The sequence below is a fragment of the Taurulus bubalis genome, assembly GCF_910589615.1.
Source record: "Taurulus bubalis genome assembly, chromosome: 3".
NCBI lineage: Eukaryota > Metazoa > Chordata > Actinopteri > Perciformes > Cottidae > Taurulus > Taurulus bubalis.
Window position 1 is genome coordinate 37,593,455 of NC_136591.1, and position 71,692 is coordinate 37,665,146.

General features: G+C 43.0%; 3 protein-coding genes across 5 annotated transcripts; 2 read left to right on the plus strand and 1 right to left on the minus strand.

Moving 5' to 3' along the window:
* Positions 1-6,201: 6,201 nt before the first annotated feature.
* ovol1a (ovo-like zinc finger 1a) lies at positions 6,202-14,965 on the plus strand. The gene is made up of 5 exons (XM_079214943.1): positions 6,202-6,339; positions 12,025-12,302; positions 12,939-13,142; positions 14,005-14,149; positions 14,243-14,965. The coding sequence occupies exons 1-5, from the start codon at positions 6,240-6,242 to the stop codon at positions 14,566-14,568; spliced, it is 1,053 nt and encodes a 350-aa protein (XP_079071069.1). The 5' UTR covers positions 6,202-6,239; the 3' UTR covers positions 14,569-14,965.
* A 3,926-nt stretch (positions 14,966-18,891) lies between these two features.
* Positions 18,892-26,483, plus strand: mus81 (MUS81 structure-specific endonuclease subunit; the record flags this gene model as incomplete). Its single annotated transcript, XM_079215982.1, has 16 exons — positions 18,892-19,032; positions 19,679-19,808; positions 19,987-20,072; positions 20,763-20,894; positions 20,982-21,062; positions 21,153-21,241; positions 21,892-22,104; positions 22,188-22,340; positions 22,422-22,549; positions 23,382-23,494; positions 23,599-23,718; positions 24,129-24,224; positions 24,484-24,636; positions 24,948-25,051; positions 25,624-25,707; positions 26,064-26,483. The coding sequence occupies 16 exons, from the start codon at positions 18,892-18,894 to the stop codon at positions 26,128-26,130; spliced, it is 1,890 nt and encodes a 629-aa protein (XP_079072108.1). The 3' UTR covers positions 26,131-26,483.
* Positions 26,484-27,818: 1,335 nt separating this feature from the next.
* Positions 27,819-34,980, minus strand: tmem185 (transmembrane protein 185; the record flags this gene model as incomplete). Of its 3 annotated transcripts, none has more annotated exons than XM_079216248.1 (7): positions 27,819-28,816; positions 30,260-30,383; positions 31,244-31,420; positions 32,290-32,373; positions 32,668-32,875; positions 33,749-33,925; positions 34,943-34,980. In XM_079216248.1, the coding sequence occupies 7 exons, from the start codon at positions 34,978-34,980 to the stop codon at positions 28,566-28,568; spliced, it is 1,059 nt and encodes a 352-aa protein (XP_079072374.1). In that variant the 3' UTR covers positions 27,819-28,565. The 3 variants fall into 3 exon arrangements, with proteins under 3 accessions (XP_079072374.1, XP_079072373.1, XP_079072375.1); XM_079216247.1 differs by having other exon boundaries at positions 31,244-31,480; XM_079216249.1 differs by lacking the exon at positions 33,749-33,925.
* Between the last annotated feature and the right edge of the window lie 36,712 nt (positions 34,981-71,692).

The following is a 71,692-nucleotide window of genomic DNA, read 5'->3' on the forward strand; positions in this document are numbered from 1 at the left end:
ATTTAAAAAGATAACAGAGACGTGAAAGTAGAGCAGATGGAGGTGTCTGATTAATTTGTCAGAGTGACGGCCAGTGGAAAGAAGCTGTTCCTTGCTTTGGAGCTTGTTTTGGGGATTTTAAACAATAATGAAAACATTATATAAACTCATATCCTTTTCGGGGGAAACAAAAGAAGACTTGTTTTTACGTTGTAATGAAAAAGTAAACAATCGGGCATTCAGGAGGACAGCTACGTGTTCTCTTCCTCTTCAGCCGCTTCAGCTAACAGGGTCACTTGATAACCCGAAACACCGGACTTACTTCTTCTGGTCTTTTAATTGTGGTAGATACTTTTGGAGCTCACCACCACTGCCCCGGACTGCCTCAGAGAGAGGTTATTTTATTATTGTATTCTTTATAATGGTTCCCCCAGCATTTAAGTATGCACTCTTCAAATAAAGTTCAGTCGAATAACATTTTTCTAATGAGCAAAAACATAGTCAATATATACAATTGCTATTGTGGATTTTTTAATTTCCTCAATAGACTTTTGTTCTTGTTAGTTCTTGTGTTGTTGTTCATAAAAGGTGGAATAAGAAACCTGTTTTAAGTGAAGGGCAGAAAGGTGCGTCAGACGCGTTGATACAAAGACACAGTGATGGCATGTTTATAATTAGCCTGCAGGTGAAGCTGGTGAGTCACACAACAAACAAACGGAACGTTGTTACATTGTTTCAGTACGAGAACGTTCGGTGAATACTCGATTCTGATTGGCCGATCACTTAACGCTTTTAACGGAGGACTATTTTCTATAGCGGAAGCAGCAGGATCATCTTTTTTTTAACCTGTTAACCTCATGTTTACATCCTGGACAGCCATCAAACTCGTTTGGATGAATGGCCTCTCTTGTTCCACCTGTGTGTGGATGGAGATAATTAAAAGGGAGGATTCAAACCACGGATTTAGAAAAGCCGCTCGACCTGTTGATCGAAACTATGTATTTGGTGTTATGATTAAAACTGGAGCAGCAGGTAACGTTGTGTTGTTGTTGTGATAAACAGCGCCACCTGTCGACATCAGGTGAAAATGCTCATTATTATGACAATTCTAATTTATCCCAAGAATAAATTACAGTTGAATAATACGTGTATTTCTTTTTTTAAGCACAAATGTGGTCAAATAAGTGTCATAAAAGACATAATTCAGATTTAATTGGATGTGGGTTAATTGATCACAGATCAATATATATATAGATATACTATATAGATATATAAACATATATTATACAAATCCTAGCTCAGTGTTATTCTTTTGTATAATGAATTTAAACGTGAAAACAATATTGTGGGTTGTTTAAAATGAATAATAAACATAATTGTGTGCTATGTAAAATTAGAGGTAAACAAAACAAAATATACTATCTATTCTTTATTTATTATTTGTTTAGATTTCTTTTCATTCTTATTCAGGATAAATATATATATACGTATATATATATACATATATATATACATATATATATATGTATATATATATATATGTATTTTATATATATATTATATATATTGTCATTAATACATTCTAATTCTAATAGCAGATAAAGAAACCAAAGTGGAGAGGAAAGTCAGAGCTAAAATTAAAGTGAATATTGGACTTACATAACTCAAAATTAATGCAATTTGTAATGAATACCATATTTGCTGGATGTGAAATTCATAATGTGATATAATACCTCTGTGTTACATCCTGCTTCCATGTAGCCAAACATCAGTTAAAGCGGCTCTTTGACTGACACGCTGAAGCTTTCAGAAGCACGCCGAGGTCACCCAAATGCTCCACAACAATTCTCTCACACACGCACACACACACACACGCACACACACACACACACACACGCAGGTATGCTACCTGACCAGTGCTCCCACCTTCTGCTGAGAGAACAAAGCCTATAATAAAGTCTGTGGCCTCATAGCGTGACTTTGACAGAGGCGTAATGAGTGAGAGAGAAATGAAACTGAAGGTTTTCAAGTTCAAAACAATTACACACATAATTGTTTTTCTCTTGTTTTCTTTTTCTTTTTTAAAGCACTGATCTACTGCGTCAACTTTCTGTTAAATAACACTTTGTTTATGATTAAATTAAGTGCAAAACTATCATGGCGTTCCTGTATTTTCTCGACAACTTGAACTTGAATTGATCGAGAACCGCCACCTTGAAGGATGAACAAACTCCTTGAATTGAAGGATTTGAAGAACTCTTCATCGTTGAGTTTCAATAACCATATAGAAACGGATTTGCCTAAAAAACGACGTTTTGTCTTTTTCCACAACAAGGTACATTTTTCGGAGCTTTCGCACCGCAAATAGGGGAAACAATTAAATTGCCTTGTGCGCAAATATTAAAAAATAATGACAGGGCATTCCAGATCCACTCTTTCCGTTCTTCCCTTTCACAATAAAAGCCCTCGACATCAACACGGCGGAGCTAAAGTCCACTCAATAAAATATAAAAGTCTTTTATAGAAAGCAGTGCAGCCGTTGCAGATCTGCATCGCCGCCGTTATGAACGGTTTTCATGTGTGAAGACTTTAGTCATCGTTGTTTTTCCTTTTTGATTCCAACACTAAACACCTCAAGTCAGTTCTGTGCTACTTTACTCCTGACATAAACATGATAATACACACTTGTGTCCTGATACACAAACATACGCTTCACATTGTCGGTTCTTTGGCATATTTATATTAACACTATTGTATACATCTGACCTTTACTCTTCATCCCTGGTGTTTACACAGTATTCATGTCATATACGTCCTGCTGTTTATTCAAGAATCATCTCACTATAATGCCATTATTGTACTTATACCTGAACTATACTCAGTCACTTATTGTATGAATGCATCGCATGCAGGGAGGTGAGGCCACAACATGCACCTGCAGTGAACAAATCTGTGTTCCTTTCATGCGGACGCTAGATAAATAACAGTAATGTGGAGGAGATGGAGTCGTCGATCAGGTCGAACCGGTGCTCCTCCTCTGTGTGTGTGTGTGTGTGTGTGTGTGTGTGTCTTTTAACTGACTCAAATCTCTGCGTTTATTCAAGGAATACAACTTGAGTCACACTTTGGTATTTGAGGCTCATGAATCTTCCACACATCCGAAGAAAGAACGTTGAAGGTGACGCAGGGAAAAGGGATGATATGACAGTTATGAAAGGGGTTGTAAAAGGAAAGAGGAGGAAGAGGAGGAGGAGGAGGAGGGTAGCTCATCTGCCCGAACTACTCCGACAGCCCGGGCGGCATACCGTTCATTCATTCCCCGCGCACCACTCCTTCTTGACCTCCGCTCAACTCAAAGGCTGCTGCAGAAGGGTTTTGGGTTTTGGAAGTGCGTCTCTGTTAGAGGCTGCTGTGCGTTTGATCTGCAGCTGACGAGTGAGTCCAGTAAACAAAAACCCAACGGCTTTGAATACGAAACAAAGAGACACATTTACATCTACAAAACCAACAACCTCGGCCTCGGATCGGAGGCTTATTCCTAGCAACAGAGACACAACGTCTGCAGTGGTGGAAGTTGAAGTCAAAAGACGAGAGAAAAGAAGGATAAATAGGAAATACATATTTTTGGGGCCAGAAAAAAAAGATGAATCAAAAACTGAATTTCATCTAACCTTAATGTTCTGTTTGGGGTCACAAAACAATAATAATAAAACATAATTTTATGAGAACTGATGGTTCTTATCGTTCAGAAGTGCATTCACTGTCGTATAACTTATCGCTCTTTGTCTCTGAGGGACTTTTGGGCAACTCAATTATTTTAGTTTGGTTCACATAACTTAAAAACATCTCCCTTCTCCTTCTCCTTCTTCTTCTTCTTCTTCTTCTTCCCCATAGTGAATCAAATTATTAAAAATACTTATCTTCACTCAATCAAAGCCAAACTTCCCACTTATACTCTTAACATATAGAGCTAGTTATTATATTAAATTCAAATATAGTTACGATAAGAAAATACAACCTTTAATTATTATTTGTTTGCTAAATATATACATTTTATTTCCTTTTCTGTGCACCAATATAACAATATACCAGTAACACGTACATACATTATTATCTATGTTCCCAAGGGTTTTCTGTATATTATTCCTTTTTAAATGATTCAAAAAGACCTTGTGGTTGAGGAGATCATCTGAATGTAGTACGGGTAAATTAACCATTCGGGCTTTTGGAAAACAGGGCTTGATGCCATAAGGAAAATATGAAAATATGAATTTATGATCTGCTTCAGATGGTGGGAAGTAACCTGGAACGACAAAGTCCCCTGCACCACCATGCGGGCCCAGGTTCTACAAGTGTTTTCTACATATTGGTTTGTGTGTGTGTGTGTGTGTGTGTGTGTGTGTGTGTGTGTGTGTGTGTGTGTGTGTGTGTGTGTGTTGGGTTAATTACAGAGACAAGAGAACAGTGCAGCAGCAGGAGGGGGTTGTGAACACAGGGAGGCAAACACTGATCTCTCAATGCCTCATTTACATACTTACAGGCCCATATTTGTCTTTTTGTTTGTAAGTACTAAACAAAGTACTGTGATACTGCTTATCAACCCCAGCATGGTAGAAATACATATAGTATTCATACACTGTGGCACAACTATCAGTCATCAGCAGATAAACCAGCTGACATGAGCTGTAGTTCATAAAGGATGTAGTAAAACTTCATTTTATATATAAACTACTATATATATATATATATATATATATATATATATATATATATATATATATATATGAATTCTGCATGAATATTTTGGATTTTCCAACCTGTGGGCTCGTTTACACAAACATCCCTCACGGTTCTGATATTTCCTGTGGGACCTAAAGGCATCATTGAGACAAGGAAAGGTTTAATACTCCAAATAAAGAAGATACTGCTTTAAAAGATGTGTCACTCAAAGAACACGCTACATGTGTTCGATCCTTGATTTGACTCCAAACTATAAGAGACTAGTGTTTAAAGTAAAGCCAATGTTTTAAGTCCTATAATATCATAAACACATAACAGTACGTGGATGACCCTTGCAGACGCCCCTCAGAAACCCCTTTTATAATGTGCATGAACATATTAAGTTGCAGACAAGCTTCACTGCAAAAGCCAAAGCGTCTAAAATAAAAATAAACACAACAATAAGAGGCAACTAAAGAATGTAAAGATGTGAAACTCCTATGAGCCTTTGCTGACAGATCAAACCGCCTCTGATCCCATGTGATGGAGCCTGATGGACACAACCAACACACAGAGGCCGTTAAACTGATGGCGAGTTAAAGAAAATGCACTTCACCTCCCGAGTGATTCATCCTGGTATGCTTGTGTTGACAAGAATCCTCAAACGGGGCCAACAGAAGACACGCCGGTTTACCTGTTACCTGCGTCTGAAAGCAACCACATAGCTACAATCATGTTGTTATTTACTGGATGGGGAACACAGCACAGGCCTCTATGTGTGTCTCTCTGTACAGCTCTTCCTCCTCCTCCTCCTCTTCCTCTTCCCAAACACAATCTTTCTTCCCCAATAATTTGCACCGTTCCCCACACCTTGAAGCGGAATGGAGAAGAGGTGGGGAAAGAGAGAGGAGAGGCAGAGAGAGAGAGAGAGAGAGAGAGAGAGAGAGCGGGAGGGGTAAACCGGTTCAGCAGGTATACACACAGAGGCCTGACCCGGTCTCTCCCCAGCCCTGTTGTCACCGTTATTTATCACGCGCATGCGCGCTGGCGCCTGTTTCCTGCTTCTTTTTTTTTTTTTTCAAATGAGTACCTGTGCTGCTTCTTTTTTTTTCTTCTTTTTCTTGGACCCACCTCTGACGCCTGTGTGTGTGTGTGTGTGTGTGTGTGTGATCAGGATATAATCCTCCGTTGGTTTCTCCGCTCTCTCACCCACTCCCGTTATTCCAGAGCGCCGGAGGTGGAATCCGTCTTTACCTGTCCGGGCTGCACACCTGAGCGGACTCACCTGTCCGCCGACTGCACTTCTCTTTTCTCCACTGAAGGGAAAGGTGATTTGGAACAAATAAAGACGGATTAAAGCGGCCCCCAGTTTGCGAAACGAGGAGAAAAGGTGTAAGGAGGAAGGAAGAGGGGACCGACACCTTCCATTTTTTTTTTTTTTTTTTACAACTTTGGAGTTTCCTGTTTTTGTAACTTTGAGTTGACTTCGCGTCGCGACTTCGCCACCAAAAAAAAAACCCGGCACCAAGCATTAATTAATTATGCCGAGGACGTTTCTGGTGAAAAAGGCGAATATCTCGCCGGGAAAGCGGAACTGGAGCGAGCTGCCCGACCATGAGCGAGGCGACGTCTACGTCCCAGGTGAGTCCCCCGCTGCGGTAATGAGCCATATTTGTTTAAAAAAAAAAAAAAAACAGCAAAGCGCAGGCAGGGAGTACAGCGGGGCCATGACGCGTCTCCGGGTGCCTTTACGCACGGATTGTTGTGGATTTCACGCGGTTTTTTGGGTGGGGGGGCGGAAGAGGGGGGCTGTGATTGTAACGGGGCGGCAGCGGGCCGGGGCCACCGAATAACGGGAACCACAGCGGGCCGAGAGGAGAGAGAGAGAGAGAGGAGGGGGATGCTGCGTATGTGGTTTATTTAGCCTCCACGTGAACGTTTAAACGTACAAATCCGACTTAATTAGAAAGAAAAAAGCATTTAAAAAAGTGTATTTACTTAAAAAAAAACACATGACGTCAGAGCAGGAGCTCTTTATGATTCATATCTGCGGCCTATGAGCAGCTCTCTCGGGCCCGTTGCTTTCCATCGACCTTCAGCCCCTGATCGCAGCGTTCTTCCTCATGCTTCACCTCATTCACTCACCGAGTCCAAATACAGGCCTGTTGTGCATTGTATGGCGTTCAATGTGTCTTTTTCTATTATTAGTAGTAGTATTGAGGTTAGATCTGTTGGAGGCCTAGTCGGTTGTGATTGTGTTTGAGCCTTGATGGGATTGATTGTCCTCTCATTCTTTAAAAACACAACTTATTGGATCAGCTCTCATGATGACATTTCACTGCGAGCTGTCCCGCAGGAAATACTTTTTTTTTTTTTTTTTTTTTCTAAATGTGGGTGCCCCAACTGAACAAACCCCAACAAGAGCCGACATGTTGTTAACTGTCAGATGTGAGCTTGACGTCTGCGGCTTCCCGCTGTGTTGCGGCACCGACTTTGCATCTAAATGACCCGCAAAGGGAGGCCACCCCTTTCCCAACGAGTCCTCCGGAGAACAGGCTCCATTGTTGCCGTCGGCGGAGTTTTTATTGTAAGACCACGTCGGTATCAGATAACAAGTAACGGACTACACCCTAAACCTCTCTCTCTCTTTCTCTCTCCCCCTCCCCCTCTCCCTGTCTCTTTTCCTCCACATCTCATCACCGTTAACTCTTAATCATTGACTTTTACATCCTCTCTGGATTTTGAAACAGGAACTTTTGGACGAGTTGAGCTGCAGGTCGTTTTCAACAACTAATAATCCCGTTAAATAACCGATCATCATTTTAACAGGAGCAAGCAGCTGATTCTGGAATCATCAATTAATGTGATTCGCTTTTTGGAATATAACTTTACGCATAGAAAACAGACATTACTTATGTTAGAGCCATGTCTACTTGCTTAACTCTGTTAACTCTGACTTTTACCCGTTGTTGATTTCCCCCCAAATGAGAATCAGTCAAAGAAAACTTTATTTTCTTACTCAAAAATATCCAAGTAGCCCCGAGAATGTATCAGTTACATAAAACATAAACTGCGCGTCACTGCGTAATTACGCATCGTTAATGCTGCTCACCAAACTGTCTCAGCTCAAGGTTTTGGTATGTGCCGTTACTTGACGTACCTGCCTGACGTGTGTCTTTTATGTGCGGCGCACACACACACACACACACACACACACACACACACACACACACACACACACACACACACACACACACAGGTATGATAATTGCAGTCAGAAACAGGCTCGTTGAATACTTTTATGAGATGCCAGATGCCATCAGTTTAGATACTTTGTGTGTGTGTGTGTGTGTGTGTGTGTGTGTGGGTGTGGGTGTGGAGTAGAGGAAGGAGTTTATTTTTGTCTCCTAATCCACAAACATGTGCCAGGGCCTGTTTCTGACGGCTCATCATTCTTGAATTATTCTCTGACTTAGACGCACAAAAAAAGCGCATTTGAACTATTTTCACTCCCACCGTCTGGATTATGAGATCAGGCACAACATTGTACATGAATACAATAAAAGTATCAAAATAACTGAAAGTGAATCACTGTTGTTGAATAAAATGTCTACAGACGCCGTGGTGTGATATTTTCAAACTAGTTTTTAAAGATAAAATAAAAAATGTGATGTGGTTCCAGATTAAAAAGGAAATAGTTATAAGAACATGATTAAAATTGTTTTACAAATGGAAATGTACTTTTGAAATTAGCTTTTTTTAATCTTACAGTTTCAGTTACCAAAAGGTTTTAGATATGAATAATGATGATGAAGGCGATAATAATGACATCATTTATAGGATGAAGACGGTTCTACTCGACCGTTTCTTTAATTTAAAAGTTAAACACAACTTTCTTACAACTCCAGGATACAAGGATTAGACAATCTTATCATTTTATATACTCATATTTTAATATTATTTCAAAGGCTGACCAATAGTGGGCTGTTGAGGCCAGTAACCTTATATTCAACAACTTGATTTTACATCAACATTTCAGAATGGACACCTTAAATGTGGTTATTAAATTACATTTAGCAACCGCTCACACAAACCAGAGCGGTATCGATCTTCTCGTTTAACTTTGGGAAACTATTCTGGGACGTAAGTCGATGACATCATCCGACCAGTCGGGCTCTAATTCTGTTCTGTGAGGTCTTCGTATCACACGGAGGCTGCGAGGTTAATGTTTATTGGAGAGAAGGAAATGTAACGGACCCTGAAGAGACAGCCTACTGCGGCAGACAGTACGCCTTCAGCAAACACACACACACACACACACACACACACACACACACACACACACACACACACACGCCCCTTGTGTTTGTTAAAGTTATCTACCGATTGTTGACTCTTTCTCTTTCTCCCTGCTGAGTGACGCTATAGAAATAATTTCAAGAAGTGCGTTTAGAAACAACACAACTCGTTCTCTCCACGTGAAAACTCACCCTTCCACACACACACACACACACACACACACACACGCACACACACACACACACACACACACACACACTTCATTCATGTCATTGGTGAGGGGGAAGGAGTGAACAAACAATACAGGATGAGATTAAATGTCCAGCGGCTGCAGTCAACATGCAGGAATAATTCAGACTTAAACGACGGCTTTTGTTCTGAACTTCACTTAAAAAAGGTTTGTAACGTAAAGAAACCACAAATAAGACTTTTTCAATGCTGTTTCCCTGACAACGCATCATTTCTATGAGCAGAATTGTATATCTGCAGCAGAATTATGAGTCTATACTGCTGAATAGTTTATGAATTATAAGTAAAGGACAAAACAACACACTTTCTACACTCTAAACATCAAATGTGAGGCTTTTACAGTATTCTTTATCTAACCGGAGGAAAATCATTAAAGTTTTGGATTGTAGGCGAGACAAAAAGAAGTATTTGAAGAAGTCGCTGTTGCTATTTTTCACTATTTTTATATATTTTGTACATTAAATGGTTCATCACGTTACGATTATTCGACAGCAACGGCAACTATTATCGGTTTGAGTGTTTATTTATTTCTTTAAGTAAAGAAAATCTCCGATTCCAGCTTCTTAGATGTGAATATTTTATAACCAACTAATCGATTAATCGAGAAAATAATCAACGGATTATTAATTAATCGACGATGACAACGACTGCTAGCTGCCGCATCACGTAATCCTGATTGCTTCATTCAGAAGGAACTGGTTGTGTTATGAATAAACGCACATGGAAATGTGTTGTTAGCAGCAGAGTCCTTCCTTTATGCAGGAACGAATAATATGAATATGAATAATTTGCAGCCGCCTGTGACGAGGCCGTGCTTTTAGACCACAATGTTGGCGTCGCCTTGTTTATGCTTCTGTCAGAAGATCCTTTTAATCCTGACTATACGTCGGCTGTATTTCATTAAAACTATACCGGATGCTGGAGTCACTGTACACTCATTATGGATATCTGCTGTCGCTTTACCAAATATGAAAGGAGTCATTTCTTTGTGCATCACAGCGCACCGTTACCTCTGTTGTGTCTCTTCCTCTTCGCTGTGGGGCTTCATTTGCATCCCCATTTGAGTTTTATCTGATTGAGGCCCTGCACAGTCAACTGATTCGTTGTCTTCGCCGAGCTGAACCACGCCTGCCTCCGGGCTACCCGAACACATCGCACAAAGACAGACACACACACAGACACACACACACACATAGAGAGGCATCCACCCCTGCGGAGGTGGATTGTTTGAGGAAGGCACAGAGCCGGTGCTGCAAGACCGTCTGGTTGGACGAGTCTAACTGTAATGGTGATGTGGTGTGTGTGTGTGTGTGTGTGTGTGTGTGTGTGTGTGTGTGTGTGTGTGAGGGGGCATGTGAGTGCATGTAGTGTAAGTAGCACCCAACAAAAGGCCAAACATGTGCACACCCACACCCACGCACACACATACATATTTATCTCTGCATGTTTGCTAATTGAGAGATTGTGCAAATATCAACCGATGCCGCACATTGTGAAATTCAGTCGCACGAGAATAAATATCCACCTGGGTTTGTTTCTTCTTGCTCTCTTTCACTCTCTCCGCCTCTTTCCTCATTTTCTGTGCATTTAAAAAGATGTGTATTGTCTTTTTAATGTTGTTATATTCAGAGAGACATTGTTGTTCAGTGGCACCTGCATCATCAGGACGAAGTGAACGAAAGTGTGTTTGATTGATATCAGCGAGTAGGATGGGGTCTGTTTCCACAGAAGCTCTTTTTAGGGCGATCAAGTAACTGAAACCGTCTCTTCTTAAAGGAACAGTCACGCAATTTAGTTTTCCGTAAAGCCGGTTGACTCGCAAGAAAAGGAAAATGCTCAAGATTGAAGACTTTACTTTACTTTCAGTCGCGAGTAATTGGTCGGAAAAACGTTGCATCGTACATTTTTCCCATAATGCAACTCAATATTGCGCTTAGTTATGCTGCATTCCCAAGTTTCCAGCCGCCAAAAGTTGGGTTTCTGACCCGGGGAGTCGAAAGAACCCCACCAAGTAACACAGTCTGTCGTATATTCTGTTTGTTGGTACTTGTATCCTGTGTGTGTCTCATTAAATGAGTCACACACACACACACACACACACACACAGCGCTGTTCTTCTTCCATCTGTGGACACGTTGCCGCGATGCGTGTGGAGCACAAAATACCGATGTAATAATGCTCTGTTACGAACTGGAATCGCTAACAATGCATAACCGGGGTTGGAGCAAACCCCATTAAGTTTTCCGAGTCGTTGTCCTGGAATGCAGTCGACTCGGGTGTGACTTCTGACTTCTGACTTCTGAGGTGAAGCTTCCCGTCCTTTAACTCCGCACCCTGTCGTGAAGCTCGCTACTGTCTCTGACATCACAAAAGGACTCTAAAAGCCACAGAAGACATTAAACTCCCCGTGAATCCCCCAAATCATGATAATAAACGTTATTCTCATCATCTCCATTAGTATCAGTTTTGAAACGGTGTTAAAAGATGAAAATAAATCTGGAAAAACTGTAAAATCAGGACGTTCTGTGTTTGTGTTTGTAGATTTTTTCACTCTTTAAAAGGCAATAAACTATATTTGTTGTAATAAATGACAATGTGAAAGGGGTTTTGCTCATATTCCAGAGCTACAAGAGAGGGAATATTTCATTTACATCCACCAGGTGTCCAAAAACACGACTCCATCGTGTTTCCGCTGCTCCCAAATGGTCCCAAAAACCATGAGGAGACTCAAAAGGTGCCCACTGACTCCTCCCCCTTCCTCTCTCTCTCTCCCTCCAGTCTGCATCTACCCGTCGCCGGTCCTGATGATGGAAGCCGAGGCCAGCCCCGCCGAGTCGACCCCGCTCTGCCTCACCAAGCCGTCGCTCTGCGACACGCAGACGTACGCCGAGCTGCCGTCCAGCACGATGCTCGGCCGCCCGCAGAGCCGGGCGCCGTCGCCGGATGAGAGGACGGATGAGAGGACGGATGAGAGGACGGATGTGAGGACGGATGTGAGGATGGATGTGAGGAGGAGGGCGCACGGCGGCTCCACATATGTCCGGTCCAAAATCAAGGTGAGGAAACCAGCATTTTAGGACCTTAATGACAATATTTTGACTCATTTCTGTTGGTTTCTTCTTCCCAAAATGAACATTAATAGACATTAATACACTGTGTACTTCCAAGGTGTGAAACTCAGAATTATTTAGCACGTTGCACATACAGGGAATTTGACTCGGGCGAAAAGGTGCGTCACAATAAACAGACATAATGAAACAATAAATTAATAAAAATATATGGAAAACAACAAACAGGTAACAGTACTTTAGAAGAAGTATGTATTACAAAATAAAAGTGGCACGTGTATTTTAAAAAGAAAATAGAAGAGGAAGACACGGACATTCAAATCAACTTGTTTACTAGTCAAATGGTGTAACTGAAACGCTGACGTTTGATTGGCTGAACAATTGCAACGAGAATGGAGGGAGTGGAGATCCTCCACTGACACAAATACAGAGCGGCAGACGCCTACAACTCCTAAACTGCTGTTTTTTCTTTCTAATCGAACGGCTAAAATGTCTCTTTGTGTAAAATAATATTTTTTTTTACACTAAATGATTATTTCTTGTGTTATTTTGCCGCTAGGTGTGTCACATAAAGCTGCGGTTTCATAATTGTAACTGTCATGTCAACATTTGCTCTCCTCCCAGGTGACCACAGGTGGTTTACGCCCCGGTTCCTCTCCGGTTCCTCTCTCTCTGCCTCCCATCCCCGCCACGCTGTCCTCCCGGACGCCGTACGCCACCGAGATGCCAGTTGCCTTGACGACGACCCCTGACCCCATGGAAGCGGTGTCCATGGTGACCAGATCAACGGGTCAGAGTTTGTTGACGGGGTCAACGTATGTGTGCCAGGTACGTTTGTTTACTATTATTTCATTAAAAAATCTGAAATCACCGTAATGGAATATTGGGACATTTACCGTAATTAATACTACGATATGTTTGCTTTAACTTGGTTGATGATATTAATTTTCTCCCGGCGACATTGATGATGCTCGATGCTCCTCTGTCCTTGTTGTCAACTTGGAAAGAACCATTTTAGCTTTGTAAATGATCATTATACCATTTTAGTTTTGTTACTTTAACCCTACACTAACGTTACAAATAGTAACACCATCACTAACGTCGGCTATATTTCACCCGATATAATGTACCTGATCAAAAATACTTCTCATCAAAATATATTAAAGTATAAGTTGAAGTACTCTTCTTTTATTTTACCCTATAGAACTTCTCATGAAAAGAAAAACAGGTATCATGGGAGGGATCCTGAAAAAAGGCTCAAAATTGGGTGAAAAATTAGGGAATCGTCAATAAAACATGATAAAAAATATAAATAATGGAGATATGAACTTGTCCTTTGGTCCACATGTTCCTGGGACATGTGAGCCTTGTTCTGTGGAGGAAAAGTCCCCCTTCAATGGTAAAACCATCCGAAATCTTTCACCCTCTATCACTAACGTCGGGTAAAAATCACCCGAACACGTGCCTGTTGAAAAAAACAAAAGACACGCCCACCTCAAATAAGACACGCCCACCTTCAATAACGTCTGTGAGCAGCATGAAGCTACACAAGGACCCACGCAACTCAAGACAAAAGCAACACGATGAAAATAGTGTAACCACAATCACACGGGTCATTATTCTTGTTTGTCGGCTTTCTGGTGAGAAACACTGAACATGAACATCGATGTTGGTATTGTTGTTGTTGCAGGTTTGCGAGAAGACCTTCTCGTACCAGCGGATGTTGAACCGACATCTCAAGTGTCACAATGACACCAAGAGACACCTGTGCACCTTCTGCAACAAGGGCTTCAACGACACCTTCGACCTCAAGAGACACGTACGCACGCATACAGGTAGCGACGCACACTTTAATGTTGTCACACGTGCATTAAACACAACGTCACCGATGGCAGGAGTGTGACGTTTCCCCACATTTGTCAAAACAGGCGTCCGTCCCTACAAGTGCACGCTGTGCGACAAGGCCTTCACGCAGCGCTGCTCCCTGGAGTCCCACATGAAGAAGATCCACAGCGTCACCCAGAAGTACGCCTACAAGGAGCGACGCAACAAGCTGTACGTGTGCGAGGAGTGCGGCCTCACGGCGGGGACTCAGGACGAGCTGCTGATCCACCTCCACTCGCTGCACCCCGACAGCGCCCTGCTGAAGGGGAAGGCCGCGAGGAGAGCCGGGGGACGGGAGGGGGAAGGGTCGTCACCGGGCTCTCCTCAAGGAGCCGACAGTGACGATACCACCGGATCGGCGGGGCAGTAGAGCGGGAGCGCCGCCTGACAGCAGGACATGAGGACATAGCAGTGAAGAAAGGATGCAGCTGCCAGATTACAAAGCAGTGGGGAAAGGAAATGTGTGTGTGTGTGTGTATATGTGTGAATGTACGCGTGTATGGATTTGGGTGTCTCTATATATCACAGACGACAACTTTAAACGAAGCGATGCGCCAAAACAAAAATGCCACCAAACATAGGCCTCTACTTTTTTTTTACATGGGATTGTGATGTGAGCTCTTTGACATGTCGGACAATACCCAACAAAATGTTTTTCTTCATCTGTATTGCATGTGAATATTTCCTGTGGGCGTCTTTGTACAGCAAAAAAAGAGATGAGATTTTCTATGAAAAAAAGTACTTTGTTCATTAAAGGGAGTAATATATTACAAGATATTTAATTTTCTTTCTTTTTAAAGGTGTGCTTTTAATGTAAGCTACATTACAGTAGCTGGTTGATTGGTGGTGTGGTTCAAGGCCATTGGAGTGCAGTTATATATAAATACAATATTTCTGGATAATGAAGCCTGTAGAAATAACAATAGGAGTAGAATAGATAAGGGCAGGATGGTCAGAGCGGCGGCCATGTTTTCTGTGCACTGTTGTCATTGTAACTGTTGTAGTGGGTTAATCTCCGCTGAAACGGCTAGTTAGCTAGCTAGCTAGTCGTTAAAACCTCACCTCCAGCTAGCTAGCTAGAGGTGAAGTTTTAACGACTAGCTCCGGGCACTAGCTAACTAGCTAGCTAGCTAGCTAGTCAGTGATCCGTCTCCTGAGCTGCGTCCGTTCTCTTCGCTGGAAAAGAAAAGTTCACCTTTACTTGGTGAAAATATAACAATCACCAATTCATCTTTTGTAGAAGCCATCCTTACGGAGATGAATTGAATGGTTCCACCTCTTATTTAGAGCCTGTGTCTGCTCAGGGAGATATTTTTACATTTTTAGCACAATTATCATGTCTGTACAGAGAACATAAAGCTACAAATTTCAAAGGAGTGTGTGGTGGAAAGGATATGAAGCAAAATATTATTGAATATTTACATAACAGCATCCGAGTGATGACAGAAAATGATGCTCCGGGCACAAACAGAATTCTTGCTCTGTGTTTGTACTGAAAAATCTGACGTCTGCCATTCAATTCTGTAAAATACTGCAATTATTTGGAAGCAAAATAGTTGTAAAATTAGTCTCAGTTGAGTTTTGATTCCTGTTAAACTGTAATACTTTCAGTGGTTTTCTATTTCCTTTCAGTTTTGACTTTACAGTCCAACAAACCGGCGTCATTTTACAACATTAATCAGAATCAGAATCAGCTTTATTGGCCATGTGTGTGTACACATAAGTGGAATTTGACTCCGGTTACACATTGCTGACCCCGTACATATACATATTATACATAATAAACAAAACAAATATAAAAAAAGACATAAAAAAAGACATTAAAGACAACAGAGTCTTTAATTAATACGTCTTTACAGCCTGAGCGACCATCTTTCACTCGAATACAAGCGTCCTTCGAACTCTTTGTGAGCGCATGAAAGATGGCTGTTGTTATGCCCTGAATCATGCAACGTCCCCAGCCCAAAACCTTTGACTGTCTCAGGAAGAGAGCGGTTGTGGTTTGGAGGGCGAGGCTGGATTCTTGGTCTCTGTCGGGTCTTGTTGGAGGAATCCTGCAAACGCCCTTCAGCCTGAAGAAACCGGCTAGCGGATTAGATAACGGTCTGGGAAGCTAACTGACACTGATTGCATTAAAGAGGCCCACAGCACACAGGGTCGGGTTCACCAGCACAATATATATTTTAGCCGCGCTCGTGCTGTCGGTCGGTCGGTCGGTCCATAACTCAACAACTGCTGGATGAGCTGCCGTGTAATTGAGTAGAGACAATCACGGTTCCACAGGCCTGAATCCTGCTGACTTTTGTGATCCCCCGACTTTTCTTCTCGCTCCAACATGACTTTGACATTTGTGGTATCGAGTGAAATGTCTCAGAAATGGACTGATCCATTAATGTAACATGTGGTATGTTGCTCCTAGTGCAAATAAAGCCTAACTTATAACTTATTTTGTAAAACATAACCCAAAATATAAGTTGTGTGTTTGTATAAAAGAAAACACGGAACTGTTGAAGCCTCATATATAGTTTTGGTGAAACCTTTGCATGAATTCTCCTCCATCCCTCCATTCCACATTAGAAGGGATCTTTTTTTGGGACCAGTTAACAGCAAGAAACAACTGTGCATTGAGAAAGTAGAGAAGAAGAAAAAGAGGCCGTTTTTAGAAGCCACCAACCGCCGCTACTCTGACCCAGCAGGTTACTCCAGTGAGCCGACTCCCACGTTACACACCTATGCTGTGAGTTTCCACATCAGTCCCCGGAAATAAATCCCTGCAGTAGTAACAGAAACGGTTCAGCCTGGATCGTTACCTTCAACTGCTGCTGAAATTTGCGCCGTTCCAACTTGAATTTCCTCCGGCTTTGAAGCGAGACCCCCCCCCCCTTCCCCTCCTGGGAGGCTTGGTATTTAGTTCAAACTCTGTGGGTTTACTAACAGTACAATTGTTCTTTTTGTGCGTTCTTCTCTTCTACTGTTTCTCGGTGGTCGTCGGGAAGAAAATCGACACCTTCATGTGCCACAAAACCAGCACTGGGCCTGGATGTTGCTAAATCAAAGTGGATGAGTCGGCACTTTTCAGGAGGCCAAGGAAGTCCCATACGCTTTAGTGGCCACTTTATTAGGTACCTGTACAATCCAATACAACTGTTCCGCCATACAGTTTGATTTAATTATGATAATCGTACATGCATTATTCAATTAAGCACATGAATATAAATAGAGATATATATTAAATGCAGTATAAAATAAGAAACATGGGAAGGAAACTATTAAAAATCTGTATTTTATGGAAGAATTTTTCTGCATTTTGTATAATTCAACTAGAAAAATTACAACAAAAGCCTCCAGGGAAAGTAAGGAAGTCAGAACGTATTTTTCTAAATATTTTTCTGGGATTTTTTATTGAAATAAATACTATACCAGGCTTATCCTATACTATAGAGATGATATGGCATAAGTGGAATGGCGACATGATTCAATAACTTACATTTGCATACAAGCTTAACTAATGATATTCTGACTATAGTTCACATTCAAGACTCAGTAATTATAAAATGAATCAATCCTTTTGCAGAAATCTACAACTATTAAAATGAAAAACTGAATAACTCTCCATGTAAACGAGTGTAAACAAACTCTACTGCAAAGTCTCAGATATCATCAACGTGTTTGTGAAGTTTGTATTTACTGCTTGATGTCATCTTGCCAGTTATTGAAGCATATATATTTGCACATGCAGGGAATTTGACTTTTTAAAGCCTTTGTTGAATCTTTTCTTTTGCAACTGCCAAGACAATGAAAAAAACAGGTAATTGTGGCACAATTACTGAAACCAATAACACATAATTAACCAGGTGAGCTAAACCACAGCACATTGTCTGCTTTATGTAACACATTCAAGCTGTTTAATACTAAATGATCAATCACCAGCTCCCAGAATGCACCTGTGAAAACATCTTGTAACCAATTAGATCTCTAAGAAATCAGAGCTTGCACACGATGAATAGGATACACGTTTTGGTGTGCACAACATTAGAGGCTAATTATGGAGGAATAAATACACTGAAATGACACCAAACTGTGTTTTGTTTGCAGAGCAATACAGTAACAATGTGCACGTTGTCTTCATTAAAAATAAGCGCGTCTAACACTATTGTGAGTATGAGCATGAGGAATAAACATATTGTATTTGTGTTGATAGTCTATATTTAAAGCATGCTCAAAATGGAAATGCCAAATACTCTAGCTAATAGTACTTTTAAGAAGACTTTACATAGTTTTGAATGAAGTGTTTGCTTATATATTGTGTATTTTGTGTATATGATTTGTGTGAATAGTTTCGGTGCAGTACTGTATATGTACACTAATATATTTACTGCAAACTGATAACAACGGTCGTCAGTAACGTGCGCCTGGCTCCGCCTTCTTTTCCGGTCACGTGACTGACGCCAACCAGGAAGTGCGCTGTGTCTTTGAAATACAAGGCGCCAGCATCCAACTGCGAGCTCGCGAGTTAAAGGTGAGCCCCGTTCACAAACACACACACACACACACACACACACACACACACACACACACACACACACACACACACACACTTCAATAATTATTAGCACCTGTTGCTCACTAATTAGGGTCTAACGTGTCGCGTGCGTCAGCTGACGTTGCAGGACGCAGTGGCGACCCCAAAGCGATGCCCGCGTCGGAGCCGGTCCGCTTGGGTCGGAAACGCGCCCTGCCCTCGTGCCCGAACCCGCTGTTCATCACGTGGCTCACCGAGCTGCGGGACCAGGCGAAGGAGAAGGGGCTGAAGATCCAGTACACGTACCAGAAGGTCTGTGTTGTGGTCCACTTCCGGTCTGTGTTGTGTTGTGGTCCACTTCCGGTCTGCTGACAGTTGGGTCAGGTGTGAAAGTATTCACATCTTTAAGGTCAGAATATGAAGAATAAGTAGTAATACCACAGTGTAGGATTACTTATTAGTACTTATTAGAAATATATACATACAAAATTCATCATGCTGAATGCTCCATTTCATGAACAAATACATGAGTTTTGATGCATTAATGTGTTAAATGTTGCAGCTAATAAAGATTGAGCTAGTTTTAACTACTTTATAAACTGCTTGGGAGCTTAATCCATACAATACGTTGTAATGTATTAGTTTATTTACAAGCAAATTAATAATAATACCAAAACAATGTAGACAATACCCTAGTTTTTACATGACTGATTACATAACATTAGATATTTTCCTCAATAAGAGATGACTCATTTTAGTTTGTATGCTCACTAGTTTCATGTGTGGTTGATTTTGTTTTCGACATCATTGTTTAACAGTCAGCGTATTTAACGGTTCATCGTATTTTATACAGAACACATGACGGAACCTTTAAGTCCATTTAAAAAAAACATTGTAGAATTGAAAAGATATAGAGGAAATCAATGTAAAACGCCTTCCTTTCTGTGTCTTTTTGCAGGCCATCAGCTCTTTGAATAAGTACCCATTACCGCTTCAAAGCGCCAAAGAGGCAAAGATCCTCCAGAACTTTGGAGACGGCATCTGTAAAATACTGGACGCGAAACTCCAACGGTACCGGAGAGAAAACGGTAAGACGACCGTATAACAGAAACGGTCACAAAATAACACACGCAATGTAATTTGTCGTAAGCATTCATGTTATAGTACATTTTTCTTTTTGAGGTTTTAAGACCAGGTAGTCTTAAAGTGTGTTGAATTATCCGTTGACACCAGCTCTCTGTCTTTGTCCTCTCTCCCTCTCTGCAGGTCTGAACGCTTCTATTCACGCTCTCCCTGAAGCAGCGCCCCCTCCTGGTGGGCAGGACAACAACAGCCTGGCTCCCTCCAGAAAGGTAAATGTGTGTTTGTCTCGCTGTGTAAAGACGTGATTATATACAGCAATTATAAAACTTCCAAATGGAAAAATTGTTGGAAATTTGTCTAGTTCTTGAATGTAAAACTCTCCATGGCTGTGCAATATTGTTTTACCAAATACCTGCTAATACCAGTAAATGTAGCATCATTCTGTGTTATTTAATTAATAAGAGGAAATTAAATGTGTGTTTTTCTTTGTTTGATTCTTCCAATATTTGCATTTTTTTTTTTACACATCTTAAGAAAGTAATCGGATGTTTTTATTGGATCCAGCTAAGAATGAAAATGAGCTTTCAGCTCCATAATCTCAATGTGATCTGATTGATTCAGAGTGAGGAGACTAAACTGAACGGGATAGCTCGGCAACCTGGATCTAAAAAAATTAATATTTAGAAAAATAAATCGCATATTTACTGTTGTTTTATTACGTTTTTTTCACCATTGCCAGAATGAGACTATCCTACTTTGAAGAAAATGAAAGCTGATGAAAACTTTTGCATCTTAAACGAAGAAAGAGTCTAAAAATACGGCGCTTTGACTTTTTTTTTCTTAGCAGAAATAGACGTGAAAATGATCTGAACAATGATTGCGTGGTGAAACACGTCTAGTTTACTTCAGTGACTCGGTGTGACCTCTTACGTTTTCCTTTGTTTCATCTCTCCTTGTAGAAGAATGCAGCGGGGGACCAAGGGAAAGAAAAAGGAGGAAGAGGAGGAGGAGGGAGGAAGAAGAGGGACTACGTGCCCCAGAAGAGGTCTGGCGGTTACGCTGTGCTGCTCACGCTCTACAGACAGGCGCAGGTCCACCTCTCCGTCACACGTAGCTGAAATATCCTCCAAGTGTTACGTCACCTCACTCATTTAAATCCCATCGTATCGTCTCTGCAGATCCCGGGAAGCAAAGGTTACATGTTTAAGATGGAGCTGCAAGCCGAGGCTCAGCTCCTCTGTGACAAGTCGTTCACGGTTGTAAGTGAAATCTAGTTTGTTGCACATCCACCGTTCTCCTTTCTGCTCCCGTTCACCGCTGGGTCCTTCTTCCTCTCCGTCCGTCTGCAGCCAGACGTCGGCAGCAAGTACACGGCCTGGTCTTCAGTGAGCACTCTGGTTCAGAAGAGCTTCGTCATAAAGACCCACAACCCTGCAAGGTACACACACACACACACACACACACACACTCGTGCAGGAAAACACACTGTTGATGTTCATCTGTGTCCATTTTGTCTCATTTTTGTTTAATTTAGTTTTTTATTCATGTTTAGCAATGCTAGCTGCATAGCTCTAGAGATAGCGGCGTCCATCTTTCTGTCTTGTCGGCTACTTTACCGGGTAAAGGGGCGTCCTTCAATCAGAGGATCGGCGGTTCGATCCCCGGCTTCGCTAGCCCATGTCGATGTGTCCTTGAGGAAGACATTTAACCCCAAATTGGTCCCGTAGCTGTGCCTACGGTGTATGAATGTGTGTGTGAATGTTAGTGACTCCTGATGGACAGGTGGAACCGTAGCTCCTCCCATCAGTGTGTGAATGGGTGAATAATGACAAGTAGTGTGGAAGCGCTTCAAAGTCCAGGTCCATTACCTTTTAAACCAGACTGACATCTCTTCTGACTCCGTTAACCAACTCAAAGCGCTTTGAAGTGGAGACATGCGCTGAGAAAACAGACACTTTTGTTCCAGACTGTTATTTATTCAACCTGTTAAATAAATATAATGGTTCAACTCTCACTTTTCATACAGCTAACTCTACGTGGAGTCCAGTTTTTCACGCTATTAGTAACTGACTCTCTTCCCTCGCTCAGGTATTCTCTGACAGAAGACGGTCTGGCTTTGGCGGAGCGACTGGAGTCGGTAGAACAAGACGGTAAAGACGGTAAAGACGGTAAAGACGGCCCTGAAGGCGACAGAGAGGAGGCTCTGAGTGAAGGAGAGAAGGACAAGGAGGAAGAGGACGGGGGTTCTGGGCTTGTGGACCTCACTGCGAGTGATGAGGAGGAGGAAGAAGACGGAATACAGTGAGTGTGCTTTACATACGTGACGTCTTTAGCTTTATCCCTGCTGGAACAAAAGGAGTCCTCACTCCTCACCATGTCTTCAGAGCTGCAGAGAGGCCGGCGGCCGTTTCCCTCCAGAGGAGGGAGGTCGACGCGTCGGGTTCTTCACAGCCGGCGAGCAGGAAGCCGACCGCGCCGTGTCTTCCGCCCGGATCCTATGACATCATCCTCTGTGTGGACTTCATCGAGACGACCGGGTACGAGAGCTGCATGCATGCGTCCGCGTGAGTCAAAGACGCGCTCTTGTTTATTAAAATGACTCGTGGGTCCGTCTGCAGCGGCAGCGGCCAACGCAAGCAGGAGCTGGTCAAAGAGCTGCAGAGGAACGGAGTGGCCTTCGATGTCCGGAAGCTGAACGTTGGAGACTTCCTGTGGGTCGCTCGAGAAAAGGTGGCACCAGTTCCAGGTAACGCAGACGCACCCGGAAAGATGCAACTGTAGAAGGAAATTAGAGTGACTAGATGCAACTTTAACTTTTTAAAACCTATATTTACAAAACATAAAACGGACACTAAGATCTAATTGACCTGCTCTTGGTCCAAAGTGCATTCCAAAGTGCATGCGTGCGTTTTTCTGCAGTCAACATGTTTTTGAAAAAATAATCGTGAACACGCATCGATTGGAGCAGATCATGTTGAAGCATACAAACATTTTGACTTATTGGAAATATTTTTATCACATGACTCTTATTCAGTCAATACTGGAATCTAATTCTCCTGATAGTGTATTATTAATAATAATAATAATATCAGTGTAGCTCAGTGTTTATGTGCAGAAACACCAGGTTCAGACTTTGCTGCTTTGACCTTTTTAGTTTGTCGTTTTGGTCGTCAGTGCGTAGAGTCTAGTGAGGAATAATGAAGATAAGAAATATCAAAAAAAACAAAAACATTTGGGCGTGAAAAGTGATCAACAGAATGAGTTGATGCACCTCGTCATTCTGGTTTAAAAAAAGGTGTTCTCAAACGTTTACTCAGCAGATGTTATTTGCACATCATAATAATAACTTTCTTTATATACCACCTTTTTACAAAGTGCGCTACAGAGAAGCAAAGCAGAGTCATGCATAACGTCAATACCGGTAAACCAAAAAGGACCATACCATAAAGACAATGAATACAAGAAAACAAACGAATGAAATAAACAAACCACACCAGGTTGCCCGTATAAATCGATGTACAATGAGAAAGCATCATCATCATCGTCGTCGTCGTCTCCTTCCTGTCTTCCTCCTGCAGGCCAGCTGCGAGCCCCGACGGGCCGGGAGCTGGTCCTGGATTACATCATCGAGAGGAAGAGGATGGACGACCTGTGCGGGAGCATCATCGATGGACGCTTCAGGGAGCAGAAGGTCGGCGGCCGCGCGGCGCAAATTCTCCTACTTTTTTTGTAATAATTTATCAGTAAGTTAGTCTGTGAGTAAAAGAGCCGCTCTTGATTTCCTCCCTTCGTCAGTTCCGACTGAAGCGGTGTGGCCTTCGCCGGCCCTGCTACCTGGTGGAGGAGTGCGGGTCGGCCGCCGCCCACCTGAGCTTACCCGAGGCCACGCTGCAGCAGGCCATCGTCAACACTCAGGTGTGTGAGCACACACTCCTCGTGTGTGTGTGTGTGGGAAACATTTGCAGTATATTATATATTTGCGTTGTAGACAATATTTTCTGTTATTTTTCAACTACATTTTTCATTTGTTGTGTTTGTTTATAATTAGTATTTAATTTATTGCAATATCTATCGTTAAAAAATGAGGTGTTGTTTGCATTGTTACTGTCATTTTTAGCAAAATTCCTACAATTGTCATTGTTTTGGATGACATCATACATGTCAGAAAGGGTCGGGCTCTAGACGACACTGGTCAAGCTAAAGTCATCTTCCACCACACGAATATTAGCTTGGCGAACACCAACTTGGTGATGTGATTTTGTGTGTGTGTGTGTGTACGTGTGTGTTTTTCTGCTGTAGTCATTGTGTGTGTTTGTGTGCATCAGGTAGTTGACGGCTTCTTTGTGAAGAGAGTCCAGGATGTGAGGGAGTCAGCGGCTTACCTCACCGTCATGACGCGCTACCTGATTAAACTCTATCAGGTGACACACACACACACACACACACACGTTTTAAACCACTTGCTTTTACAGTGTCAGTAAGGCCATTATATTTATGACAAGACTAGAAAGTACAAGATCATTTATATAGCACATTAAAAATGTATAACTAGCTAATGTTAGCTTGCTAATTCCACTGCTCCAGCGTTGCTTTGTAAAACATGTCCGTGGTGACGCTGAACCGGAAGCACAGACTTTCTTTCTCCAACGTGACGCGTGCTTCACGTTGCTTCTGTTTCAGAACCGTACGCTGATCTGTCGCTCCAGAGAGCTGGAGGGAGATGGAGCGAGAGATGATGATGATGATGAGGAGGAGGAAGAGGAAGAGAGAGGGACGCCCTCCTGCTCCCTCATCTCCTTCGCAGAGTTCAACTACGGGGCGATCAAAAACAAGGTGTGTGTGTGTGGATTTCCATTCACCTGTTAAGACTTTCACTTTGTATTTGCAAGGAAGAAATACTTTTTTTATATATATAGAAAATACTAAAAAATATGAAAATACTTTAAGTATATATATGAACAAATATTTTAAAATGATGTGTATATGTATATATTAAGTATTTTTGATATATATTTTTAAAAAGTATTTTTATTTATATATAAATAATATATATATTAAAAAAAAAACACATATCATTTTTAAATACTTAAATAAATAAATATATTGTATTGTTTGTGACTCCCTGTTCTCTTTTCCCCTTCTAGTGTCAGACGGTGAGAGAAGTGTTTGCCAGACAGTTGATGCAAGTTAGCGGTTTGTCTGGAGACAAGGCCGCTGCTATCCTGGAGCGCTACAGCACTCCACACAGGTATTTTATATATACATACATACATACATACATACATACATACCACTCATTATTTCCCTTGTTTGCCTCCCCTGGTGACATACTCATGATTTCACGCAGCACCAAGAAGCTCTTTAGACTGACGCATGAATAACTGGTAGTGCGCCAGCAGAGGGCGACGTCGTAGAGGCAGAAAGAGCAAATCAAGTTCCAGGAACTTACTCAGGAGAACGTAACGTTCCTGCGTCTCGACCGATATTTCCACATAATCCACGACATGAGCGCGTACTTTGAAGTGCAGATTGTGCTTCGTGTTGTAAACACATTTTTTTTTAAAATTCAGAATTATCATTATAATAGTTTATTGAAGAAGACTTTAATCTTAAAATTAGAAGTGTAATACAAAACTGAATTGTTGCGCCTACTTTCACTTTTATTTTAATACAAATACATTTGTTTCCTCAACAAATGCTGGACTTTCTTCACATCCATGAGAACAGGAAGAGGAAGAAAACAACTAAATGAAAGAGTGTCGTGACCCAAAGCCACTGAGCGATGTCTTTTTGTGTTAATCTTTCTTCTCTCGTCGTCAGTCTTCTCACAGCCTATGATGGATGTGCAGGTGAAGCACAGAAGGAGAAGCTCCTCTCCTGCATCCGGTACGGGAAGCTCAAAAGGTTTGTATAACTTCAAGTATCAGAGTCCAACAACTATGACCTACTTTTAAGTAACTTCTTAAAACACACTTTTATAGAATTGCTTTCACGTGATGTCCTTTTATGCAGTTCTTTTGTTCTCTTTATGTTTAATTTATTTGTTTTTCTAGTCTTTTTGCTCTTCTTTGTGTTGGTTTGGTCTTCATTGTCTTCACGGCATGCATTTTTTTTTTTGCCTTTTATTTCCTGTTTATTGATATTGTTTTCTTTGTCTGTGGAGCACGTTGTGAACTGTTTTGAAAGTTGCTTTATATAAATAAAGTTATTACCTAATGACGATACGATGGCTAATGCTTTATGTTCTGTCTTTGCTCCAGGAACCTCGGTCCGGCTCTGAGCAGAACCGTCTACCAGCTGTACTGCACTCCAGGAGCGCTGTCCTAGAAGCTGTCAGATATTTATAAAGACTAACGCTACTTGAATAGAATGAATTTACTACGTTGACGTAAATACAAAGATGCTGCTCTATTTTCATTACTGTACAATGATTTGTATAAAGAACTACACAAATGTATCCTCATACCGCATCAAAACAATGTGTCAGAACGACGGTGGCCTTAGAGGGCACCTAGAAACCTTAAAGTCCGCCTCGTGAGCCGGCGTTCTGTTTGTCCCTTCTGGGCTCCTGTAGAAACACGACTGACTGAAGAGAACGAATAATGAGCTCATTCTAAAGTGACTAGAACACAACAATTGTTTGTTCTGAAACAATTGTAATTTTAGATGATTAAATGTGACTGAACACAATAAATATTACATTTCTGTACCAAACAATCCGCCTACACACCGGTTCTTTAAATGAGACGCATTGTTCTCCATTCTGAGAGGCTAGAAATAAAAGTGTTTAATATCTATTTAAAATAAGTGTGGCAATGCTGGAAGACTAACTGGGGAAACTACGTTTGAAGGTGTTTTCCTCCTGACATTCCTGATGGTCAGTGGTCACTTCCTTATTTGGGCTTGAGGGCCATCGTGTAGCTCCGCCCTTCAGTGACTTCTGCTGGTTTCAGGTTTGTTTTGAGCTCCCAGAAGACCTGGAACTGATCCAGTCCAGTGCAGCAGGAACGTCCTCCAGAAGGACTTTGTCCATCTCCATGATAAGGTATTGTGTTGTAAACCCATCATAGTTTAGAATGACAATTCAATGGCCTTTGACCTTTTTTCTTTTTACATTTTATGGCAAATTACACTTAGTTAAAGTATGAAGTCACATGAAATGGATTAGAGGAAAAGTACAAGTATCTAGAATGTGTATTTTAGAACTGCAGTGAATGTACATATTTTCATTTGATTTGACGCAATTGGCTAAAGTTGAAAACCTTTTCTAAATTGATTCAACAAAAAGGACGACATGCAGATTTAAGGGTAGATTGTTTTTCCTTAGTTTAATTCTAAAATAAATAGAGACTAAACAGTGGCGATATCAGGAGAAAACCAGCTGTACTTGCAGCATCAAGGGAGTGTGAGGCCAATTTAATGTCAAATAAGCCGTGTAGAAAAACATACAGACAGCATGATGACGCTCCAGCAATCGGGTGTTTGAAAAGAACAATAACATGTTTTTGCGTTGAGTAATCCGGCAATGTGCACGCCTACAGGGATCTCAGCTATATGCTCTACTCGATAGATTTGGATATAAAAATGTATTTGCATTTCTTTGTATGCGCCAGGTGAAGCCGATGTGTGTAGAGTTTGGGAATGCACGGCTTAGGGTGCAAAGCGGTTACATTTCCTACGCTATGCTAACGTGAAAGCTACTAAATCACATTAAAAGTGCACGTACGTGAACTTGGGAGTACAGCATTTGTTATTCAAACTTAATGTTTGGATAGTCACTTAACAAGGAAAGTATATTGAGAATCTTATCTTGTGGTTTGACTTAATGTCTTGATCTCATCGGTTGACTCTTAGCACAGATGGCATGTTTAATTAAAAAAGAAGTGGATGATCGTTTGCATTGGTTTCTTTTTACAAGGCTGCCTCAGACTTTCCACGCTGGTCCCTAACTCGACAACTTCTATTTACAAAAAAAATAGGAATACAAAAAAAAACGGCCAGGTTAACCAGGACTCATGTAGGAACAGATTCAAAGTGCCATTTCCATCTCTCTCTCTCAAAGGATTGTGTCAAGCTTAGCATGGCATGTGCACATTGAAATAAGCTTCGTAGATATTCCTCCTCCATACCGGCTGTGAAGAGCCTTCCTGGCTGCACTTTTTAAAATGCATTTTACACATAAGAACTGCGTTTTTTTTGTCGCTACATCTCAAACTGGAATCAAGGGTTCGCGTCACAGTCGGTATGAGCGGAGACCGAATATTCGTTCAGTGCACAAATGGGAACGCAAGTGTTGAACTAACACATATCTGGAAAAGATCAAATACAATCTTTAACCCCACGGGAGCAATTAAGAGTTCATTGTTCCCGAGTTTGAGTCGCTCCAATGGTCCCCATCATGACGACCGCACCGTTGCTTTCAGTTTGAAGTGTGACTGAATCAAAATTCTCGAGTCAAATATTCAAGTCCACGCAGATCCAGCTCTTCTGATTTGTCTCAGCAGTCGTGTCAACCTAAATATTTTAATCCAAGTGAATCGGAGACACTTGTGGTCAGGTTTCCCCCCCAAAATAAATCCATCGTAAGCAAAAATATCCACGACAAAGATAGGCAGGGCGGTCTTTACTTTAGGAAAAACAGCCGACACGAGGATCCATTGATGATTCTTTACTCCAACGTGTCCCTCTAGACAGCCATGGTGATGCAGCGCTTAGGTGAGGGGGAAAACCCAACGAGTGTCCTCAGCGGTTTGGGCAGACTTTTAGTCGGGCATGTCGATGCAGAGTTTAGGGGGCGGGACGAAGTATTTCCCGGGGCTCTGTGTGATCACCACGCCGGTCTTCTTGTGGAACATGGGGGCGATCTTCGGCGGCGGCTCGGGAACGGGCGTATCCTCGACCGCCTCGGGGTCCTCGCTGCGCTGGAGGTCGTAGGACACGTTGCCGTACTCCCGGAGGAAGGGGAGGAGCTCCAGCAAGAAGTGGCAGAAGTCCTTACGGATGCCGAACCACCCTAGAGGAAGAGGAGGACAGTTTAGAGGGTGACTTTCCTCCCTAGAGGAAGAGGACAGTTTAGAGGGTGACTTTCCACCCTAGAGGAAGAGGAGGACAGTTTAGAGGGTGACTTTCCTCCCTAGAGGAAGAGGACAGTTTAGAGGGTGACTTTCCACCCTAGAGGAAGAGGAGGACAGTTTAGAGGGTGACTTTCCTCCCTAGAGGAAGAGGACAGTTTAGAGGGTGACTTTCCTCCCTAGAGGAAGAGGAAGACAGTTTAGAGGGTGACTTTCCACCCTAGAGGAAGAGGAGGACAGAGTTTAGAGGGTGACTTTCCTCCCTAGAGGAAGAGGAGGACAGAGATTAGAGGGTGACTTTCCTCCCTAGAGGAAGAGGAGGACAGAGATTAGAGGGTGACTTTCCTCCCTAGAGGAAGAGGAGGACAGAGTTTAGAGGGTGACTTTCCTCCCTAGAGGAAGAGGAGGACAGAGTTTAGAGGGTGACTTTCCTCCCTAGAGGAAGAGGAGGACAGAGATTAGAGGGTGACTTTCCTCCCTAGAGGAAGAGGAGGACAGTTTAGAGGGTGACTTTCCTCCCTAGAGGAAGAGGAGGACAGAGTTTAGAGGGTGACTTTCCTCCCTAGAGGAAGAGGAGGACAGAGATTAGAGGGTGACTTTCCTCCCTGGAGGAAGAGGACAGATTAGAGGGTGACTTTCCTCCCTAGAGGAAGAGGACGACAGAGATTAGAGGATGACTTTCCTCCCTAGAGGAAGAGGAGGACAGAGTTTAGAGGGTGACTTTCCTCCCTAGAGGAAGAGGAGGACAGTTTAGAGGGTGACTTTCCTCCCTGGAGGAAGAGGACAGATTAGAGGGTGACTTTCCTCCCTAGAGGAAGAGGACGACAGAGTTTAGAGGATGACTTTCCTCCCTAGAGGAAGAGGAGGACAGAGTTTAGAGGGTGACTTTCCTCCCTAGAGGAAAAGGACAGAGTTTAGAGGATGACTTTCCTCCCTAGAGGAAAAGGACAGAGTTTAGAGGGTGACTTTCCTCCTTAGAGGAAGAGGAGGACAGTTTAGAGGGTGACTTTCCTCCTTAGAGGAAGAGGAGGACAGTTTAGAGGGTGACTTTCCTCCCTAGAGGAAGAGGACAGAGATTAGAGGGTGACTTTCCTCCCTAGAGGAAGAGGAGGACAGAGATTAGAGGGTGACTTTTTTTGTGTGCCAAAACCAGCTGTCAGAATATGCCGGGTTGTTCTGAAGCAAATTGTAGTGTTTTCACTATTATATAAACATAAATAATGAATGATTAAGTTAGTTAATTGACAAACAAAGCTTTCTGCATGATAGAAGAATTAGTATAAATAACAAGTATATATTCTGAGCTGACAGTAAATTCAACATCATCTGCTGCGTCAGCGAGAAAAGACTCTTTGGAGCTGATATTGATGCTAAGATTTACTCACAGTGGTTTCCGCCCTTCTGGCCGAAGGTGGTGGCCATGAGCGTGAGCAGCGAGAGCCACAGCGGCACGAACACACACACGTAGCTCAGACTGTTGTGGCCGTCCAGCTTGTGCACCAGCAGGATCTGAGGAGACACGGGGGGTTATACGGCGTGTGTGTGCAAAGCTGTGTGCGTGTATTGTGAATCACTGCCTGAGAAGGTGATGATTAAAAAATTATCAGTTTTTTTTAAATCACAAAGTAAATGCATATAAATTGCTTAGGAAATTGGGTAACACTTTATAATAACTACACACTATTTAGCATTAGTAAAGGATGAGTAAACGATTTATAATTTATAAAGCATTGTTCCAACGTACAATATATATTACTTAATTGTTTGGAATATATATTATTTTATTATTTAAAAATGGGGAATCCATCATTTATAAAGTATGAAAACCCAATCAAGAATAAAACAATAACTGTTTATGAATTGCATACTAATGAGTTACTAATGTTGGAATAATGCTTTATAAATGATGAATTAAGTGTTTACTAATGCTAAATAAATATTGTGTCGTTATTATAAAGTGCAACCGGAAACTGGTATTAAACTTTCTCAACAACGTACAAAGTTAGTCTTTATTTTAACTCAGTAACCTTAAATAAATTGTTGTGCCATTGGGTTTTCAACATTTCCAGTGCAGTTTACACTGATTTTAAAATAAAACATACAACATTTGGCCAGTAGAGGGCAGGAGAGGCTCATTTTATTGTTCCAGAAATTTGCTTTAGATCCAACTTTCCCATTTAATTTAGTGATACAAGCACAATAACTTTGATAATCTAATTGATCTGTTTGGAGTTAATTGATGTTTGTTCTTGAATTTAAAAAAGGTGTACTTTCTGCTTGAGAAAATGAAGATGTAGAATCATAACTTTTGTTACACAAACCAAATTAAAATACAGCGAACGTAATGAACTTTAAAAGAGAAAACTCGCCTCGAAGGTGAGAAGCGGCACGACGATGGTCATCCAACTGATCGCCATGGTGATGTGGGTCCTCCGTTGCTCGGCGATGATGTCGATGGAGCGGAGGAAGAGGACGGACCAGATGATGTAGTAGAGGACCACGAGGCACAGGAAGGACATCAGGATCCACAGCGGGACGCACACCACCTGCAGCGCACACGGTCCCATTAAAGATGGAGGCAGTAGTACCACAGGCCGTACTCTCATGTAGTACCACAGGTAGTACTTTCATGGTGAAGTAGTACTCTGATGTTTTACTTCACGTCACTGTGAGGAGCTTTTAACTGCTTATGAAACTCTCAATGAGACACTGATGCCTCAATATGAAATCAGTAAACAAGACCATCAGCGAGAAGAGAGTGAGAGTGTGTGTGTGTGTGTGTGTGTGTGTGTGTGTGTGAAAGTTATTCTTAATACGTATAGTCAGTGCCACCGAGTCAGAATCATATTAAATCTGAACTCCGTAAAAGGTATTATAGTAATATAGTATTATTATAGGTTTATGGTAGTCTTATACATAATAGTATTATTACGCCAATGTGTAGAAATACTCAGAAATGTACTTAAAAGTAACAGAAGTAAAACACTCATTATGAAGAATGGCCCATTTCAGAACAAAAAATAATTATATGATTGCATTATAAATAGCGATGCATTACATGTAAGCGTCATTTTAAATGTGGCAGCTGGCAAAGGTGTGGCTGATTTCAACCGATTACCTTATAGTAATATATAATGACACAGCATAATTATTATTATAATATGGTATAATAATAAAATATATGTATCATGTAAAAGGGAAATATTTATTCATATATATATATATATATATATATACACACACACACACATAAAAAAAAAGGTACGTAACAACAAAAATGTTTTAAAAAGTATAGCAGAATAGTATTTAAGTAGAGCACGTGAGTAAATGTACTTTGTCTTTCACAGCATGAGATATCATCTCATTCAAAGAGGAAATGGTAATCTGTGATCTCCTTCATGTTGGAGTGTCTCACCAGCCAGGGCCAGTTGATGATCCGGTCCAGCCTCAGAGCGATGAAGATGAACTGGAGGATGTTAACTGAACACAACACCTCCAGCTGAGGGAGGAAGAGCAAAGGCAAAAGTTCAGCACTGTACTCATTAGCACCTCGAATAAAGTCTCTTACTTTGATATTTTCTGAAGTAAAAAAAAGGCAGTGACCTGGAGTAACCACTAAAAATAGTAACACACTGAAAATAGAAAAAAGTCGCTCAACCCGACTCCCAACAAGGACAAACTCAAATAACAGCTGCATAAGCGTCTTTGAGTGTTTAGAAAAGCGCTATATCTCATATATATATGAATAAGTGTGATTTTGTATTAGTTTCCCACTCGGGTCTCGGCGCCTCACCTCGAGGGAGCGGTCGTGTCTGAACCCCCAGACGCACGCCGCGACGGAGACGGGCGACACGAAGAAGAGCGGCATGAAGACGAGGAGCCAGAAGTAGTTCCCTCTCGCCACGCGGTCGCACACCAACACCTCGAACATCAGCAGCAGGACGTGCAGCCCCACAGCGATCAGCATGGCTTTGAACTCCACACACGTCTCCCCTTCAGCCCTACGAGGAGGAACCACACCGTCAGGAGGCTCCTCCAGACCCACACTTAGGAATGTAGAATGTTGTGGCGCCAAGAAAACCCTCCAGCAATTAAAATGTATAATTTTTTACATTCTATGTAATCCTTCTATGAATTTGTGAGCCTCTGTGTTGTCTTGTTAGTACTTAACAATGTCTCCTATACGATGATATGATATATTTTAATAATCTCACTATTGCTTGTGCTCGCATTGTAAAGCGTCAATATTTTATTTACTCATTTCTGTTTTTAGGCTTGTTTTGTAACATCTGCCTCTCAGGACTACAGATGAAAAATAGCCTCTTGAATAACTCTGGTACAGTTACAGAAATGTTTTTATTATTGTGCACCTGTCCTCTTATCAAATAAACCAGTGGTTCTCAAATGGGGGTCTGCTTTGGGGGGTAAGTTTTTTTTTAAACCCATTTAAAATTACCATCCACTCAAATTCTTCAGAAATTGTTATATAATAAGTATTCAATCAAATATAAGTATATGTTCATAAACTGTATGTATATAGTAAATCAGACACTGATGGCACAGCGCTGTGTATTACATCTTTTTTCAACCAAAAATGATTTTGCGCTGGTTAGGGGGTACCTTGGCTGAAAAAAAGGTTGAGAACCACTGAAATAAAGCATATAAAGCAAAAAAAACTAATTCTGTGATATACTGTGAACCCGGCAGATTCTCAAAATAATGACTGATGTTTTATCATAATGGCTCTGCACTAATGTGAGCCTAAACAAACAATTTAATGAGTTGGACTATTTGCAGCCATAATCACAGACAACCCAGTGAACCCATTAATACCAGTCTGCTGACCACTAAGCCACATGTGTGAGAGCGTCTACCTGTACTGGGGGTTGTGTGCCCAGACCCCCGTGCCGACGGAGGCCCCGATGATGACCAACAGCTTCCACAACCATATCGGGGTGAACACGGCCCAGTAGCTCCACTGGATGACTCCATCCAGCCGCAGGGACAGCAGCACGGAGAAGAGCAGCAGACACGAGTAGATCAGGAACTTACTGCAACGAGAGAAACACGTTCGGCAGGTGTGCCCTCGTGAGATTTATATTTAACCAGGTAAGTCAATTGAGAACCAGTTCTCATTTACAATGAGGACCTGGCCAAAAAGGCAGCAACAGGAGGCAAATCTTTACAAAACAAACACAGAGATACATCTCAAACAATCTCATGAGTGCCTTACGTTAGGACGTTTTGTTCAAGCATTGGAGTATTAAGTAATTCAAATACAATGCAGAGTATTATTGTATATATTGAGTATTTCCCAAACTCAATATTTGCCACAAACAAATTTCCCCCTGGGGATGAATAAAGTATATAATTATCTATCAGAGAAGACGGGATATGTGGAGAGCGTGCACAAGTGCAATGACAATTTTCTCACATAGGGAAGCATGCAAACTGAAACTTGTTTTAATCAGAGTCCAAATATGAAAAAAAAGTAGAATATAAAAAGTTAAATGTCAAAGGGTGATGGCGATAGGAGAAATACCATTAAATAAAAAAATTATACAAGTATCTTTGGCTGTATTTAAGAATATGAAACTTAGATTAAATAGATGAAAAGGTTTGAATATTGACTTTAGAAGGACTGGATCTGTACGATAACTCAATTTCCTGTCCAATATTTTTAGAAATTGTAATGTTTTAATTTGAATAATTAGCATTGTCTTACTCGTTATTTTTTTTTTTTTTACCTTTTATTGTATTCTAAAACTGGTGCTTTTAAGGCCTTTAAAGTCTCATTCTGGCAAATTCAGCAGGATTACTGGACGTACGACGTCAAAGTGACGTACAACGTCAAGCGACTACGTCACAGCTAACCTAGTTAGCTAGCTAGCTTGTACCTAGCGAGGCCTCGTTTTTGTCCGATACTTTCTTATCGCTTTAGCTGCACTGGATTTTAAAACAGACGCCACGTATACCTCGTCTGTTCGCGTGATACGCAACGTGGAAACAATTCCACGCGTGTTAAAATACACGTTTCAACAGGTTTTGTTTTTGTCAAAGTGACGTACCTGGGGTTGAAGTCCTGAAAGAGTCCTCTTAAATTCATGGTGTCGGATATCTGGTGGACGAGCCAACATTAGTTCACAGTGTCGTTCAGTAATTCACCGCCAAACTTGAATGCTACACATGTTAATTTCGGCGTTAGCTGAGCTTCTCTGTTCGGCTTCATTACGGCTCATTTTGTTGTGTTTTTAACCGCCGGAAGTCACGTGACTGCGATTCTTCTTCTTCTACTTCTTTTTCTCATGTTTCTTCGTCTGTGTTTATTGGCGGTTGGCAAACGGCGATGGTGGCGCTGTACCGCCTCCAGGTTTTCCAATATTCAACAATAGGGATCGATAAGCATATGTTTTATTCAGTCAATCATTACAATACAATAAGCAGAGCCAGGAGCATAATGCTTATATATTCCTATCCTAAATTCTTATCAATTAAATCAGATAATTAATTCGATATAAATAAATACAATTATATATATATATATATATATATATATATATATATGTATATATGTATATATATATATATATATATATATATATATATATATATATATATATATACACATTTCATTCACACTCAATCACAACACTCAAAACTGTGATTTTATGTCTTTATCACATTTTTATTGTTTAATTATCTGTTTGTTATGCACTTTCAAGTCGAAAGTCCAACCCAACAGCTGCTATTTTTATCCATGAATCTGCTTTACACTAGACTTCAGGCAACGTGGATCCTGTGCCTCCCAGAGTCTGGAGGAGGACAGGAGAGGCACAGGATCCACGTTGCCTGAAGTCTAGTGTAAAGTTTCCACCATCAGTGATGGTTTGGGGTGCCATGTCATCTGCTGGTGTCGGTCCACTCTGTTTCCTGAGATCCAGGGTCAACGCAGCCGTATACCAGCAAGTTTTAGAGCACTTCATGCTTCCTGCTGCTGACCTGCTCTTTGGAGATGGAGATTTCAAGTTCCAACAGGACTTGGCGCCTGCACACAGCGCAAAATCTACCCGTGCCTGGTTTACGGACCATGGTATTTCTGTTCTAAATTGGCCAGCCAACTCCCCTGACCTTAGCCCCATAGAAAATCTGTGGGGTATTGTGAAAAGGAAGATGCAGAATGCCAGACCCAAAAACGCAGAAGAGTTGAAGGCCACTATCAGAGCAACCTAGGCTCTCATAACACCTGAGCAGTGCCAGAAACTCATGGACTCCATGCCACGCCGCATTAACGCAGTAATTGAGGCAAAAGGAGCTCCAACCAAGTATTGAGTATTGTACATGCTCATATTTTTCATTTTCATACTTTTCAGTTGGCCAACATTTCTAAAAATCCCTTTTTTTGTATCAGCCTTAAGTAATATTCTAATTTTGTGACACACGGAATTTTGGATTTTCATTTGTTGCCACTTCAAATCATCAAAATTAAATGAAATAAACATTTGAATGCATCAGTCTGTGTGCAATGAATAAATATAATGTACAAGTTACACCTTTTGAATGCAATTACTGAAATAAATCAAGTTTTTCAAAATATTCTAATTCACTGGCTTTTACCTGTACAAACCATAGCAGTTGAGAATACGAGGTAGATTACATGGAAACTCAAACACTGTAAAAGACAGATAAGAGATAAGGCAGCTGGTGATGAATGCATTTTCCTTTACTGTAGCATAGAAACACAGCACATAAATGACGTAAACACACAATAATTTCTGCACAGCATGTACAACTACAAAAACAGAAGACGTACAAAATGACTGAAAGTGCAAATATAACATCAGGTACTTAAATGTGTGTGAGCACAACTAGAACAATGCATAACCAAAAAAAAGACCAGCTTTCATTGGAACATTGAATAATAAATAAAACACGACAACAACAATAGAACAACAGTTAAGAGATCGGTGACCTTCAGAAGAACTCCGACACTCATCTATTTGTCATGACCAAAACAGTGGAGTGCACGTTATATCCCCTTCAATTTAAACATAAAGAACACATATATCAATTAGAATAAAACAAAACAAGAGAGGTGAGTAAGGGAACAGAGAACACCTTAACTTCACCGTACAAACAATTTCTTAAATATAAAAGTCAATTCAACTCTTTTGCCTCCCACCGTGGCCTCAAACCTATAAAAAAAAGTCGTACTTTGACTACAATCGGTCATGCGATCAGTATCGGTAGCTGGTTTTATGTGTAATATGTCTGTAGTGTATGCATGTGTTCAGTCAACACAAATAACCTAAATCTCCAGTCAGTAATTCAAACAGAAATACCTGTCAAAATGATCCACTAAAGACGCTATCCTTTTCTAAATCATTCTGATTTAATAAATAAATAAATATACATACACTAAAAACAGATCTTTTCTGAATGAAACACCTTTTCAGTGACCTGCATCTCTTCACAGCTGTCCAAATGCATTTAAACGTCAGAATAAGGTGATATAATGATAACCAGGTGTGCATTCAGGACCCAAAGGACTTTTGTCTGCGAAGTTCAAGGCATCCAAATGAGTTCACTTCCATTGCAAATATATGTAAATAGTGATGTAATGCACCTTTGTGTCCACCTCCAACTGAAAGTCTCATGCAAAGCTATTTGGAGATAAAATGTCAACGAAATCCCCGTTTCGGTCCGGGCTCGGCAGATGCAAATATTTCTGCCTGCAAATGAACTTCTCCGGTGGAGATTTGCTTCCTTCCACATCACAAAACCTCCCTCCTGCAGGTCCAGTGTGTCCACGTCTGGTTGCTGGTTTGAATCCTCAGACTAATTTGAAAACGTCCACGTGAGATAAGCAGGCCCGTCTACCGATGTTCCCCTTAAGCAAGGCGCCTAGACAACAGTTACCTTTAAAAGCAGGAGAGACAATTAGTTTCCAATTATTCACAAACAGGAAGAAATTGGGTGTTTTGTTTGTATTTATCGACCATTAGGAAAAACAGTATATATTCAAAACTTAAAAAAGACGTACTTCCTGTTTCTGCCACTTTCGTAATAAACAGGTTGTGACTCCAGAACCCAGGATCACGAGGAAGATGCAGGGGATCACAACAAGGGACAGTCTGCTCCGACCGGAAACAACACCTGACAAGAACACAAACAAAGACGGTGAGAACTAATAACAATGATTGTGATTCAGTGTCAAAGCACTGACATTATAAAGTTATAATCCATAAGATTCCTGTGTTGAACCCCAAAATGCTGAAAAATATCATCTTGTTTGGGAGAGGCACTTTTGATTAATTCTTAATGTCAAATACTGTGACTGGTCCACAACTAAATCTGCCTCATGTTTTGTCTGTTGAACACTTTTGTGTGTGAAGTAAAGAGAAATGAAATATCAATGAGATAAAGTTACGTTAGATATGATGCATGCATCGTTTCCTCTGTGCGTTAAGGCAATTTGAATCCAGCGCTCATGGTTTATGGCGGACTCCGCCATGAACAATGAAAACTCCTTTAAAAGACAGGTAATGGCAGTAACTAAAAAAAAATGTCTTTTAACTGATACGTGAAACATGAAACCTCTCTGCCAAACAGGGATGCAGAAAGAAACAAAACCCAAAACAAATTCTTCTGCTGATAAGATTGAAAAGTGGCCATTTTAAGAATTTTGCCTCACCTTTAACATCCGCCTCTCCCTTCAGATCAGGGGTCTGGGGACTTCTGGGTCGCAGTGGCATCTCCGTCGTCCAGTTTTCAGATTTTATTGCTGGAAAAACAGAAAATTTGTCATGATAATATTTTAAAGGAGACCATAGTGGTTTCTTATGGGGCGAAAGCAACGTAGTGAGTTGTTGACAAGATACGTGAAGTATTCGTAAATGTACCATGAAACCGATTTCTATGTCATCCATGTCATAATGAAGCTGGGTGGGCGGGTCCTTCAGCGGTTATTTGAACTCAAACCCCGATCTTATTCTCAAATTGACCAAATAGTTTTGTTGCCTCAACTTAGCTACATTGTATCCTGTGAAGATGGACGTTTATTTTGAAAAGACTTTCTGCGTGTAGCGATACGTGTTGCTGGACTTTTGTAGAAAAAACGTGTTTTTAAATGTTTTTCCAGGTACCGTAAAAGCCGGGTTACAAGCCGCTACTACCGTCGGTGGGTGTCCCTGCTGTAGCAAGCTAGCGCTGCTGCTAGCTCCTTGCTGCTGCTAGCTCCTTGCTGCTGCTAGCTCCCTCTGCTGCTAGCTCCCTGCTGCTGCTAGCTAGCGCTGCTGCTGCTGCTACTGCCTACGTCCCCTCTGCCCGCGTTGAGCGTCGAGCCGAGGTTGGTCCCGCTACCTTTGGTGGTTGTCGGGGAACTAGCGAGAGCTAGCGTAAGTTAGCAGGGAACTAGCAGCAGCGCTAGCTGGCTACAGTGGGGAACTAGCGGGGACACCCACCGAAGGTAGTAGCGGCTTGTAACCCGACTTTTACGGTCTTGACAAGACAAAATGTTGGTGTAGTGAAACAACTTTACTTCAGACAATAAAATGAGTCTTTTTGTTGCAACTTTAATCTGGATCACGAACGACATTTTACCAGATTAACTCACCGACGACCAGGCGAACGACTGAAGACCGCTTTCGGCTCTTCAGCTTCGGGACGAAACATCGGAACCTCCCCTCATCCGCCAGCGTCACGTTGGTGATCTTCAGCGATATGTCGCCTCGTCTCAGGCCGTCTAAGAACAGCGTCGTCCTCCTGAGGAACGACGAGATCTTCATGTCCGGGACCTCGTGGTTGTCCCGGCGAAGATGCACGTACTCGACCCGGCTCAGGCGATCGCTGGGGTCCGGCTGGAGGTCGGGCCTCGACCACTCCACCGTCAGTCCCTCAATGTTGAGCGGCGGCTCCACATGACACGGCAGAACCACGTCGTCACCCGGAGCGGCGACAATCGGCTGAAGAGAACCGACCACCTGAGACTGACCTGAGGAATGAATAACCCGTTAAAACATCTCCAGTGGAGGTATAAACTGCTCAGAAGGTCAGAACCAGTTTCCAGATCCAACTATTTTGCTAAACAGCAGCAAGCGTTCGCGATCAATTGATCAATACTTTGGTCTGCAAATTGTCACAATCACGGTTTCCAAGAGTCAAAAGGTGACTGTTGGATTCCCTGTCTGCTCATAAGTCTCCACCCCCGGTTTCCGCCCACTGCCACGCCCCTCTCCTTCATCCCAGCTGTTGTGCATTGCCTTGATCACCGGCAGGTGATTTAGGGACCACTGCGTACCTGGCTCATTTGTCGGGTTGTTCCAGTTCCAGTCTGGTTTGCTTCTTCAGGTGAGAGTGGATCACAAGAGCGGTTGAGTTGCCCTCCCGACTCTGGAGCGTAATCCGTCCGCCGTGCTTCAAGAGCAGCCTTCACAAGAGTGGTTGAGTTGCCCTCCCGACTCTGGAGCAGGGGAGGTGGATCTCCGGTGTTCGCTGGACATTACCGTTAGTATTTGTTTGTCTATTTGTTGTGTTTTGTTTTGTCGCAATAAAGTCCGCCCTTGGAACTTGAACTGCTGCGTCTGTGCATTTGGGTCCTCAACACCACACCCCTTCTAACAGAACAACCCGACCAAAGATGACGGACCCAGCCACCGCAGCAGCATCGCTTGCTGCAGATCAGCTGCAGGGGGCGGTTGCCTCGCAGGGCGCTCTCCTCGGCCAACACCAGCAGGTGTTGCAGGACTTACTGAACTCCCAGCGTACCATCGGGTCCCAGATGGAGGAGATCGGAGGCATGTTGCACAACCTCTCGTTGCGCCGCCCCGCCGCCGCGGAACTGGCCCCGGAGGACGAGGAGTCCGCCTGCACCTGTGAGTCCTTTGTTCCCTCTCCTGCGCCTTATGGTGGAGCGTCTGGGGAGTCCCGAGGGTTCATGCTCCAGTGTCGGTTTGTTTTCACCCAGCAGCCCCGCACGTACGCCTCGGACAATGCGAAGGTGGCATATACGGTGGGTTTGCTACGTGGTAAGGCGCTGGTCTGGGCTGAGGCGTGGCTCCACAGACGCTCTACTCGGGTCTCCTACGAGCGCTTCAAGGAGGCTTTCGAGAGCGTATTCGACCACCCGGTGTACACCCGGGACGTTGTACAGCGCCTGCTCAGTCTCCGCCAGGGGTCCACCAGCGCAGCAGAATACTCCGTGGATTTCCAGATTCTGGCGGCGGAGTCGGGATGGGGGAGTGAGGCGCTGAAGGGAATATACCGCTGCAGTCTGTCGGAGCTTCTGAGAGATGAACTGGCTGTCCGGGACGAACCGGATTCCTTAGAGGAGCTCATCGCTCTCACAGTCAGGATGGACAGCCGTAGACGGACGGTACGGCCACGCGCGCGCCCGCTCCCCTTCCTCGGCCCCTCGCCCGTTGGAACCGGAGCCGATGCAGCTCGGGCGGATTCATCTCTCAGGAGGAAAGAGAGAGACGCCTCCGCACAGGAAGCTGCCTGTACTGCGGGGAGTCGGGACACCGCATGGCCGTGTGCTCCGCTCGGCCAAAAGAGAGAGCTCGTCAGTAGGAGTGGGGGTGCTGGCGAGTGGGTCAAGGAGAATTCCCCATTCTGAGTCTCGGTCATTGTTTCCTGCCACCCTGAGGCTGTCATCAGGGCCTGTGCACCTGTCAGCCCTCATTGATTCCGGGGCTGAACAGAACTTTTTGGACACTGACTTTATTAGGAGTCAAGGAATTCCTGTGAAGGCGCTAGAGCGCACTCTGCTGGTGAGCGCATTGGATGGCAGTTCACTGGCGGAGATAACACACTGGACTCAGCCAATTTCCCTGCACGTGTCTGGCAATCACAGTCAGAATACCCGGTTCTATGCGTTTCCGTCCCCCCAGACACCCTTGGTTCTGGGACTTCCCTGGCTCAAGGAGCATAATCCTCAGATTGATTGGGCTGGAGGTAGGATCACCGGCTGGAGTTCTGCTTGTCATTCTCGCTGCCTCAGATCTGCGCTGCCCCGTCAGGTTACTCCCCCCAGCAAGTCTGACACCGGTCCTGGCCTCGTCGCAGTGCCTCAGGAGTATGTGGATTTGGGAGAGGCGTTCAGCAAGGAGCGGGCTCTTTCACTTCCCCCTCATCGTCCATACGATTGTGCCATTGACCTGATCCCGGGCGCTCCACTTCCCTCGAGCCGGTTATATAATCTCTCCCGGCCAGAACGTGAGTCCATGGAGAGGTACATCACGGACTCGGTCGCCGCTGGAATCATACGCCCCTCTTCATCACCTGTGGGAGCGGGTTTCTTCTTCGTCTCGAAGAAGGATAAGAGCCTCCGTCCCTGCATCGACTACAGAGGTTTGAATCAAATCACTATCAAGAATAAATATCCGTTTGCCGTTGTTGTCCTCTGTGTTCGAATCCCTAGCTGGAGCCAAGATATTCACCAAGCTGGATCTCCGCAACGCTTACCACCTGGTCCGAATTCGCGAGGGGGACGAATGGAAGACGGCCTTTAACACACCCCTGGGACACTTTGAATATTTGGCGATGCCGTTTGGACTAACTAATGCCCCTGCCGTCTTTCAGGCCCTGGTGAACGATGTCCTCCGCGACTTCTTGAACCGTTTTGTGTTTGTGTATATTGACGACATTCTCATCTTCTCCCCGAACCCCCAGGAGCACACCAACCATGTTCGCCTGGTTTTGCAACGGCTGTTGGAGAATCAGCTCTTCGTGAAGGCTGAGAAGGGTGAGTTCCACGTTACATCTGTGCAGTTCCTGGGGGTCTTTATCGAGGAGGGTCAGGTGAGAAAGGACCCCGAGAAGGTTAAGGCAGTAACGGAGTGGCCGGTGCCCACTTCAAGAAAGAAGCTTCAGCAGTTTCTGGGGTTCGCCAATTTCTATCGTCGGTTCATCCGGAACTACAGCCGAACGGCAGAACCACTGACACGACTCACCTCTTCCAAGGTCCGTTTTTCATGGACCCCAGAGGCCGACGGGGCTTTTCGTGCCCTCAAGGATCGGTTCGTCTCGGCCCCGATCCTGGTCCACCCAGACGAGACCCGCCAGTTTGACGTCGAGGTGGACGCCTCGGACACCGGAGTCGGAGCTGTACTTTCCCAGCGGTCCGCTTCCGACTCCAAGCTCCATCCTTGTGCCTTCTTCTCCCGCAGATTGTCCCCGGCGGAGAGGAATTATGACGTTGGCAACCGCGAACTGTTGGCGGTCAAGTTAGCCTTGGAGGAGTGGTGGCACTGGCTGGAGGGATCGGTGCTTCCCTTCATTGTATGGACCGACCACCACAATTTGGAATAAATCCATTCGGCGAGACGCCTCAATTCCCGCCAGGCCCGCTGGGCTTTGTTCTTCACACACTTCAACGTCACCATCACCTTCCGGCCAGGGCACAAGAACACCAAGCCGGACGCACTCTCCCGTCAGTTTGCTCCGGAGGAGGGAGGTTCTACTCTCGACACCATCCTGCCCGCCTCATGCGTGCTGGGTGCAGTCACCTGGGAGATTGAGAGGGTGGTACGTGAGGCCCAGCACACCCAGCCTGACCCCGGAGGAGGTCCCCCAAACCGCCTGTTTGTTCCTGAGGCCGCCCGTTCCCAAGTCCTGCGGTGGGCCCACGAGTCCCGTCTTTCGGGCCACCCGGGCATCCGCCGAACTATAAACTGGCTCCGCCGCATCTTTTGGTGGCCGTCCCTCGAGGAGGATACGCGTTCGTATGTGCTGGCCTGCACTACGTGCGCCCGCAACAAGGCTTCGCATCGACCTTCCGTGGGGTTACTCAGACCACTTCCTGTGCCCCAACGGCCGTGGTCCCATATCGGTGTGGATTTCGTTACTGGTTTCCCTCCATCTGACACTAACACCGTCATTCTGACGGTTGTGGACCGGTTTTCAAAGGCTGCTCACTTAATTCCCCTGCCCAAGCTTCCATCGGCCCGTGAAACCGCCGATCTGCTAGTTCTACATGTGGTGAGGCTTCATGGCATCCCGGCGGACATAGTTTCGGACCGCGGTCCTCAGTTTTCATCCCAGTTGTGGAAGGCCTTCTGTCAAACCCTCGGCGCCACGACCAGCCTCTCCTCAGGATTCCACCCACAGACTAATGGCCAGACTGAGAGGATGAACCAGGAGCTCGAGGCCATCCTCAGGTGTGTGACCGCCACCAATCCCTCGCCATGGAGCCGTCACCTTCCGTGGGTCGAGTACGCCCACAATTCCCATACATCTACTGCCACCAGGCTGTCCCCATTTGAGGCCTCTTTGGGTTTTTAGCCTCCCCTGTTCCCCAGCCAGGAGGTTGAGGTTGCCGTACCTTCGGTCCAAAGCAATGCCCGTCGTTGTAAGTTAAAACCAGTTTTTAATCTTGATCTGATACTAAAAAGGTCAAACACAGCTGGGAACATGTTCTGCTTTTGTGTGTCTGCACATGTATTATAATTTGGTTTTGGACTGTTTGTTGGACAACACAGCAATTTTAAGACCAAACACCAAACAATTAATCAAGAAAATTATGATTGGATAAATCAACAATGAAAAGAATCAACAGTTGTGCTTCTAGCTACAGTTACCTCCTCATTTGTTAAGTGTTTATTGACCTCTGCATTGTGTATTAATGTATTATATGTATTTATATCCACTTTAATTTGAGCTATACAGTTCAGAAAAAATATAGAAACCTGTACAATGTAATCCAATACAGCCATAATCTATACTTCTATTATACCTATAATGTTATTTTAGTTGACACAGTCACAGAGGAGTTAGTTAATTAATTAGTTGAACCGTAATATGATTTCCTATACTGGAAAAACTGCTTTTGCCTCATCAATAATCAGAATTATAATTGTGACCAAAAACAGAAAAACTACACATTATATCAGAATAACATGGAAAGACTCGACCGAATGATGAACTGATTTCCACGAGAGGTTCAACGTTAATCCGGATGATGGTTTTCTGCTCGTTGCCACAGTAACACATTAACACATTAACGAGCTCTTACCTTCAACAGGTGTGAAACCGAGAAGCAGCGCGAGGACGAGGAGAGCGGAGAGCGAGGTTACGGAGGAGAGAGAGACGACGTTACCGGGAGAGAGAGAGAGCTCCTCCAGGTCCATCTAACCGGCCGCCTGGTCGCAGAATAAAGGAAAGCTGCGTCTAGACAAGTCTGAATATAGATACATATATAAGCTTATGACTCATCATGACTCATGGAGCTTGTCAGCCGATACTTTGTGGACATTTTCCTCCTTGATCGTTTGAAATGTATTCGATAATGACTGCGGAACATGCAAAAAGTCCGCGTGTTCCCCGCTGGGAGGGGGCGTGTCTCAGCCTGCTGATGGTGTGTATTGTCTTCACATTTAGTCTTTTTTGAGCTACGTGTATGTTTTGAAGCCAGAAACAGGCTATTTATTCCTATTATAACAACAAACAAAAAAACGATAAATAATAAATGAAATAATTATGTCAATAAGTCAAAATCAGTATTCGGGGCTGCTTATTCAGCAACCTTGGTACAAGTTATATATATATATATATATATATATATATATACATATATTTATATGTATATATATATACATATACATATACATATATATATATATATATATATATATATATATATATATATATATATATATATGTATATGTATATATAGAGAGAGAGAGAAAGACAGATTATGTATGTATCTATCTTTCTCTCTATATATATTTGTATATATATAGAGAGAGTATATATGTATATATACATATATATAGAGAAAGATAGATTATATATATGTATATATAAATATATATATACATATATATATATATAGAGAGAAAGATAGATTATGTAGAGAGAAGGATAGATTATGTATATATATACATATATATAGAGAGAGAAAGATAGATTATGTATATATATATAAAGAGAGAAAGATAGATTATGTAAATATATATATATATATAGAAAGATAGATTATGTATATATATAAATATAAAGAGAGAAAGATAGATTATGTATATATATATATATATAAAGACAGAAAGATAGATTATGTATATATATAGAGAGAGAAAGATAGATTATGTATATATATATAGAGAGAAAGATAGATTATGTATATATATATATAGAGAGAAAGATAGATTATGTATATATATATAGAGAGAAAGATAGATTATGTATATATGTATATATAGAGAGAAAGATAGATTATGTATATATATATAGAGAGAAAGATAGATTATGTATATATATATATAAAGAGAGAAAGATAGATTATGTATATATATATATATATATATAGAAAGATAGATTATGTATATATATATATAGAGAGAGAGAGAAAGATAGATTATGTATATATATAAAGAGAGAAAGATAGATTATGTATATATATATATATATATATATATATATATAGAAAGATAGATTATGTATATATATATATAGAGAGAGAAAGATAGATTATGTATATATACATATATTTATAACTCGTCCCCTGCGTGCGCACTCTCTCCAGCGCTCTGTCTCAGTGTCTCTGTCTCAGTGTCTCTGTCTCAGTGTCTCTGTCTCAGTGTCTCAGTGTCTCTGTCTCAGTGTCTCAGTGTCTCTGTCTCAGTGTCTCAGTGTCTCTGTGTCTCTGTCTCAGTGTCTCAGTGTCTCTGTCTCAGTGTCTCTGTCTCAGTGTCTCTGTCTCAGTGTCTCAGTGTCTCTGTCTCAGTGTCTCAGTGTCTCTGTCTCAGTGTCTCAGTGTCTCTGTGTCTCTGTCTCAGTGTCTCTGTGTCTCTGTCTCAGTGTCTCTGTCTCAGTGTCTCTGTCTCAGTGTCTCTGTGTCTCTGTCTCAGTGTCTCTGTGTCTCTGTCTCAGTGTCTCAGTGTCTCTGTCTCAGTGTCTCAGTGTCTCTGTCTCAGTGTCTCAGTGTCTCAGTGTCTCAGTGTCTCTGTCTCAGTGTCTCAGTGTCTCTGTGTCTCTGTGTCTCTGTCTCAGTGTCTCAGTGTCTCTGTCTCAGTGTCTCTGTCTCAGTGTCTCAGTGTCTCTGTCTCAGTGTCTCTGTCTCAGTGTCTCTGTCTCAGTGTCTCAGTGTCTCTGTCTCAGTGTCTCTGTCTCAGTGTCTCAGTGTCTCAGTGTCTCTGTCTCAGTGTCTCAGTGTCTCTGTCTCAGTGTCTCAGTGTCTCTGTCTCAGTGTCTCTGTCTCAGTGTCTCAGTGTCTCTGTCTCAGTGTCTCAGTGTCTCTGTCTCAGTGTCTCAGTGTCTCTGTGTCTCTGTCTCAGTGTCTCAGTGTCTCTGTCTCAGTGTCTCTGTCTCAGTGTCTCTGTCTCAGTGTCTCAGTGTCTCTGTGTCTCTGTCTCAGTGTCTCTGTGTCTCTGTCTCAGTGTCTCTGTCTCAGTGTCTCAGTGTCTCTGTCTCAGTGTCTCAGTGTCTCTGTGTCTCTGTCTCAGTGTCTCAGTGTCTCTGTCTCAGTGTCTCAGTGTCTCTGTCTCAGTGTCTCAGTGTCTCAGTGTCTCTGTCTCAGTGTCTCAGTGTCTCTGTCTCAGTGTCTCTGTCTCAGTGTCTCAGTGTCTCAGTGTCTCTGTCTCAGTGTCTCAGTGTCTCTGTCTCAGTGTCTCTGTCTCAGTGTCTCAGTGTCTCAGTGTCTCTGTCTCAGTGTCTCAGTGTCTCTGTCTCAGTGTCTCTGTCTCAGTGTCTCAGTGTCTCTGTCTCAGTGTCTCAGTGTCTGTGTCTCTGTCTCAGTGTCTCAGTCTCAGTGTCTCTGTCTCAGTGTCTCAGTGTCTCAGTCTCAGTGTCTCTGTCTCAGTGTCTCTGTCTCAGTGTCTCAGTGTCTCTGTCTCAGTGTCTCTGTCTCAGTGTCTCTGTCTCAGCGTCTCAGTGTCTCTGTGTCTCTGTCTCAGTGTCTCTGTGTCTCTGTCTCAGTGTCTCAGTGTCTCTGTCTCAGTGTCTCAGTGTCTCTGTCTCAGTGTCTCAGTGTCTCTGTCTCAGTGTCTCAGTGTCTCAGTGTCTCTGTCTCAGTGTCTCTGTCTCAGTGTCTCTGTGTCTCTGTCTCAGTGTCTCAGTGTCTCTGTGTCTCTGTCTCAGTGTCTCTGTGTCTCTGTCTCAGTGTCTCAGTGTCTCTGTCTCAGTGTCTCTGTGTCTCTGTCTCAGTGTCTCAGTGTCTCAGTGTCTCAGTGTCTCTGTCTCAGTGTCTCAGTGTCTCTGTGTCTCTGTCTCAGTGTCTCTGTCTCAGTGTCTCAGTGTCTCTGTCTCAGTGTCTCAGTGTCTCTGTCTCAGTGTCTCAGTGTCTCTGTCTCAGTGTCTCTGTCTCAGTGTCTCAGTGTCTCAGTGTCTCTGTCTCAGTGTCTCAGTGTCTCTGTCTCAGTGTCTCAGTGTCTCTGTCTCAGTGTCTCTGTCTCAGTGTCTCAGTGTCTCAGTGTCTCAGTGTCTCTGTCTCAGTGTCTCAGTGTCTCAGTGTCTCTGTGTCTCTGTCTCAGTGTCTCTGTGTCTCTGTCTCAGTGTCTCTGTCTCAGTGTCTCAGTGTCTCTGTGTCTCTGTCTCAGTGTCTCAGTGTCTCTGTCTCAGTGTCTCAGTCTCAGTGTCTCTGTCTCAGTGTCTCTGTCTCAGTGTCTCTGTCTCAGTGTCTCAGTGTCTCAGTCTCAGTGTCTCTGTCTCAGTGTCTCTGTCTCAGTGTCTCAGTGTCTCTGTCTCAGTGTCTCTGTCTCAGTGTCTCTGTCTCAGCGTCTCAGTGTCTCTGTGTCTCTGTCTCAGTGTCTCTGTGTCTCTGTCTCAGTGTCTCAGTGTCTCTGTCTCAGTGTCTCTGTCTCAGTGTCTCTGTGTCTCTGTCTCAGTGTCTCAGTGTCTCTGTCTCAGTGTCTCAGTGTCTCAGTGTCTCTGTCTCAGTGTCTCTGTCTCAGTGTCTCTGTGTCTCTGTCTCAGTGTCTCTGTGTCTCTGTCTCAGTGTCTCTGTCTCAGTGTCTCAGTGTCTCTGTCTCAGTGTCTCAGTGTCTCTGTGTCTCTGTCTCAGTGTCTCAGTGTCTCTGTCTCAGTGTCTCTGTCTCAGTGTCTCTGTGTCTCTGTCTCAGTGTCTCTGTGTCTCTGTCTCAGTGTCTCTGTCTCAGTGTCTCAGTGTCTCTGTCTCAGTGTCTCAGTGTCTCTGTGTCTCTGTCTCAGTGTCTCTGTGTCTCTGTCTCAGTGTCTCAGTGTCTCTGTCTCAGTGTCTCAGTGTCTCTGTGTCAGTGTCTCTGTCTCAGTGTCTCAGTGTCTCTGTCTCAGTGTCTCTGTCTCAGTGTCTCAGTGTCTCTGTCTCAGTGTCTCAGTGTCTCTGTCTCAGTGTCTCTGTCTCAGTGTCTCAGTGTCTCAGTGTCTCTGTCTCAGTGTCTCTGTCTCAGTGTCTCAGTGTCTCTGTCTCAGTGTCTCAGTGTCTCAGTGTCTCTGTCTCAGTGTCTCTGTCTCAGTGTCTCAGTGTCTCAGTGTCTCTGTCTCAGTGTCTCAGTGTCTCTGTGTCTCTGTCTCAGTGTCTCTGTGTCTCTGTCTCAGTGTCTCAGTGTCTCTGTCTCAGTGTCTCTGTCTCAGTGTCTCAGTGTCTCAGTGTCTCTGTCTCAGTGTCTCTGTCTCAGTGTCTCTGTCTCAGTGTCTCTGTCTCAGTGTCTCAGTGTCTCTGTCTCAGTGTCTCAGTGTCTGTGTCTCTGTCTCAGTGTCTCAGTCTCAGTGTCTCTGTCTCAGTGTCTCAGTGTCTCAGTCTCAGTGTCTCTGTCTCAGTGTCTCTGTCTCAGTGTCTCTGTGTCTCTGTCTCAGTGTCTCTGTCTCAGTGTCTCAGTGTCTCTGTCTCAGTGTCTCAGTGTCTCAGTGTCTCTGTCTCAGTGTCTCTGTGTCTCTGTCTCAGTGTCTCAGTGTCTCTGTCTCAGTGTCTCAGTGTCTCTGTCTCAGTGTCTCTGTGTCTCTGTCTCAGTGTCTCTGTGTCTCTGTCTCAGTGTCTCAGTGTCTCTGTCTCAGTGTCTCTGTCTCAGTGTCTCTGTCTCAGTGTCTCTGTCTCAGTGTCTCAGTGTCTCAGTGTCTCTGTCTCAGTGTCTCTGTCTCAGTGTCTCAGTGTCTCTGTCTCAGTGTCTCAGTGTCTCAGTGTCTCTGTCTCAGTGTCTCAGTGTCTCTGTCTCAGTGTCTCTGTCTCAGTGTCTCAGTGTCTCAGTGTCTCTGTCTCAGTGTCTCAGTGTCTCTGTCTCAGTGTCTCTGTCTCAGTGTCTCAGTGTCTCAGTGTCTCTGTCTCAGTGTCTCAGTGTCTCTGTCTCAGTGTCTCTGTCTCAGTGTCTCAGTGTCTCAGTGTCTCTGTCTCAGTGTCTCAGTGTCTCTGTCTCAGTGTCTCTGTCTCAGTGTCTCAGTGTCTCAGTGTCTCTGTCTCAGTGTCTCAGTGTCTCTGTCTCAGTGTCTCTGTCTCAGTGTCTCAGTGTCTCTGTCTCAGTGTCTCAGTGTCTCTGTCTCAGTGTCTCTGTCTCAGTGTCTCAGTGTCTGTGTCTCTGTCTCAGTGTCTCAGTCTCAGTGTCTCTGTCTCAGTGTCTCAGTGTCTCAGTCTCAGTGTCTCTGTCTCAGTGTCTCTGTCTCAGTGTCTCAGTGTCTCTGTCTCAGTGTCTCTGTCTCAGTGTCTCAGTGTCTCTGTCTCAGCGTCTCAGTGTCTCTGTGTCTCTGTCTCAGTGTCTCTGTGTCTCTGTCTCAGTGTCTCTGTGTCTCTGTCTCAGTGTCTCAGTGTCTCTGTGTCTCTGTCTCAGTGTCTCTGTGTCTCTGTCTCAGTGTCTCAGTGTCTCTGTCTCAGTGTCTCTGTCTCAGTGTCTCTGTCTCAGTGTCTCAGTGTCTCAGTGTCTCTGTCTCAGTGTCTCAGTGTCTCTGTCTCAGTGTCTCAGTGTCTCTGTCTCAGTGTCTCAGTGTCTCTGTCTCAGTGTCTCAGTGTCTCAGTGTCTCTGTCTCAGTGTCTCTGTCTCAGTGTCTCTGTGTCTCTGTCTCAGTGTCTCTGTGTCTCTGTGTCTCTGTGTCTCTGTCTCAGTGTCTCAGTGTCTCAGTGTCTCTGTCTCAGTGTCTCTGTCTCAGTGTCTCTGTGTCTCTGTCTCAGTGTCTCAGTGTCTCAGTGTCTCTGTCTCAGTGTCTCTGTCTCAGTGTCTCTGTGTCTCTGTCTCAGTGTCTCAGTGTCTCTGTGTCTCTGTCTCAGTGTCTCAGTGTCTCAGTGTCTCTGTCTCAGTGTCTCTGTCTCAGTGTCTCTGTCTCAGTGTCTCTGTCTCAGTGTCTCAGTGTCTCTGTCTCAGTGTCTCAGTGTCTCAGTGTCTCTGTCTCAGTGTCTCTGTCTCAGTGTCTCTGTCTCAGTGTCTCAGTGTCTCTGTCTCAGTGTCTCTGTCTCAGTGTCTCAGTGTCTCAGTGTCTCAGTGTCTCTGTCTCAGTGTCTCTGTCTCAGTGTCTCAGTGTCTCTGTCTCAGTGTCTCAGTGTCTCTGTCTCAGTGTCTCTGTCTCAGTGTCTCAGTGTCTCAGTCTCAGTGTCTCTGTCTCAGTGTCTCTGTCTCAGTGTCTCAGTGTCTCTGTCTCAGTGTCTCTGTCTCAGTGTCTCTGTCTCAGCGTCTCAGTGTCTCTGTGTCTCTGTCTCAGTGTCTCTGTGTCTCTGTCTCAGTGTCTCAGTGTCTCTGTCTCAGTGTCTCTGTCTCAGTGTCTCTGTGTCTCTGTCTCAGTGTCTCAGTGTCTCTGTCTCAGTGTCTCAGTGTCTCAGTGTCTCTGTCTCAGTGTCTCTGTCTCAGTGTCTCTGTGTCTCTGTCTCAGTGTCTCTGTGTCTCTGTCTCAGTGTCTCTGTCTCAGTGTCTCAGTGTCTCTGTCTCAGTGTCTCAGTGTCTCTGTGTCTCTGTCTCAGTGTCTCAGTGTCTCTGTCTCAGTGTCTCAGTGTCTCTGTCTCAGTGTCTCAGTGTCTCTGTGTCAGTGTCTCTGTCTCAGTGTCTCAGTGTCTCTGTCTCAGTGTCTCTGTCTCAGTGTCTCAGTGTCTCTGTCTCAGTGTCTCAGTGTCTCTGTCTCAGTGTCTCTGTCTCAGTGTCTCAGTGTCTCAGTGTCTCTGTCTCAGTGTCTCTGTCTCAGTGTCTCAGTGTCTCTGTCTCAGTGTCTCAGTGTCTCAGTGTCTCTGTCTCAGTGTCTCTGTCTCAGTGTCTCAGTGTCTCAGTGTCTCTGTCTCAGTGTCTCAGTGTCTCTCTGTCTCAGTGTCTCTGTGTCTCTGTCTCAGTGTCTCAGTGTCTCTGTCTCAGTGTCTCTGTCTCAGTGTCTCAGTGTCTCAGTGTCTCTGTCTCAGTGTCTCTGTCTCAGTGTCTCTGTCTCAGTGTCTCTGTCTCAGTGTCTCAGTGTCTCTGTCTCAGTGTCTCAGTGTCTGTGTCTCAGTCTCAGTGTCTCTGTCTCAGTGTCTCAGTGTCTCAGTGTCTCAGTCTCAGTGTCTCTGTCTCAGTGTCTCAGTGTCTCAGTCTCAGTGTCTCTGTCTCAGTGTCTCTGTCTCAGTGTCTCTGTGTCTCTGTCTCAGTGTCTCTGTCTCAGTGTCTCAGTGTCTCTGTCTCAGTGTCTCAGTGTCTCTGTCTCAGTGTCTCTGTGTCTCTGTCTCAGTGTCTCAGTGTCTCTGTCTCAGTGTCTCAGTGTCTCTGTCTCAGTGTCTCAGTGTCTCTGTGTCTCTGTCTCAGTGTCTCTGTGTCTCTGTCTCAGTGTCTCAGTGTCTCTGTCTCAGTGTCTCTGTCTCAGTGTCTCTGTCTCAGTGTCTCTGTCTCAGTGTCTCAGTGTCTCAGTGTCTCTGTCTCAGTGTCTCTGTCTCAGTGTCTCAGTGTCTCTGTCTCAGTGTCTCAGTGTCTCAGTGTCTCTGTCTCAGTGTCTCAGTGTCTCTGTCTCAGTGTCTCTGTCTCAGTGTCTCAGTGTCTCAGTGTCTCTGTCTCAGTGTCTCAGTGTCTCTGTCTCAGTGTCTCTGTCTCAGTGTCTCAGTGTCTCAGTGTCTCTGTCTCAGTGTCTCAGTGTCTCTGTCTCAGTGTCTCTGTCTCAGTGTCTCAGTGTCTCAGTGTCTCTGTCTCAGTGTCTCAGTGTCTCTGTCTCAGTGTCTCTGTCTCAGTGTCTCAGTGTCTCAGTGTCTCTGTCTCAGTGTCTCAGTGTCTCTGTCTCAGTGTCTCTGTCTCAGTGTCTCAGTGTCTCTGTCTCAGTGTCTCAGTGTCTCTGTCTCAGTGTCTCTGTCTCAGTGTCTCAGTGTCTGTGTCTCTGTCTCAGTGTCTCAGTCTCAGTGTCTCTGTCTCAGTGTCTCAGTGTCTCAGTCTCAGTGTCTCTGTCTCAGTGTCTCTGTCTCAGTGTCTCAGTGTCTCTGTCTCAGTGTCTCTGTCTCAGTGTCTCAGTGTCTCTGTCTCAGCGTCTCAGTGTCTCTGTGTCTCTGTCTCAGTGTCTCTGTGTCTCTGTCTCAGTGTCTCTGTGTCTCTGTCTCAGTGTCTCAGTGTCTCTGTGTCTCTGTCTCAGTGTCTCTGTGTCTCTGTCTCAGTGTCTCAGTGTCTCTGTCTCAGTGTCTCTGTCTCAGTGTCTCTGTCTCAGTGTCTCAGTGTCTCAGTGTCTCTGTCTCAGTGTCTCTGTCTCAGTGTCTCTGTGTCTCTGTCTCAGTGTCTCTGTGTCTCTGTGTCTCTGTGTCTCTGTCTCAGTGTCTCAGTGTCTCAGTGTCTCTGTCTCAGTGTCTCTGTCTCAGTGTCTCTGTGTCTCTGTCTCAGTGTCTCAGTGTCTCAGTGTCTCTGTCTCAGTGTCTCTGTCTCAGTGTCTCTGTGTCTCTGTCTCAGTGTCTCAGTGTCTCTGTGTCTCTGTCTCAGTGTCTCAGTGTCTCAGTGTCTCTGTCTCAGTGTCTCTGTCTCAGTGTCTCTGTCTCAGTGTCTCTGTCTCAGTGTCTCAGTGTCTCTGTCTCAGTGTCTCAGTGTCTCAGTGTCTCTGTCTCAGTGTCTCTGTCTCAGTGTCTCTGTCTCAGTGTCTCAGTGTCTCTGTCTCAGTGTCTCTGTCTCAGTGTCTCAGTGTCTCAGTGTCTCAGTGTCTCTGTCTCAGTGTCTCTGTCTCAGTGTCTCAGTGTCTCTGTCTCAGTGTCTCAGTGTCTCTGTCTCAGTGTCTCTGTCTCAGTGTCTCAGTGTCTCTGTCTCAGTGTCTCAGTGTCTGTGTCTCAGTGTCTCAGTGTCTCAGTCTCAGTGTCTCTGTCTCAGTGTCTCAGTGTCTCAGTCTCAGTGTCTCAGTGTCTCTGTCTCAGTGTCTCTGTCTCAGTGTCTCTGTCTCAGTGTCTCAGTGTCTCAGTGTCTCTGTCTCAGCGTCTCAGTGTCTCTGTGTCTCTGTCTCAGTGTCTCAGTGTCTCTGTCTCAGTGTCTCTGTGTCTCTGTGTCTCTGTCTCAGTGTCTCAGTGTCTCAGTGTCTCTGTCTCAGTGTCTCTGTCTCAGTGTCTCTGTGTCTCTGTCTCAGTGTCTCAGTGTCTCTGTGTCTCTGTCTCAGTGTCTCAGTGTCTCTGTCTCAGTGTCTCAGTGTCTCTGTCTCAGTGTCTCAGTGTCTCAGTGTCTCTGTCTCAGTGTCTCTGTCTCAGTGTCTCTGTCTCAGTGTCTCTGTCTCAGTGTCTCAGTGTCTCTGTCTCAGTGTCTCAGTGTCTCAGTGTCTCTGTCTCAGTGTCTCTGTCTCAGTGTCTCTGTCTCAGTGTCTCAGTGTCTCTGTCTCAGTGTCTCTGTCTCAGTGTCTCAGTGTCTCAGTGTCTCAGTGTCTCTGTCTCAGTGTCTCTGTCTCAGTGTCTCAGTGTCTCTGTCTCAGTGTCTCTGTCTCAGTGTCTCAGTGTCTCTGTCTCAGTGTCTCAGTGTCTCAGTCTCAGTGTCTCAGTGTCTCAGTCTCAGTGTCTCTGTCTCAGTGTCTCAGTGTCTCAGTCTCAGTGTCTCTGTCTCAGTGTCTCTGTCTCAGTGTCTCAGTGTCTCTGTCTCAGTGTCTCTGTCTCAGTGTCTCTGTCTCAGTGTCTCAGTGTCTCAGTGTCTCTGTCTCAGCGTCTCAGTGTCTCTGTGTCTCTGTCTCAGTGTCTCTGTCTCAGTGTCTCAGTGTCTCTGTCTCAGTGTCTCAGTGTCTCTGTCTCTGTGTCTCTGTCTCAGTGTCTCAGTGTCTCAGTGTCTCTGTCTCAGTGTCTCAGTGTCTCTGTGTCTCTGTCTCAGTGTCTCTGTGTCTCTGTCTCAGTGTCTCAGTGTCTCTGTCTCAGTGTCTCAGTGTCTCAGTGTCTCTGTCTCAGTGTCTCTGTCTCAGTGTCTCAGTGTCTCTGTCTCAGTGTCTCAGTGTCTCAGTGTCTCTGTCTCAGTGTCTCAGTGTCTCTGTCTCAGTGTCTCTGTCTCAGTGTCTCTGTCTCAGTGTCTCAGTGTCTCTGTCTCAGTGTCTCTGTCTCAGTGTCTCAGTGTCTCAGTGTCTCTGTCTCAGTGTCTCAGTGTCTGTGTCTCTGTCTCAGTGTCTCAGTCTCAGTGTCTCTGTCTCAGTGTCTCAGTGTCTCTGTCTCAGTGTCTCTGTCTCAGTGTCTCAGTGTCTCTGTCTCAGTGTCTCTGTCTCAGTGTCTCAGTGTCTCAGTGTCTCTGTCTCAGCGTCTCAGTGTCTCTGTGTCTCTGTCTCAGTGTCTCAGTGTCTCAGTGTCTCAGTGTCTCTGTCTCAGTGTCTCTGTGTCTCTGTCTCAGTGTCTCAGTGTCTCTGTCTCAGTGTCTCAGTCTCAGTGTCTCAGTGTCTCAGTGTCTCTGTCTCAGTGTCTCTGTCTCAGTGTCTCTGTCTCAGTGTCTCAGTGTCTCAGTGTCTCTGTCTCAGTGTCTCAGTGTCTCTGTCTCAGTGTCTCTGTCTCAGTGTCTCAGTGTCTCTGTCTCAGTGTCTCTGTGTCTCTGTCTCAGTGTCTCAGTGTCTCTGTCTCAGTGTCTCAGTGTCTCTGTCTCAGTGTCTCAGTGTCTCAGTGTCTCAGTGTCTCTGTCTCAGTGTCTCAGTGTCTCTGTCTCAGTGTCTCAGTGTCTCTGTCTCAGTGTCTCAGTGTCTCTGTCTCAGTGTCTCTGTCTCAGTGTCTCAGTGTCTCTGTCTCAGTGTCTCAGTGTCTGTGTCTCTGTCTCAGTGTCTCAGTGTCTGTGTCTCTGTCTCAGTGTCTCTGTCTCAGTGTCTCAGTGTCTCTGTCTCAGTGTCTCTGTCTCTGTGTCTCTGTCTCAGTGTCTCAGTGTCTCTGTCTCAGTGTCTCAGTGTCTCTGTCTCAGTGTCTCAGTGTCTCAGTGTCTCTGTCTCAGTGTCTCAGTGTCTCTGTCTCAGTGTCTCAGTGTCTCTGTCTCAGTGTCTCAGTGTCTCTGTCTCAGTGTCTCTGTCTCAGTGTCTCAGTGTCTCTGTCTCAGTGTCTCAGTGTCTGTGTCTCTGTCTCAGTGTCTCAGTGTCTGTGTCTCTGTCTCAGTGTCTCTGTCTCAGTGTCTCAGTGTCTCTGTCTCAGTGTCTCTGTCTCAGTGTCTCTGTCTCAGTGTCTCAGTGTCTCTGTCTCAGTGTCTCTGTCTCAGTGTCTCAGTGTCTCTGTCTCAGTGTCTCTGTCTCAGTGTCTCAGTCTCTCTGTCTCAGTGTCTCTGTCTCAGTGTCTCAGTGTCTCTGTCTCAGTGTCTCTGTCTCAGTGTCTCTGCAGAACAGTGCGTTAACAATGTCCTGACACAATGCAGTTGTGGGTCTTCAAACACAGTCCAGCAAGTGCTGCTGAATTAGAACTGCAACAAATTGAACATGGACAAAAGAAGGAGTAGCTTGTCCCTCACAGGGACCCTTACTACTGAACAGACTGTTTATGTTGTTCCCTGATAAAAGACAAATGTTTCTTCTGTTCAGAAAAAAGAAAGAAAACAGATTTATATACTGTTGCTACCTTGCTGTTGCTCCAGAGTGCCTGTTGTATTGTTCTGATAACATTACTTTAAAATAAAAGTGTGCAATACACTAGTTTTTCATTCATTATTGAAAAAAGTACACATTCACATAGATGTTTTTTTCTTAACTCAATTAAAAGACTTAGCTGGGCTTGAGCGACAATAACCTCGATACACTTCCTATTTTCAACAACACATTTGAGGTCATCTGGTTGGATAATGTAAGACTTGTGGCTTTAAAGAGCGAAGCCGACACATCCTGCACAAACAACGTCTCCATGACACAAAGCCACACCAGGGTCACATGCAGCCCCTCAGTCAGTCAGCATGGAGATCACAACGCTCTGCACTATAGTCGGTGAGTACTGAGATTATTATGTGATGAACTTTAACGTGAGCCTCTGTTTTTAGATTTTACATTTTTTTATTGAATCTACTTTGTGTTCCGACTCAACAAGAAAATCCGGTCTAATGTTTAGATGTTTTTCATCATTTCAGAAAATACGAGGAAGCATGTTACTGTTCACGGACATTTAAATTAGAATATAGTTTCAAAATGTATATACTTCGACTAAATATTTTTTGAGTAGGTTTTCATGAAAACCACAGAAATAATACTCGCAGTTGCATCGATTTTAAATCAAATTCCTATCGACTATTTTGAATTGGCAATTTCACATCGTTGAGTTGAAGCAAATGCAAGTTAATTACAGTTACAGAGAAAACAAGTAGAGCAAAACCTTCATCTGGCCAACGGCCCTTTTTAAATAGCATTGTTTAAAAGTCAACGGATGCAACGTTGTTTGCGTCTGCAAGAAGAACATGCAGCCTTATATTGCATCAGTTATATTTAGTTCTCACCCACAGCAGCTAGTTTAAAAGTTGAGCAGCATAGCTATGAATGTGTCGACTGGATGTCACATTGTGCAGCTGCAAAACGTGTGAAGAGAAATTACTTCTCATGACCCCCAACAATTGCAGAGAGCGGCTCATATCAAGTGATTTATTGTCCAAATATCATCCGTTGTGAAACCAAGAAACCACAAAATGCAACAATCACAAACAGAGCATTGCTGTAACTTCTGTCGCTCGCAGCGTGAACACACTGACAGTGAAAATCTAAATGTTGTCATCATCTCTCGTTGTCTTTCAGCCTCTCTGAGAGTCGTTCCCAACAGATCTCAGTTCTTTTTGTACGAGTCCGTAACGCTGAGCTGTGGGGAGTCAGGAAACTCCTCTGAATGGCGCGTGAAGAGAAACACATCCACGTACATAGACAAAGAGTGTTCCATCAACTGGGGGACCAGAAATGAGTCCCACTGCTTCATCAGTGAGCTTTACACATTAGACACCGGAGTGTACTGGTGCGAGTTTGGAGCCGGAGAATGCAGCGGTCCCGTCAACATCACTGTGACTGGTGGGTTCAACCAAACTACCCACACAGAAATATCACCAGCACAAAAACATGCAAACCCTCAACATGCACACAGAGCGTAGGTCACCAGGCCTCACCAGAAAATAAGCAGCATTAATCAACTGTTGAAGCACTTAGAACAACCTTCAGATTGTCTTTTTTTTGCAAGGCGGACCAACCTGATCTCACGGGAAGCAGCACAATACTTTAACGCATTTCCATTTAGCTTTAGAAAAACATCATGGTTGGGTTTAAAAAATGTTTTTAAGTAAAAGAGCATTATAGAGCATAGACATCGCGAACAGAACTTCAAAATAACTCGATGACACTTTGGGACACAAACTGCGGTCTTCTGGTTTAAGGTCCTGGGTTTGTTTTAGCCATCAGTAGTTTTTCTCACTGTTAATACGACGTCGCCTACTCTGAACGTAGCATATTCACACGTATGCATTTAGTACAGACTATGTTGTAAAATCACACGAGTGGTGACGTTTTTGAAGCCTAAATTACTTACAAATTGTCTTGTCCACCACGTGACATTTAGTGACACCAAGCTGGACGGACACGGCGGGACATAGTTGGAAGAAAGTTTGGCAAATACTCTTGTTCTCCTTGGTTGCCTCGTAAGATGAGAAGGAATACCACTCTTGTGTCTGTACAAAAAATGTGTAGCTCCAGCAAGTTAGCTTAGCTAGCTTAGTTTAGCACAAATACTGGAAGCAGGTGGAAGCAGTTAGCCTGGTTCTATCTGAAAGTAACAAAATACCCAAACCCAGAAGCTCACAATCTTCATTTAATCTGTAGAAAAAAACATAAAAAGTACAGTTCATCACATTACTTCTACGTGATCTGGATTTGCAGCTTTAAAGCTACATGACCACTCTTGTGTCTGTACAATAAATGTGTAGCTACAGCAAGTTAGCTTAGCTACAGCAAGCAGCCAAGCTAGCTTAGTTTAGGACAAATACTGGAAGCAGGTGGAAACAGTTAGATTGGTTCTATCTGAAAGAAACAAAATACCCAAACCCAGAAGCTCACAATCTACATTTAATCTGTACAAAAAGAACATAAAACATACAATTCACCAAGTTACTGCTACTAGGAGATCTGAAAGCTACTTGACCTCAAAACCATTTCCTGACCTTTCTGTCGTTCTGTCATTCAGGAGGCTCTGTGCTCCTGGAGAGTCCTGTCCTCCCTGTGCAGGAGGGACAATCTGTGACTCTTCACTGCATAAGTAAGACGAATTCCTCCTCCAATCTCTTCCAATTTTACAAAGATGGCGTCCTCATCGGCAACAGCTCGACAGGAAACATGACCATCCACAGTGTTTTAAAGTCTGACGAAGGTCTCTACAAGTGTGACATCTTCGGAGATGACGAGTCGCGAGGCAGCTGGCTGGCGGTCAGAGGTGAGCCAATGAGAGAGACGCTTTGCAGAATACCAGCAGATGGATGAGGAGATGGGTCGTGTATCTGTGTGTTCATTAGAGATAAACCTGCCGACCACATTTTTTGTGTTCTAGCTCCGCGTCCTGAATCTTCTCATTTACCTCTTATACCCATTCTACTTCCTGTGGTGGCGGTCTGCCTCTTGCTAGCCTCTCTGGTGCTGTTGTGCTTCTGGAGGAACCGCAAAGGTCAGCCTGTTTTCATGCCAACAAAATTACATTTTACCGGAAATTGTGCAAGTTAAACGATAAGTCTGGTGGTATTTCATTTGATGGGCAACAAATGCCTTGAAAACAACAAAACCAACAACAAGTGTACCCTCCAGTAGTAAAAATCATTTTCAAAAGCGTGATGGTTGAACGCACTTCTTGCTAAAAGAAATGTAATGTACCTTCTTCCTCTGCGCCAAAGAGCTCCATTGATGTCCCAAAACTATTTAAACAGACATCAGTAAGACTGTTGTAAATAAATCAGAATGAAAAATGTACATATCTTTGCATGGATAAAATGTTGTTTGTCCATTCACATTTACAGTATGTGTGGATTGTTGTTTACCTTATGTTTACATGTTGTCTTCAGGTTGAAATAATAATAAAAAAAAAGGATAAACCAATAACTATAACAACTTCTTATAAAAAGGAAACACGTAAAAGATCCTCTGATTCTGATTCATAGAAACAATTTCACAGTATTTCCAATTTCAGCATTTGTGATCAATTGCAATTTGCCTAAAAACACGAGTAACAGTGAGAAGTGTTGTGCTGCAGGTAAAGTCGACCCTGACGTGTCGTACGTGGATGTCACCGTCACACAGGAAGTGCCACCAAAGAAGGACGGAGGTAACACACGCCAATACAAACACATTGCAATACATGCAATAATAATAATAACAGGACAAAAATGTGAAAACCTTTTTGAACTACAGACAAAATGGCAGGAAAGTGTACAGAACTACAGCAGCTCTTCTTCTCTCCGTGAGAAAGGCGTAGGATTGTGCTGCTGGATAATGGGTACCATCATTAATGTCCAAACGGCTTCCATCACAGTCAACTGGTGGAAAGTAATTCGCAAAATAATTATATTTACTTTCTTTTACTACATTCCAGAGTGAAATTTGCACTTTGTAATTCACCGGCATTTATTTTAAAGCTTTACGTACAAGTTACATTGCGGATTCACATTATTGCGACAAAATATAATGAAATAAATGATTCATTATTAAAGGTTGAAGTACAGTTCTAGATGCTGGGTATGCTTCCAGATGAAACTGTCCATTCACACCATTTACAGCTTTTTAATGGTTTGCATGTTTGTGTTTTTCTCAGAAATGGATAATTCATCAACCTTCTACTCAACACTCAGACTAGACGCCATCTGATGGGAAACAACTGAACCAGTGTTGAAGTTTTATACCTTCACATATGAAACTCTTTCTGCCCCACACTTTCTTGAAAATTGTAAAATACTCACCTTTTAAAGCATTTTTTTTTTTTTTTTACTTCATTTATATTTGTTCTGCACATGGTTTGTTTTGTATTTTAAGTGTCTCATTTCTTAATATTACCAACACAGAAATACAGTCTTGTAGTAAAACAAATATTATTTAAATATGTCTACCTTTTAACCTCTTTACCAGTTCCACCCTAGGGTCCCCGTATTAGGGGACCCTAGGGTGGAACTGGTTTAGGGCTGGTATGACATTGATATGGATACCAGACCCTATTGTCCTTGATCTCTAACGAATCCGCAAAAAAAAAAAAAATCATCTTTAGAAAGATTACATGCATTGCTAATCACAATAAACACAAACATTGAAATGTTAGGAAGCATATTCAGTCCAAAAACTGTGTTTTTCGGTTCAGAAATTAAAAAATGACCTACTTTGACCTGATCCTTGCTAATACTGGTAAGACAATGATCTAGCCGTACGGTTACAAGGATGTGTCTGACATCCGCTGCTGTAAGGATTACTTATCAAGGTTTTAGGAAAACGTTATAATCGCTTAGTCATGTTAAGGAGCTTACGGAATTATTCAAACTTAACAATCTTTTTTTTTAAATGTAAAACACACAAGGGTTACGGTACTTTAGCAATTCAAATGAATTAAATCGACCCTTTGGATGAGGCGATAATACAGTTTTAGTTTTGAAAAAACACACTTCTCATTTTCGTGAGGGCTTTGTGTTTATATGGTTAAAGCAATGAAACGAAGAGCTCAGTTTCACCGCCTACTCTCTCTTCCTCTCTCACAAAGAAGTATCCAGAAGCGTGACTGTACAGTTTCAAATTCTTTGATTCTAAAAATAGGACTAGAATGGAGTCACTCAAACCTAATTAAGTGTGGCTTCAGCTAGAGGGGTCATAGACCCCTATAGCAAAGCGCACTTCATATTATTGCTCGGGCTTATTATTAAGTGTGGCTTCAGCTAGAGGGGTCATAGACCCCTATAGCAAAGCGCACTTCATATTATTGCTCGGGCTTATTATTAAGTGTGGCTTCAGCTAGAGGGGTCATAGACCCCTATAGCAAAGCGCACTTCATATTATTGCTCGGGCTTATTAAGTGTGGCTTCAGCTAGAGGGGTCATAGACCCCTATAGCAAAGCGCACTTCATATTATTGCTCGGGCTTATTATTATTCTTCTTATTCCGCCAAACTTTGGACCGTATCTTCTCCCACAGCGTTGCCCGCACATGCGTAAAAAATACATCAAAACGTGCGGCCCGATCGGGAATCGTGAGCTATGACTTTTCTAAGAGATTCGACCAGCCATTTTCCCGAAAAGTGCGAAAAACGGCGAGAAATTGTCCCATTCACTTGACTGGGGTTTCGGACTGAAGAGAGCAAAAAAACATACATCTTTGTGCCCACAGTGACTCGCCATAATGTATCGTAGAGAAATGATTTAAAGTTTAAAACGTTGACAAAAGTCTGGAGTTTATTTGCCCAATTGGGCATTTTTTGATAGCTAGCACAGTTTTCATGTAATTATTGTTCAAGTTTAGGAAAATGTGGGAACCATTTCAGAGTTTACAATGGGTGTGTGTGGGGAAGGTTAGAGCTGTGATGTCATCGCTAGAGCACGAGGAGCTGTGTCCTAAACAACCTTTTTGTATTTGTATTTTGCCATTCACTCCACAATATTGACTTTTGAGGCATAATTTATATTTGAAAACGTTGGAAATATTGTGCCGGTGGTACACATGCGTCGTGGAATCCAACAAATGTATACTGTTTTGTCAGCAAGCCTGAAAGCGACATGAAGACCGGCCAACTGCTCCATTAACCTCCATGTTAAATCGGACCACAATTTTCTCTCATGACGGAAACGTGAGCACTTTACAAACTGAATTTACGCTCTCATTTATAAATCCTTGCAAATATTTAAGTAGACGGAAACGTTCTCAGAAGTCTTGTGCTTCTCATGATGCCATTATTTTCGTGATGGGATTCATGGTTGTCTGTCAAATACAATAGTTTAAAAGGTTGTTTTCTCATTAAATCCACAGTTCAGTCTCCTGCTCTGTGACAGTGTCACACCTGTTTTAAGTTAGCCAATCAGGGCTGTCACCACGACAACCGGTGATACAAACGCAGGAGGAGCCAACTGACGTTGGTCAGCTGACATCCAAGACACTCTATTTTAAACTCTACAAAAAACGTTTCACACACATTCTTATATATCATACATTAGACTTAGACACACACACACACACAGAATTATCACAAAACGATTGACTGTGTGTGTCTATGTGCGCCCGCGTGTGTGTGCGCGCACGTCTTTTGACCCCAGAAAGTTGGTGAGTGAGGAGATACAACTTGGATCGACCTTTCACCCAATGAGTCTGTTGTTGCTGGGGAAAAATGGACAACACAACGAATCCGATTAGGCTCCTCCCATAGAAGAAGTCTGATTGGCTCTTTTTTATTTGGCTTTCGGTTAAGGATTTTTTTTTTCATTGTGTAAAAAACTACGTTTTTCACCCTCTCAAAGAAAGTCATTTGATCTGATAATTCTGAAGGTGGCAGAGGTTATTGAGGTTATTGTGTTATTGAGAGATGTGTTACCTCAATAACACATCTCACTACCGGTAATGTATACATATTGCGACGTCTTACGGCAGTAGTAGCCACACTTTCAAAATTTCTTGTGAAATTTTCTAGTTAAGTGTGGCTTCAGCTAGAGGGGTCATAGACCCCTATAGCAAAGCGCACTTTATATTATTGCTCGGGCTTATTAAGTGTGGCTTCAGCTAGAGGGGTCATAGACCCCTATAGCAAAGCGCACTTCATATTATTGCTCGGGCTTATTATTATTATTATTATTATTACTTATTATTATTCTTCTTATTCCGCCAAACTTTGGACCGTATCTTCTCCCACAGCGTTGCCCGCACATGCGTAAAAAATACATCAAAACGTGCGGCCCGATCGGGAATCGTGAGCTATGACTTTTCTAAGAGATTCGACCAGCCATTTTCACGAAAAGTGCGAAAAACGGCGAGAAATTGTCCCATTCACTTGACTGGGGTTTCGGACTGAAGAGAGCAAAAAAACATACATCTTTGTGCCCACAGTGGCTCGCCATAATGTATCGTAGAGAAATGATTTAAAGTTTAAAACGTTGACAAAAGTCTGGAGTTTATTTGCCCAATTGGGCATTTTTTGATAGCTAGCACAGTTTTCATGTAATTATTGTTCAAGTTTAGGAAAATGTGGGAACCATTTCAGAGTTTACAATGGGTGTGTGTGGGGAAGGTTAGAGCTGTGATGTCATCGCTAGAGCACGAGGAGCTGTGTCCTAAACAACCTTTTTGTATTTGTATTTTGCCATTCACTCCACAATATTGACTTTTGAGGCATAATTTATATATGAAAACGTTGGAAATATTGTGCCGGTGGTACACATGAGTCGTGGAATCCAACAAATGTATACTGTTTTGTCAGCAAGCCTGAAAGCGACATGAAGACCGGCCAAGTGCTCCATTAACCTCCATGTTAAATCGGACCACAATTTTCTCTCATGACGGAAACGTGAGCACTTTTCAAACTGAATTTACGCTCTCATTTCTAAATCCTTACAAATATTTAAGTAGACGGAAACGTTCGCAGAAGTCTTGTGCTTCTCATGATGTCATTATTTTCGTGATGGGATCCATGGTTGTCTGTCAAATACACTAGTTTGAAAGCTAGTTTTTTCATTAAATCAACTCTCCTGTCTCTCTCTCAGTGAACACCATGGCAACGGTGACACACACGCACACACGCGCAGGAGGAACTGTCAGTTGGTCAGCTGACACTTGACTGTTTGTGCTTCTCATGATTTCATTATTTTCGTGATGGGATGGGATTCATGGTTGTCTGTCAAATACAATAGTATTATTTCTTGGTGTAACCACACATCCCTACTCAATTCTGCGCCCTACCTCGAATTATGGCCCATCTTCATTACCTACACTTACACCGGTCTCAAGACACAAATAAACGCCTCTTAACTTCTTTTCTTCCATATGCTTCCTCTTATTAAACACTTAAACAAGCTTAAGACTCATAGACACGGTTTAAACATCCTAATATTACCAATAAGGCACACAAATAGACATTTTAGACCATTAATAACGTCCTCTGTCAGACGCTCATGAGCCACACCCACGGTTTTCCCGCCTTATGCAAATGAGCTGCACCCACAGAGACTTTCACCCAGACCCCTGCAAAGAGCTCCTCTCCCCTCCTCCTATTCTAATTAATGTTAAATATAAACTAATCTCTAAATCCTTGAACTTATTCAATCCCCTTGGCTTTTATTCAAGTTCAGGAACATAGAAATCCACTACAGAGCTGTGTCCTAAACAACCTTTTTGTATTTGTATTTTGCCATTCACTCCACAATATTGACTTTTGAGGCATAATTTATATATGAAAACGTTGGAAATATTGTGCCGGTGGTACACATGCGTCGTGGAATCCAACAAATGTATACTGTTTTGTCAGCAAGCCTGAAAGCGACATCAAGACCGGCCAACTGCTCCATTAACCTCCATGTTAAATCGGACCACAATTTTCTCTCATGACGGAAACGTGAGCACTTTACAAACTGAATTTACGCCCTCATTTATAAATCCTTACAAATATTTAAGTAGACGGAAACGTTCTCAGAAGTCTTGTGCTTCTCATGATGTCATTATTTTCGTAATGGGATTCACGGTTGTCTGTCAAATACAATAGTTTGAAAGGTTGTTTTCTCATTAAATCCACAGTCCAGGATCCCGCTCTGTGACAGTGTCACACCTGTTTTAAGTTAGCCAATCAGGGCTGTCACCACGACAACCGGTGATACAAACGCAGGAGGAGCCAACTGACGTTGGTCAGCTGACATCCAAGACACTCTATTTTAAACTCTACAAAAAACGTTTCACACACATTCTTATATATCATACATTAAACTTAGACACACACACACACAGAATTATCACAAAACGATTGACTGTGTGTGTCTATGTGCGCCCGCGTGTGTGTGCGCGCACGTTTTTTGACCCCAGAAAGTTGGTGAGTGAGGAGATACAACTTGGATCGACCTTTCACCCAATGAGTCTGTTGTTGCTGGGGAAAAATGGACAACACAACGAATCCGATTAGGCTCCTCCCATAGAAGAAGTCTGATTGGCTCTTTTTTATTTGGCTTTCGGTTAAGGATTTTTTTTTTCACTGTGTAAAAAACTACGTTTTTCACCCTCTCAAAGAAAGTCATTTGATCTGATAATTCTGAAGGTGGCAGAGGTTATTGAGGTTATTGTGTTATTGAGAGATGTGTTACCTCAATAACACATCTCACTACCGGTAATGTATACATATTGCGACGTCTTACGGCAGTAGTAGCCACACTTTCAAAATTTCTTGTGAAATTTTCTAGTTAAGTGTGGCTTCAGCTAGAGGGGTCATAGACCCCTATAGCAAAGCGCACTTCATATTATTGCTCGGGCTTATTATTATTATTACTTATTATTAAGTGTGGCTTCAGCTAGAGGGGTCATAGACCCCTATAGCAAAGCGCACTTTATATTATTGCTCGGGCTTATTATTATTATTCTTCTTATTCCGCCAAACTTTGGACCGTATCTTCTCCCACAGCGTTGCCCGCACATGCGTAAAAAATACATTAAAACGTGCGGCCCGATCGGGAATCGTGAGCTATGACTTTTCTAAGAGATTCGACCAGCCATTTTCCCGAAAAGTGCGAAAAACGGCGAGAAATTGTCCCATTCACTTGACTGGGGTTTCGGACTGAAGAGAGCAAAAAAACATACATCTTTGTGCCCACAGTGACTCGCCATAATGTATCGTAGAGAAATGATTTAAAGTTTAAAACGTTGACAAAAGTCTGGAGTTTATTTGCCCAATTGGGCATTTTTTGATAGCTAGCACAGTTTTCATGTAATTATTGTTCAAGTTTAGGAAAATGTGGGAACCATTTCAGAGTTTACAATGGGTGTGTGTGGGGAAGGTTAGAGCTGTGATGTCATCGCTAGAGCACGAGGAGCTGTGTCCTAAACAACCTTTTTGTATTTGTATTTTGCCATTCACTCCACAATATTGACTTTTGAGGCATAATTTATATATGAAAACGTTGGAAATATTGTGCCGGTGGTACACATGCGTCGTGGAATCCAACAAATGTATACTGTTTTGTCAGCAAGCCTGAAAGCGACATGAAGACCGGCCAACTGCTCCATTAACCTCCATGTTAAATCGGACCACAATTTTCTCTCATGACGGAAACGTGAGCACTTTACAAACTGAATTTACGCACTCATTTATAAATCCTTACAAATATTTAAGTAGACGGAAACGTTCTCAGAAGTCTTGTGCTTCTCATGATGTCATTATTTTCGTGATGGGATCCATGGTTGTCTGTCAAATACAGTAGTTTGAAAGTTAGTTTTTTCATTAAATCAACTCTCCTGTCTCTCTCTCTCAGTGAACACCATGGCAACGGTGACACACACGCACACACGCGCACACGCGCAGGAGGAACTGTCAATTGGTCAGCTGACATCCTGACTGTTTGTGCTTCTCATGATTTCATTATTTTCGTGATGGGATGGGATTCATGGTTGTCTGTCAAATACAATAGTATTATTTCTTGGTGTAACCACACCTCCCTACTCAATTCTGCGCCCTACCTCGAATAATGGCCCATCTTCATTACCTACACTTACACCGGTCTCAAGACACAAATAAACGCCTCTTAACTTCTTTTCTTCCATATGCTTCCTCTTATTAAACACTTAAACAAGCTTAAGACTCATAGACACGGTTTAAACATCCTAATATTACCAATAAGGCACACAAATAGACATTTTAGACCATTAATAACGTCCTCTGTCAGACGCTCATGAGCCACACCCACGGTTTTCCCACCTTATGCAAATGAGCTGCACCCACAGAGACTTTCACCCAGACCCCTGCAAAGAGCTCCTCTCCCCTCCTCCTATTCTAATTAATGTTAAATATAAACTAATTTTTTAAATCCTTGAACTTATTCAATCCCCTTGGCTTTTATTCAAGTTCAGGAACATAGAAATCCACTACAGAGCTGTGTCCTAAACAACCTTTTTGTATTTGTATTTTGCCATTCACTCCACAATATTGACTTTTGAGGCATAATTTATATATGAAAACGTTGGAAATATTGTGCCGGTGGTACACATGCGTCGTGGAATCCAACAAATGTATACTGTTTTGTCAGCAAGCCTGAAAGCGACATGAAGACCGGCCAACTGCTCCATTAACCTCCATGTTAAATCGGACCACAATTTTCTCTCATGACGGAAACGTGAGCACTTTACAAACTGAATTTACGCCCTCATTTATAAATCCTTACAAATATTTAAGTAGACGGAAACGTTCTCAGAAGTCTTGTGCTTCTCATGATGTCATTAGTTTCGTAATGGGATTCACGGTTGTCTGTCAAATACAATAGTTTAAAAGGTTGTTTTCTCATTAAATCCACAGTTCAGTCTCCTGCTCTGTGACAGTGTCACACCTGTTTTAAGTTAGCCAATCAGGGCTGTCACCACGACAACCGGTGATACAAACGCAGGAGGAGCCAACTGACGTTGGTCAGCTGACATCCAAGACACTCTATTTTAAACTCTACAAGAAACGTTTCACACACATTCTTATATATCATACATTAGACTTAGACACACACACACACACAGAATTATCACGAAACGATTGACTGTGTGTGTCTATGTGCGCCCGCGTGTGTGTGCGCGCACGTTTTTTGACCCCAGAAAGTTGGTGAGTGAGGAGATACAACTTGGATCGACCTTTCACCCAATGAGTCTGTTGTTGCTGTGGAAAAATGGACAACACAACGAATCCGATTAGGCTCCTCCCATAGAAGAAGTCTGATTGGCTCTTTTTTATTTGGCTTTCGGTTAAGGATTTTTTTTTTCATTGTGTAAAAAACTACGTTTTTCACCCTCTCAAAGAAAGTCATTTGATCTGATAATTCTGAAGGTGGCAGAGGTTATTGAGGTTATTGTGTTATTGAGAGATGTGTTACCTCAATAACACATCTCACTACCGGTAATGTATACATATTGCGACGTCTTACGGCAGTAGTAGCCACACTTTCAAAATTTCTTGTGAAATTTTCTAGTTATTCTTCTTATTCCGCCAAACTTTGGACCGTATCTTCTCCCACAGCGTTGCCCGCACATGCATAAAAAATACATCAAAACGTGCGGCCCGATCGGGAATCGTGAGCTATGACTTTTCTAAGAGATTCGACCAGCCATTTTCCCGAAAAGTGCGAAAAACGGCGAGAAATTGTCCCATTCACTTGACTGGGGTTTCGGACTGAAGAGAGCAAAAAAACATACATCTTTGTGCCCACAGTGACTCGCCATAATGTATCGTAGAGAAATGATTTAAAGTTTAAAACGTTGACAAAAGTCTGGAGTTTATTTGCCCAATTGGGCATTTTTTGATAGCTAGCACAGTTTTCATGTAATTATTGTTCAAGTTTAGGAAAATGTGGGAACCATTTCAGAGTTTACAATGGGTGTGTGTGGGGAAGGTTAGAGCTGTGATGTCATCGCTAGAGCACGAGGAGCTGTGTCCTAAACAACCTTTTTGTATTTGTATTTTGCCATTCACTCCACAATATTGACTTTTGAGGCATAATTTATATATGAAAACGTTGGAAATATTGTGCCGGTGGTACACATGCGTCGTGGAATCCAACAAATGTATACTGTTTTGTCAGCAAGCCTGAAAGCGACATGAAGACCGGCCAACTGCTCCATTAACCTCCATGTTAAATCGGACCACAATTTTCTCTCATGACGGAAACGTGAGCACTTTACAAACTGAATTTACGCCCTCATTTATAAATCCTTACAAATATTTAAGTAGACGGAAACGTTCTCAGAAGTCTTGTGCTTCTCATGATGTCATTATTTTCGTGATGGGATCCATGGTTGTCTGTCAAATACACTAGTTTGAAAGTTAGTTTTTTCATTAAATCAACTCTCCTGTCTCTCTCTCAGTGAACACCATGGCAACGGTGACACACACGCACACACGCGCAGGAGGAACTGTCAGTTGGTCAGCTGACACTTGACTGTTTGTGCTTCTCATGATTTCATTATTTTCGTGATGGGATGGGATTCATGGTTGTCTGTCAAATACAATAGTATTATTTCTTGGTGTAACCACACCTCCCTACTCAATTCTGCGCCCTACCTCGAATAATGGCCCATCTTTATTACCTACACTTACACCGGTCTCAAGACACAAATAAACGCCTCTTAACTTCTTTTCTTCCATATGCTTCCTCTTATTAAACACTTAAACAAGCTTAAGACTCATAGACACGGTTTAAACATCCTAATATTACCAATAAGGCACACAAATAGACATTTTAGACCATTAATAACGTCCTCTGTCAGACGCTGATGAGCCACACCCACGGTTTTCTCGCCTTATGCAAATGAGCTGCACCCACAGAGACTTTCACCCAGACCCCTGCAAAGAGCTCCTCTCCCCTCCTCCTATTCTAATTAATGTTAAATATAAACTAATCTCTAAATCCTTGAACTTATTCAATCCCCTTGGCTTTTATTCAAGTTCAGGAACATAGAAATCCACTACAGAGCTGTGTCCTAAACAACCTTTTTGTATTTTGCCATTCACTCCACAATATTGACTTTTGAGGCATAATTTATATATGAAAACGTTGGAAATATTGTGCCGGTGGTACACATGCGTCGTGTACACATGCTTGCTGACTGTTTTGTCAGCAAGCCTGAAAGCGACATGAAGACCGGCCAACTGCTCCATTAACCTCCATGTTAAATCGGACCACAATTTTCTCTCATGACGGAAACGTGAGCACTTTACAAACTGAATTTACGCTCTCATTTATAAATCCTTACAAATATTTAAGTAGACGGAAACGTTCTCAGAAGTCTTATGCTTCTCATGATGTCATTATTTTCGTAATGGGATTCACGGTTGTCTGTCAAATACAATAGTTTAAAAGGTTGTTTTCTCATTAAATCCACAGTTCAGTCTCCCGCTCTGTGAGTGTCACACCTGTTTTAAGTTAGCCAATCAGGGCTGTCACCACGACAACCGGTGATACAAACGCAGGAGGAGCCAACTGACGTTGGTCAGCTGACATCCAAGACACTCTATTTTAAACTCTACAAAAAACGTTTCACACACATTCTTATATATCATACATTAGACTTAGACACACACACACACAGAATTATCACAAAACGATTGACTGTGTGTGTCTATGTGCGCCCGCGTGTGTGTGCGCGCACGTTTTTTGACCCCAGAAAGTTGGTGAGTGAGGAGATACAACTTGGATCGACCTTTCACCCAATGAGTCTGTTGTTGCTGGGGAAAAATGGACAACACAACAAATCCGATTAGGCTCCTCCCATAGAAGAAGTCTGATTGGCTCTTTTTTATTTGGCTTTCGGTTAAGGATTTTTTTTTTCATTGTGTAAAAAACTACGTTTTTCACCCTCTCAAAGAAAGTCATTTGATCTGATAATTCTGAAGGTGGCAGAGGTTATTGAGGTTATT

Bases quoted from the DNA above. Each gene is read 5' to 3' on its own strand.
- ovol1a (XM_079214943.1), top strand. From the start codon at position 6,240: ATGCCGAGGACGTTTCTGGTGAAAAAGGCGAATATCTCGCCGGGAAAG. The intron at 6,340-12,024 runs GTGAGTCCCCCG...CTCTCCCTCCAG, and splicing joins AGGCGACGTCTACGTCCCAG to TCTGCATCTACCCGTCGCCG. The intron at 13,143-14,004 runs GTACGTTTGTTT...TTGTTGTTGCAG, and splicing joins GGTCAACGTATGTGTGCCAG to GTTTGCGAGAAGACCTTCTC.